Source organism: Pyrus communis, chromosome 1 (genome assembly GCF_963583255.1).
Source record: "Pyrus communis chromosome 1, drPyrComm1.1, whole genome shotgun sequence".
Classification (NCBI taxonomy): Eukaryota; Viridiplantae; Streptophyta; class Magnoliopsida; order Rosales; family Rosaceae; genus Pyrus; species Pyrus communis.
The window spans coordinates 13,986,496-14,054,069 of NC_084803.1; the positions used below are offsets into that span (position 1 = coordinate 13,986,496).

A 67,574-nucleotide genomic window follows, 5' to 3' on the forward strand; every position below is an offset into this window, starting at 1 on the left:
AAAATGTTTCCTGCACACGCGTGAGCGTGTGCATAAAGGCTAATAAAATGTTAAAAAGAATGTGGAAAAAAGTGATACACTTCTTAAAAAGCAAAAATGATTTTTGAGTTTTTTTTATTTTCACACATTTCTCTCTTAGACCTACTCCAACCCTTGGAGTAAAACTGAAATTTTAGGTTTTAAACCTACCTCAACTTGCTCTAACATTTGGGCTAAATATGAGTTTTAACCAAAAACTCATTTTTGGGGCAAATTTATCCCAAAATTCCCCCAGGTTAGTGAGTTGGTCCACCATATATGTGTAACTTTATTTTTAGTTTTATATTTACAAATTCATTGAATCTAACGATTAAGATTTAATATGATCAAATCTAATAGTAAAGAAAAGATTTAAAGGTCCAAATTTATATACAACGGTTAAAATCATTAAAAAAAATCTTTCATGTGTTTCATATTCTTTCATAGTGTTCAACGAGTTTCATGGTGTCAGTTTAGTGATTTTTCAATATTTATCGGAACCTAAATATTTTTTTGGTTAAAATGTTCATAAGATTAAATTAAGATAGTTTACATAATTTTTTTTTGAAAGTTACTTTAAGAATCCTAAATTCATTCTTTAACAAGTAAAAAACATGTCTTTGGTTAAAATGCAAATTATCTTTTAACCCAAGAATTGAAAATAACCATAAGTTTTGCAACAAAATAGAAAGTGAGTGCGGAAATTTCGCGGCAGTAATAAGGAGACAAGTAGGAAGCCACCTTGCATGCTGTTGGATTTTGCAGTCTAATCTCATAATCTAACGACTGTCAGAGTCTCAGATACTCTGACTCACTTGGTTTCCATTTTCAACAATTCTAATGGGAATCAAGGCTTGCTTAATCGCCTGGTCATTATGTTTTTTCTGGAATAATTAAAACCACAAAAGAGACGAGTCCGGAAAAGAAAAAAAAAAGCAGTAAAAATAGAAAAGAAAGAAAAAGGTGAAAGAAGATACATTTCCATGTTCTTTAGAGCAACTCCACCCCTAAAGACTTTGCGCCAGCGCCCAGCCCATTTATCCATTTAATTGAACAGTAATAGACCCAATGAACAGTAATAGGCCAAAGCATCTCCACCCCAAAAAAAATGTGCTAGCACCCAGTCTAAAAATGCGCTGGCACAAACGATCTACACCCCTACAAAATGCGCTGGCACCCAGTCCATTTAAAATATTAAATAATTTTTTTATAAAATAATAAATAAAAAAAATAGTTTTAATTTCGGATAGGATTTTTAACCAATCTCGTCACACCACGTGTCATTATCCGAACGTACTATTTTTTTAATAGATTTCCGCTAAGATTTTCAACCAATCCCGATAACCCACGTGTCACTTCCTGTTTACAATAATTTAGGCAAGATTTCGATAAGATTTTTAACCAATCTCGTCACGCCACGTGTCATTATCCGAACGTGCTATTTTTTGAATAGATTTCCGCTAAGATTTTCAACCAATCCTGCCACGCCACGTGTCACTTCCTATTTACAATAATTTAGCCAAGATTTCGATAAGATTTTCAACCAATCACGTAGTGCCACGTGGCATTGTCCAGAACCTCATCTTTTTTTTTTTGTCCATATAAACCCTACATCCCTACATCCATCCTCACATTAAACTCAATCCTTTTTTTTTAGCTCAGAATTCTTCTTTATCGTTTTCAAATCTTGAGTTCTTACAATGTCTTCTTCAAGGAGAGCGTATAAACAGTTGAAAGAGCAGCAGAAAAGGTTGTTGGCACAATAGGAAGAATTGGTCAATCTTGACCAAGGTGGAGGTGGAGATGATGCCTTCGCAATGGAGGAGGATGAGGATGATCACCATAGAAGGCGGAGGGCCTCACATTCCCGCCGTATCATGGAAGCTATGGGTCAGATAGCCAAACCTAGACGTGCGGCAAACATCGATAGAAGAAGGGAAAGACGAGGTAAAGATCTCTTGGAAGATTATTTTATTCCCAACAGCGTTTTCCCTGATCATGTTTTTAGATGTCGTTTTAGAATGCAACGAAGTTTGTTCGATAAAATCATGAGTGATGTTTGCAACCATAATCCATATTTTGTGCAAAAAGATGATGTTTTTCATGTTCTAGGTCTTCTTCCTGAGCAAAAAATTACGGTTGCCTTGCGAATGCTTGCATATAGAGCATCTGCAGATCAAGTGGATGAGATCATAAGGATGGGAAAAACAACAGTTCTGGAGTCCCTGATGCTGTTTTGCTCTGCAATTGAAGCCCTCTACACCAATGAGTACCTTCGGCAACCCACGCCAAGGTACATGCGAAGGCTTCTGAGGAAGAGTGAGATGCGAGGCTTCCGTGGGATGATTGGAAGCATCGACTGCATGCACTGGACATGGAAAAACTGTCCAAGTGCGTGGCAAGGAGCTTATTGCGACAGAAAAGGAGCCAAAAACATCATTCTGGAAGCGGTGGCTTCTTTTGATACATGGATTTGGCATGCTTTTTTTGGTGTTCCAGGAGCTCAGAATGACCTAAATGTCCTTGCCCAATCTCCAGTGTTTGACGAACTGCTACAAGGAAATGGGCCGAGATGCACATATTGGGTTAATGGTAATAAATAGGAGGGACCATACTACCTTGCAGATGGTATTTACCCAAGGTGGTCAACATTTGTCAAAACAGTGCCACATCCGCAGAGTGAAAAAGAGAAACACTTCGCAAAGTGTCAAGAAGGGTGTAGGAAGGATGTTGAGCGTTGTTTTGGTATCCTGCAAGAGTATTGCGAACCCAACATTCACACAACGTAACATCTTCACTGAGCTTCCACGAAGTCATTTTTTCTCTCAAAGTGTACAAAATATTCAAATGTAGAAAGTGTAGAAAGTGTAGAAAATATTGAAATGTGGTGTAAGGTGGAAGATGAGGGTTAGGTATTTATAGAAAAAAAAAATAATTTTTTTTTAATTTTTCTGTATTTTTTAAAAAAATTTTGACAATTTTTAATAAATTTTTAATAAATTTTAATGTTGTAATTAATCTGGACCGTTGGATTTGAAAAATAATCAAATCCAACAGCCAACACTCTGCCACGTGGCCAACGATCAAATTTCTGACCGTTGGGCCTTTTTTTTTTTTTTTTTTTTTTAAATATTTGGTGAAAAAACGTGGACCGTTGATCTGTGATCGGACGGTCCAATTTAAAAGTCAAATTTAAATTTTTTTTACCGTTGGAAATCCAACAGCCTACAATAACTAGCCGTTGGAAATCCAACGACTCTGAGGAGGGCCACGTAGCCCTCAGCCGGTCGAACGCAACTTGCCCTGCACGCGGGCCCCACCGCCTGCAATTGCTGTCGGCTACTTGCACACAGTCGCGCGTGTTGTGCACGCGCCAGCCTTTTGGACCGGCTTCTGGGTCTGTCCGAAATGGGCTGGGCTGCTGCCTGGCTTGGGCTGGGTGCCAGCTTGTTTTGCGGGCTGAAGGTGATGGACAGGGTGCCAGGCTATTTTTTTCACTTGGTGCCGGTCCAAATGGCTTGGGCTGGAACTGCTCTTACGGGAAGACCAAGTCAAGTAAAGCATCCTTCCTTTAGTATTTAGAGCTACTCGAGGAGTAAAACTCAAATTTTAAGTTTTAAACTTACCTTAACTTGCTCCAATCCTTGGACTAAATATGAGTTTTAACCAAAAACTTATTTTTGTGGCAAATTTAGCCCAAAATTTCCCCAAGTTAGTGAGTTGGTCTATCATATATGTGAAACTTTATTTTAGTTTTATATTTATAAATTCATTGAATCCAACGGTTGAGATTTAATATGATCAAATTTAACAGTGAAGAAAGAGAACGGTCAAAATTTATATAAAATGGTTAAAATAATTAAAATTTTTTTTTTTTTTTATGTGTTTCATATTCTTCCATAATGTTCCACAAGTTTCATGATGTCAATTTAATGATTTTTTAATATTTATCAGAACTTAAATATTTTTTAGTTAAAATATTAATAAAATTAAATTAAGATAATTTACATAATTTAAAAAAAAAATTATTTTAAGAATCTTAAATTTATTTTTTAATAAGCAGAAAACATGTTTCTGAGTTGAAGTCTAAATTTTATTTTTAACCCAAGGGTATCGAAGGTTTTGCAACAGAATAAAAAAGTGCGGAATTTCGCGGCAGTAATAAGGAAACAAGTAGGAAGCAACCTTGCATGCATGTTGGATTTTGCAGTCTCATCTCATAATCTAATGACTATCAGAGTCTCCGATACTCTGACTCACCTGGTTTCCATTTTTAACAATTCTAATGGGAATCAAGGCTTTGCTTAATCGCTTGGTCATCCTGTTTTTTCTGGAATAATTAAAACCCCAAAAGAGACGAGTCCGGAAAGAAAAATAAGAAAGCAGTAAAACAGAAAAGAAAGAAAAAGGGGAAAGAACATACATTTTCATGTTCTTTACGGGAAGACCAAGTCAAGCGAAGCATCCTTCCTCTAATATTTAGGGTCCTCGCAGAACCAGACGAGACTTTGCAGCAGAAAAAATAACACACAAACAACACCGAATCAATGGCAGTCCCAAACAGTAGAATTCCAGAATTGGCACTCGATGTCGAGGGGAATCACACTACCACTAGTCATTATCTCACAACTGGTGGAAACCAAACTGGGTCTGTTCCTACCGAGTATGGCAATGATTGTGAAGAAGGTAAGCTGCTAATTACCTATGTTTTGGTTTTGGATTATACTTTTACTGCATGTATAACACTCAATAATACTTAAAGATGTCATTTTTTTGGGGGTTGAGGATTTTTAACTGAACCCAGAAATGCTTATGGTGGGAAAATGTGAACTTGGATTACTAGTACTACCTACCACTGTACTGTGCTACTGCTAATTTGTTAATTACCCATGTTTTTATTTTACTTTACTGCATGTATAATAAGCAAATCACACAAAAATCTCTTTTGTTTTTTTACTGAACCCAGTAAGTGGTTTATGTAAATATGGTGGGAAAAAAGTGAACTTGGATTGCTACCTATCACTGTATTGTGCAGCTGTTAATCACCCATGTTGTGATTTTACTTCTATTGCATTAATCGCACTTAAAGATATCATCTTTTTTGTGGGGTGAGGGTTTTTAACTGAACCCAGTAAATGATTCATGCAAATATGGTGGAAAAAAGTGAACTTGGATTACTACGTGTCACTCTACCGTGCTGCGTTCAGTGGCAATTGGGAAGAGGCTAGCAAGTTTCTGGACAATGATCCTCATGCTGCGAAAGCCAGGATCTCGAATTTATCAATGACTGCACTACATGTTGCTGCAAGCGAAGGGCACTCCGAATTCGTAGAGAAATTAGTGAAACGCGTTCCTAGGGATGTCCTCGAAATGCAGGATGAAATGGGATTCACACCACTTCACTATGCTGCAATAGGTGGAAGTCTGAGGTCTGCCAAGGCTTTGTTGATGGAAAATCTAAAGTTGGCACAATGTGTAGATGCCGAAGGAAGAACTCCGCTGCTCCTAGCTGCCACTTTCGCTTCTGAGAATAAGGAGTTGGTGTGGTACTTTTTGTTGGTAACTACAAATGAGGAGCCTGGTCATCCTTTTACTGGCCACTGTGCTGCTAACCTAGTCAATATGCTTATTGCCTCAGGTTTCCATGGTAAAAACCACTCTTGTCCACAATGTGGAACAACATCGTTCCTTTTCGCTATCCCTATCATTATAATTTGATTGATTTATAATTTTCTGCAACAGAAATTTCACTGTATGTGCTTAATATATATCCTGAGTTGGCCATTGCTAAAGATAAAGAAGCTTGTACTGCTTTGTATGTTTTGGCAAGGAATCAATCAAACTTCCTTAGTGGCAGCAGGCTTGGATTTTGGGAAAGCTGCATTTACTCATGTTAAGAGCCTCGTCTCATTTTTCGACTTTAACAACTTCCCATTCACTTGTTCAATTTGTTTTTTTGTACTGATTTTTAAGTGGCTGCTTATTATTTTTATTTTTGGTTTCAGTTCTCCCCATTGAAGTGGACACTATACCACCACAGTCAGTGAGAACCTATGTGGCTCGCCATGGAAGCGTCCAAAACCTTCAGACAATGGCAACACCAGAACAGTATGGAGGTCAGGATTTGCAAATTCTGTATTAATTATTCTCAGCTTTTTATCATATGCGAGAAAAGAAAATGTCGATTATGAAATTTATCTCTGTAGTTGCGCAACCTTTGATGATATCAAGCAAGTTTCTATCTTGAGCATCATCTTTTAGAAGGATAAAAGAAAGGAAAAATAGGGGTTGCAGTGAAATAGATATAATTAGTTGTACTGTTGATTGAAGTGAAAGTATCAAACTTAGTGTATTTCTTAAGAAAAGGGTTTTGCCAATCAACTTCATGGTTTTAAACTTTTAATGATCAATTAGAGGTGAAACCGGCTACGTAACTCCGAAAGGAATTGTCTGGTATCAATCTGCAATATTTGACACTTCTTGTGTAATTTTGTTCTCTGTAGCAGTTCTTCATGGGTTAAGAAGAGTACTTTTTGGAGCTATTAAACGAATAGGTATGATCTCTTGTGTAATTTGCTTCTCTGATGCAGTTCTTCATGCTGTATGCTTTTCACTCGGCATCTTTCACATTTTTAACTTGCAGCACCAGCAAGTTTCACGCAACTCCAAGATGCAAAACTTAGACATCACTGTGCAGTTGAACTAGTAAAACGTATTTGCTCACAACTTTCACGGAGGCATACTTCTTGGCGGTCCAATTATCTTTTGAAGCCAGATATCATACACATAGCCACTGTAAATGGCATAGTTGAAATTATAAGTATGCTCGTAGAATCTTTTCCAGATCTAATATGGGTTCGCCACCGCAACCGATATTTGTTACTCAACTTGGCTATTGAACTTCGACATGAACATCTTTTTCGTAGTGTGTGTGATAAGACTGCACGAAGTAAATTAATGGCTGCTAAACTACTTGAATCGGGGGGTTCCATCTTGCATCTGGCAGCAAAGTTGGCTCCTCTTCCGCAACTCTCATCAATTTCCGGTGCAGCTCTACAAATGCAGAGAGAACTGCAGTGGTGGAGAAACTAGTTCACCCCTATTATAAGGAGAGCCAGAACAAAAACGGAGAATCTGCTAGAGAATTATTCACCAAGGAACACAAATTATTGGCCGAGAGCGGAGAGAAATGGCTAAAGGATACGTCAAATTCTTGCATGCTCGTATCAACTCTCGTTGCCACAGTTGTGTTTGCGGCTGCTTTTACAGTACCTGGAGGTAACGACAACGAAGGAGCTCCAATGTTGTTACAGAAGAAGTCAGTCATATTCTTGGTATTTGTTGTTTCGGATACAGTAGCTCTATTTTCTTCGGTAACTTCCCTTTTGATGTTTCTATCAATCCTAACCGAGCGTTATGCTGAAAAAGATTTCCTAGAGTCACTACCAAAGAGGTTGATAATAGGTTTGGCCACTCTCTTCTTTGCTATAGCTGCGACGATGGTGGCATTTGGTGCAACACTTTCGATTGTGCTCTGCAAGAGATTCAACTGGGTTTCCGTCCCAATCACCTTGCTGGCAAGTATTCCGGTGACTCTTTTTGCCCTGCTGCAGCTTCCCTTGTTTATCCAAATGGTCCGATCCACGTTTGGACAGAGTATCCTTCGCCCTAAAAAACTTAGGTAATCCGAAGGACAGATGGAAGAAAAGATGTGTGAACTTGTTTTGGCTGTGTTTTTATGCGTACTGATCAGTGATGAAAGGCAGATTCTGCATTAGATAAACCTATAGCATGCTGCAGATGTTCTATATAAAACTTTAGGACTTTGTGTAATTATGTGCGGGACATATTATTTGTTTTATAACGACTTGTTAAGCTTATGGAAGCGATTTCTGCACATCTTTTTTCACCTTTTGTTCAGGAGGTAAGAAATGGTGTGCGAAAATAATGTGAGAGAGAGAAAGAGAGAGAGAGAGAGAGAGAGAGAGAGAGAGAGAGAGATCATCTCTCATTCACAACATTTGTTGGACAAAGAAGTAAACTCTACTGAATATCATTTTTCATTGACAACGTTTGTTGAACAAGGAAGTACATTATATACCAAGAACCTTTGCAGGGACTCTGACACCATGACTTTGTACGGGAAGTAAAATTTTCGGATTTTGACCTAACTTCATGTTACATGTACACATGAGTATTCTTCTACTATAATTTTCTTCTGAATCTCCTAAAGAATGAAATACAATTCATGAATTTCTGTTGAATCAGCTTTTAGGCCTTGAAACAAAGCAAATAGGTTTGCTCCTCAGACAATTGAGAGCTCGCCCTTTCGATGATCTGGGAATAATGAAAAAATGGCATTAGCGCTCGTCTAAATCAAAGATATGCTATAACTGCAAACTACAAATGCACAACTACGATAATACCTCAAAGCCCAGCTTATGGTACAGTTCCTGCGCGGGTTTGTTCTTTTTATGCACATGCACATATATCTGTTCGACATCAGCTACATTTAAACAGAAAAAGAAAGGGAATGAGAAGACTCAGAAGAGGAATTCAAGTGCGCCCTAGTCAGATATTTCTATAATCCCAGAGAACGGTTCATGCAGTATTTCATCCTACCATTTAACATTGCGGATCTAATAGCAAACTGTAACATATTGCTGGCAATACCCTGGCGTCGTGCTGCTTTGGCCACACATAAGTTTGAAATATAACCATATTTACTTGACAGTGTCCTGTTGATACTGCAAAAGAGAGGAGCGTTTGCCCGTTCCTGCAACAGAAATTAATTTAATTGTCAGTTCAGCAAAGCCAATAAACTGGACCAACTGGTAGACACATATGCAGTGTAGGTTTTTAGTTTTAAACAAGAAGCTTGTACCCCTGGAAAGGTCTCTCCATCCAACAAGTACCGAATGCTCAAATCAAGTGTTCCAACTACACTTTTCACAACAGTACGTTTCACATTCTTTGTGTCCTTCTTCACCTGACAATTCGAAAGCAAACAGTCACTGTCAATGGTATATTTTTATTGATTGGGTACTTTAGCTAAATATAACATGCCTTAATGCAAAGAATGGTTTTCTGAGTTCAAACTAATAAACCAGAAACACGCTCATTCAAATATGTCATAGTCATACCGTGATAATGCATGTGCATGTCTGCCTCTGCTGCCCCTTTGTTCGTCTTTTTATAGCATTAAATTCCTAAAAAAATTATATGTATAATTCAGAATTTTATTTGAGACATACATTCCATGTGTACACATAGAGAATGCAAAGCGAATGAATCTTTCCTACCTGGTCTGCAAATTTCCTTTTGTTACTCTCAGCAAATCTGTGTCAATCAAGCATAGCTAGAATCAGCAGTGCCCAACCGTCCATTTGATTGATAAAAACAATTACTAGAGGCTTGGAGCCCACTAAAGACTGCACATGCAGAGGGAAACCCACCATTGGCAGGATCCAGTCATGGGGGTAGTTCTCTAGAAATTTTGATTGATTCAGAACTAGAAGTTCTGAACCTTTCCTTATTCCCTTGTTTTATCTTTCACCTTGATTGCCAGCTTTTGTTTAAAATGGCAGGACCATTCCTCTGCATGTAAATCTTTATATGATGACTTCAGATGGTATAGACCATCTAGTCAGCCTACCTATGATAGGAACTTTATGTTCCTCAGTTAGTTAGAGTAGTTCAATTAACAAAGACCAAAGGCAAAGAGACAGAGACAGACAGAAAGACAGAGAGGGAAATCTGAAAGTAATAAAGAACTACAGTACACACCGGTCATTTTTTCGCTCCTCCCAGTGACCTTCTGCACGTAACCATGCTGCTGTCTGCCACAAACCCAAAAGCACCAAAAAACCAAATATTATTTGTGGGCACAAATAACCTACACTTGGAAAATTTTGCCAAGATGTGATCATCTAGAGAGTGATTACTTACCCAGTATTCTTCATCCAGTGCGGCCTCTCGTGCAACAAATTGTCCAAATTCCAACTTTTTCTCTTGATCTAAATCTTCATCTGATGGTTGCAGCCGGTCAAATTGCAGATCAGGATGTTTTGATGGTTCACAGTGAGGAATAGTTTGTGTTGGAATCTCTACTGACAGCTCTTCCATCTTCCTCGGATGGGAGGACTTTGAATCCCTTTTCCTGTCCATTTGGTAATGAAATAAGATAATGAAAGATATGTAGCGCTGCTAATATACTAAACAACTAACTATAAGGAGAGGCCTTTACTTTAATAAGAGTATTGCATAAGGAACAAAAATAAGTGGCTAGATCAAATAACACTAAAAAAATTCCATATAGGACATCAGCATACAACCGCATACAAGGAAGAAAAACCTTGCAGCGTACAGTACAATAAGAATTTAAGAATGCAACTGAAAGTAAATGAACTAATCCAATACGAATGAAATATACAACTGTAACTCACATGTACCAAGTGGCATTGATCCTGTGAAACTTTTGATGACTTCTATAATCGACATGGGAAAATCTCAACAGCACAGCCTTGTCAATTGAAATCGTCAACATCAGGACAGTTCTTCCTCTGGAATTGACTTTCACAGAGGGGGAGATGCTTCTTAAGAAATGTCTTATGTCACAAAGATGGTGACAATAATTCCCAGCATGTGAAACGCTTGTTTGATCCCTGCTGGATGTAGCTGTCTATTAAAACAAAAGCAAAATAATTTCAAGAAACATGGCTGCGGATAAAATGCCAGTTATAACTACCTAGATGTCAAGTGTGGGGCTGCGAATAGTGTGGATAAGATAAAGATGACAACACGTAGGCTTGAGTCTATTTATTTATTCATGGAAAAAAATGTGACTTCCTGGTATGTAGTGATTACCACATCATACGGGACCCGAAATTTGGATTCCCATGATGATGATGGGGCAAGATAAAGTTTGGATTCTAGATCTGTTTATCTCGGTAACTTTGCTTGGAAGCAGTGTGACTAACTATCTGGTGAAAGAAGCAACAAGTGGGTATGCAGCAAACACACAGTTTGTGGACAAAACCAGGGGCAGCTCTCTAAATGTTTTCAAGAAGTTGATATCATTGCCAGGATAGAGAACATGTGAAATCCCTGGCAGCCAGCTCTCCTCCCTTGCAACCTCATTCTTTTATTCTTTTTTATGGCAGCCAGCTCTCCTCCCTTGCAACCTCATTCTTTTATTCTTTTTTATGTCAATTTTTTCTATCAATACCAATTATTTCCTAAAATACACAAAAACAAAAATGGTAATCAAAATCTTGGCCAAAGATTTTTTAAGTATTAATTAGTGGATAATTAGCATAACATGCACTTAATGGTGGGACTTGAAAAATAATTAGTGGATAATTAGCATGACATCCCTTCTTTGTACCAAAAAAACTACCAAATGATCAAATCCCCTCCCCAATTGACCTTTTTATAACATAAAAATTCAAGATTTACCCAATAATTAATGGATAAATCTTTACCCTAATCATATTTTCGCAATTTGCGGTGCACTAATAAGAAAATTTAGAAACTTTTAGCGTAAACATGGGCACTGTAAGCCGGACATGGATAATGATATAAATATTGGGAATATTATAAAAATATTAATTAAGTCAATAATTCTCCCCACGTCACCAATCAATCGATTATCTACAATGTCAGAGAAATTACAAATATTTCTTTTTCTTGTGGCTTAATTTTATATTTTTGTTGGGGAGAGAGGAGAAAAAGGCAACAGTCGCCATTGTCGACTGAGTCGACTCGGCCGAGATATTCCCACCTACTTCCTTACAGTTAAACGCCATAGTTTCGGCGACCGATCAAGAAAGCTAAGGAATTTCCGCCATTAAAACACAAAAATTCGCATGCAATTTCAGATTAAAGAAGAAAAAGAAAAAGTGAGCTTACTCAATTTCTTAGTGGCAAAGAATCGGAGCGTGTCTTTGCAAAAGCGCAGTCTTTTGGCTCGTCGGCGGTTGATGGATTGATACGGGGCGGAAGGCACGGTGGTTTGCGGTGGCGCTGCTGGGTAACAGTTACGGCGCGTTTGGAATTTTGGGGTACGAAGAAGTGGAAGGCATTGTTTTTTAAGGCGCGCTCAGCGATGCCTCAATTTACAACAAGGCGCTTTACGACGTTTATCGTAGGAAGATAAAAAAATATTTACAAGAGAAGGTATCGGATGTCGTATTATTGTGGGCCCTTTGATGATTAAGATCAACATGAGCCGTTGGATCATTTTGCGGGTGTTGGCGTTTTCGTTTCTTTTTTGCTAACATTTTCCTCTCTTTGTATTTAATTATTACTCAAAACGTTATTTAACGGGTTTGTATTTTATTGATCACACATAATTTAATTTAAAAACTTAATCTCTCTATCATCATCTTTTTCTTAAATTCATTTCTTTTTAAATAAAATGAGCATTTTATTTTAAGCCAATTGAGAAAATATTTTTACAGCTCAAACAATCACTTTTAACTCTTTCAAAAACAGTTCAAAACATGTCAAAATCTTTTATGACCCATTATCCCATAGTAGAAAAACAACTTAGGTGAGATTATATTTAGGTTTCTGAGCACCCTTGTTTTTCCTTCTCTTTTAAAATATTTTCAAGGTCTCAAGTTCGATTATCTCTTTCCTTCTATTTTTTTCGTATTAAAGAAAAAAATGCAGAGTACGTAAACAAACGGCCACAAATCATAATTTAAGACCACTCACAAGTCATAAGCTTTACATTACATAAACCCTAGTGACCCCAAAACTAAATGACCAAAAAGCAAACAAATACTCCAACCATTCAAATGCTTGCTTTGCTATACCCCAACTGTGAAATTACCTCCTTAGCCTTCGAACTCAGACGTCTTCACCCATTGCCCATACTTGTTCTTCATCTTCTCATCCAGCTCCTTGGCCTTCACCTCAGCTATTTTTGCAGCATTTTCCATGGACTCCTCCTGAACTTTCGCGATCCGCCGGCTCCTCTTCTTCGTCATCGCCTCCCTCTCGGCTTCCAACCCTTCATACTCCCTCACCCAGCAGCTCTGCACCACGCAGCTCATCACCAACACCAACACCTGCATCATCAGCATCGCCATCAGAACCCCGCATTCCAACCTCACCAACAGCTTGGCCTCTCTCGGGTCCCGTGGTGACTTGATCAACGACATGGTGCTGCGCTCTTTGGTGAACAATGCCAATGTGCCGAGCAGCTGCGCGACCAGCGAGGCGAGTAGGAGAGAAACGTGGGTTATGAAGCAGAGGTGGGTGAGCTGAGAGTAGAACCCTACAAAGGAGGAGAGAATCGAGATGCCGGAAATCATTAGGAATGCCATGCCCATTGAAGTTGGGGGCGTTCGGAGGAGGACGGTGGGAACCAGAGAGGTGACGGAGAGGATGAAGAGAGTGAAGTTCAGACATGAGAGGAGAAGATTTGGGAAGGAACAAGAGCTTCGAAGGTTCGATTTCGAGGCTGCCATTTTCGGGGTTTGAAGATTTGAATTGCTTCAGGGAATCGAATGGGTTTTTTGCTTCACAAGTGTGGAGTGGGGGAAGAAGCTATTTGAATTTATAGAGGAGGTGGGGGTGGGAGAGGAATTTTGCCGTTGAGTTTGCAACGGCTAGGTTTTGGATGGGATGGGGTGGGGGTGACTCATGTGCGTCCTCGAGTGGCGTTACATATTTTCCCTCCTCAGAGATTTAAATTCCAAAAGGAAAGTAATGATCAACAAAACAAATTAGAACCCACCAAAATACTAATCCCACCCACCAGCTTTTCTCAACCCAAACAAATCAAAATTCAAAGAGATCACTGTTCCTCTCGTTACCTCCAAATCACAGTCGACGCTTTTATCGAAGTGACTGGTAATGATAAAAGTAAAAAATTTATGCTCACATGTCAAGCTGTAATTTGTCTGTACGAAAGAGAGAATCCTTATTTTATGGAGCAAAGTATTAACTATATCGAAAGTTCTCTCTTTCTTGACACATGGGCATCTCAGAGGACATACAATTTCATTTCGCATTGAGGACATATATAAATTATGGCTGAAAACTTTGCTTTAACACTCGAATTCAAAGGGATCGGTAGTAGCACCCAATAAGAAGATGGAGAACCAGGTGAAAGTTGTACTAGGTAGAAATTTAAATATCATTTACACGATGCTAAACAACAAAAGTAGATAAAACCGTGATCTGATTTGCAAGCATGCTCGGCTCTTGGAAATAACAGCACGTACAATTTACTTGTGTAAATCTGCAGCATCCTCTGGTCCATTGATCCATGTAGAACGGTCATTGTGTGACGAAAAGTCGCTTGACTTCAAGGGATCCAAAGGACTTGAATAAGAAATTACATCCGTTTCAGTTCTCTGCTGCTGATCCTGCTAAAAAAATGAAAAAGAAAAATGCACTTTAATATTTTGTAGCAGATTAATCCTAAATCCAAATTCTACATCCCCATATGGTGTACATTTCAAACCCTGCGCACGGTGTTCATGGGTTCAATGAAGAAAATAAGAACAAACAGAATAACAATAACAGCTAGGAAAACGAGTACATTTTCAGCTACCATCTAATAAGTGCTTAACCTCAATAACTGTCGTACCTGGCCTTTAGGCTTGTATAATCTGTAGATATCAGTATAGGTTACAATGGTCTCAACTCTATCTAGCGATGCTTGCAGCTTTCCCGAGTTCATGTTGAACCATGGTTCACCAGTACCCAGAGCCCTAATCAATTCAAAGTTTTAACCATGAGCCACAATTAATCACAGTGAAAGAAAAAGTTGACACAACATGCACGTAATATTTCTTCAGTACGAAGTTAATCAACCATACAAGACTAGGAAACTTGCCCCGTGATTTCTGGAAGTACATAATCAGCCCTCCACCCAAAGCGCAAATCCAAACCAGGAACCACGCGAACCGATGTCTTATTCCGAGTACGAGATATACCATCTCCACCAAAACAAGTAGTAAGTTTCCATTTCCATCCAATTGCATTCATTTGAAAATTATGGCCGATGCCAACCTGCTTTTTCCAACAGTTTGTAGTGCGAATGACAACAAATATTGGCTCAGTCCAGGCAAGGGGGCACCCAAGCAGACTATATGATGTTGAAGCTAAAATATTATCAATTCCTAATTTCCTAGTAAGATTGGCATGTGTTAATCGAAGTGTGCTTGAGATGGTGCAAAGGATCCGAAATTATATACGTTGGTAGTCTAGGAAAGTAGGGTCGGGCGGAATCAAACCTGGAGATTTAGAAATCCAGTTAGAGGAATCTTTTTCGAAAGAACACGAACATCCTGATGGATAGGCTCGTAGATGAACTTCCACATCCGTTCAGGAGCTAACGGCTTCAAAACAATCTTTCCTTGAAACTCATTGATTGGAGCATTATAGAACTGAACCAAGTCGATGATCCCAACAAATCAGAATTCATTAGCAATCAATGCGGGTTAATAGTCGAAGCTAAGACCCTAAGCATATCGGCTAATATTCCACAATGTATACTGTATACACAAACAACTGCAAGCAATTTTTATCAAGTACTTTCAGTTGTTCAATATAAACACATAGAAATCCAGTATTCTCATGGATTGTTTAGGAACCGTTTGATAACCATTTCTCCATCCTCCCTACCACCGCCCCCTCTCCACCCTTTTCGTCCCTCTCTCCCCCATATACTTTCGCTCTAACTCTACCCAATAAATCAAAACCAAAAACTAAAACCGAAATAGTTATCAAACGGCACTCAGTGTTTGCAAACACGAAGATAACGAACCTTCCCAATGCAAATAAAAATTCAATAAATAAAAAAATATTTACAAACAGGACACTTTGACTTGTGACTAGCATGGAGGAACCCATCAAGTAATTCTTCATATTAACACCGAAAACAGAGAATTAAGCATTGAATTATAAAAAAAATTCAAACCCTTGAACTGGACAGGTAAAAAAACAGTAAAAATCTTGAGGAAATTGAAATTTCATACCTCCAGATTGAGGCCGACCCTTAAACCCTGCACTTCTTTCCGGAACTTGAAAAATAACTCCGATGGAATCAAATTTACACTGTAATTTTCTTCCCACGAAGTGGGTTCTTCTCCATTCGAACCCCAATCCATTTTTTACTTTTATAAATTCAGAACCGTGAACTGTACGACCAGGCTTTGGAGCACTCGCCCTCTGCTTCTGCACTGTGAGGGGAAACGAGAGGGAGAGAGCCTATCCATCAGGATGAAGGTCCATTGGGTCATTGTCTACAAATTGTCACATGAAAGATGGGGTTCATTTTGGTTGAAAGTGGCCCACCAAAGGCTTCTACAATGTGTGGCCCACCAAGCCTTCAATTTTTTATTTTTTATAACAAACGATGTTGTAAATAAAAAATTCATCTAAACTATAGAGATAGTTATCCAAACTTGGATATTGACGAGAAAGAACACTACTTTAGCCCATTTAGCTAAGTGCAATTCTGCTGTAATATTCTAGTTCATATTAGTCAAAATTACAAGAAGAGTCGAACTCGAATACATCAAATTTATGACATCATAAATTCTCCATTTACAAAAACATTTGAGGACTTCAAGTTTATTTAATGGCATGATGAAGAAGGCACGTGTTCCAAGTAGTGGCTTGGGTGTGCTACCTCTTCATTAAGATCCTACTCAAATTGTCAAAGGTATTATGAAGCCATTACTAGTGAGTAGTGATGAAGGATTGTCATTGTTTCATTCCAAATTTAAAGTTCCAATCTTTGGTTAGACTATGACCTTCCAAGTTACAAAAGTTAAATCACCCATTTAGAGAAGCTTTGTTTTCTTAATTTGAAACTAAATTTGGTTACATCAACCATGACTGTGTTTTAGTTTCTTAAATCTTACTCTTAATTTCTCTTCATCTTACTTAATAGTAAACAACTCCTTTTTTTTCGGTTAATAACGAGGCGTAAGCCTAAAAGAAAAAGAAAGCTTACATAAGAATATCATGAGAGTATGAAACTTTAGCCATATATGCAACTAACAACTGACTACAAGAATAATGAGTTTGCTAAAAAATACTTGACCCAAACGAGCTAAATCATCAACAACAAAATTCTTTTCATGGTAAATATATTGAATTTGTCCCCTTTGAACCCAGGAAAAAAGTATTTTTATAGCTCTTTTTCCCTCAAAGAAAACAAGTGTTCTATTGGTAGTTTTGCTAATTACACAAACGAGTTGTCTAAATCTGTTCCCTTTATTTGGTTTATACATTGATCGCTTATCACATTCTCGTGATTAAGTAAATTTAAAGACATTTATTTCTTAATCCTTGACAACTACCAAGAGTTGGGTCCCAACTTATGACTCAAATATAGCATTTCTATGCAATTATGATATCTATTAGAATTACGCAACAAAGTAATAAATTTGACATATCTTTCACAATGTATTCATAAATGCAATGTTGGATTATCAATGAGATATCATAAGCTCATTGATAATCCAATAATGAATCGAATTAGACCCGAACCGGAAAATTCTCATAATGCCGGGTGTGGTGTGGTGTGGTGTGTTGGTGTATAAGGGCAATTTGGTAACAATAGTGGTGTTCTTAGAAAAGGCCAAAATTCAAATTTTTTAGTGGAGTGTAGATGGATAGTGATGTTTAAATAGAAAAATTCTTTTCTTATTCACTTTATATTTTAGTTATAAAATAAAAAATGCTACTCTTAAATCTTATCATATATTTGCATCATTTATTTAATGGAGATGATACTCACATATTCTTGAGCTCTATATGGTTATCTATATTAAAGAGAGAATAATGTTATTCTTACCACTTATTTGTACCATCTCTCTAATAAGATATGACTCACCAATGCATGTTGGTCTCGTCTTTATTGGAGAGATGATATAACTATGTGGTAAGGCTAGTATTTTGTTAAAAATATTATACAAATATTTATGTCATCATTTGTGACACATTCCGACCAAAATCAAGGCGTGCTGGCCGTCATATGGAACCCGAAGCCAGTGAGCTTCCAAAAGACCTCGTGCTAGGTAGGGATGAAAATATACATATAAGGATCACTCTCCTGGGCAATGTGGGATGTCACAATTTGTACCATATTTTTAATATAGGTAAGATTTACCAATTTATGTGGATCTCATCTCTATTAAAATGGTCATATAAATGTATATAAAAAGCTATAAAGATTGCAAAATTTGGAAGGATATAAAGGTTGATACAAATTAAGTTCCAAACTTTCATTTATTTCATCAAACATTCACCATATAATTACAAAAGTCCACCAACTTCTAAACCAATTCATCCCCAAAAAGGAGCAATTGCTGGTTGCCAAAGCATTGGTGGAAGCAAAGATCGTGTCCTTCTCGGCACATATTTCCTTACCCAAACGTGTTTTCCATTGATTGTGAACTTGGCTTTGCTCATCCCGTTGAGTATGGCCTCGATCGTCGCCGGAGAGTGGAAGACAATTCTCGCAAACAGTGATTGCTCGTATGGCTGCACCTCCTGCATCTGCACCGACTCGATTCGAGCCCCGAAAGTTATTTTGAAAAATTGCCTCACCTCGGACTCCTGCACCGGGTACCCTTTTGAGAACGTCACAAACATCGTCCTGTCGTGTGGTGGCGTCGCCTCGTTCCTCTGCAGAGGTTGCTGATTAATTGAAAGAGAAAATGGGAATAAAGACGAAGACGATGGTTGTGAAGGTAACACTACATGACTGTGATCCGCAGAGTTCTGAGCAAAATCCCGCTGCATTGCCTTCTGCATGATGTCGTCGAAAGCCGGGAGGCAGACCTCGTTGACCGCCTTAGTGACGTCTCGAGCCGCTGCGTCCCGGTTCTGGTGAAAAAACTGGACTGAGATTTCCTTCTCTATAAAACTCTGTATGAGTGGGATGTCAGTCTGCTCAGACGGAAGAGAGAAATGGGTCCCGCTGATGAGTTCGAGACAAGTGACGGACTCGTCAGCGAGCTCGTTGATCAAAATGTAGGGCAAAGAGAGCATCTTTTTCACCACGTTCTTGAACCCAACTCTCTCCAGCCAGAGCCACAGGGCCAGTACCTGCATGGACTCCAGTGGGTCCCGGAAGAGCTTCAGCACCAGAATTGTGTACAGATTTCGGTCGATGCTGTGAAACTGTTTGAACTTCTCCTCTGTGAAAAGCGCAGACCTCGAAGCCATGTCTTTCCGCAGCTCCAAAACGTAGAAAGCTGCTCCCTTTTTTTGTCGGGAAAACACAGAGGTTACAAAATACCCAGAAAATAGAAAATAAAAAAAAATGAACTTTTTGTCATAAAAGTCAAAGAATCAGATGAAAAAAAAGAAACCCATAAAACAAAAATTAAAAAATATGAGATTTTGAGGATAAAAATCGAACCTTTTGAAGCTGTTCTTCTGCTGGGAGCCTGGGATGGGTTCTCTGTGTCTGTCTTCTCTCACAACTGAAGGCACCCAGAAGATTTAAAGGCAGGAGTGAGGCTGGCAGTCCAGAAATTCGAAACCGATGCTGAGGTCCTATCACAATGTGGGTGTTCTTATCAATTTTTGAGAGGATTTTGTTTGTTCTAGATATTACTTTGAAGCAAGAAATCATTTATGGAAAAACAAAAAAAAAATTGTTTGCTTCCAACTTTTATTATGGCATTGTCGCTTGGTGTCATTAAACCTCTCGGTTTTTCCCCTTCTCCTGAGAAAAACTTGTTGTTGCATCGAAACATATAAATGTTGACTAATCTGACTAACATTGAACTTAGTAAAATGAAATGGTTGAATAATTGAAAAATGAGATTATTCAGGAATAACCATTGAATGCTAAGATTACGCATTGAATTTCTGGTAGTAGATCCATAATCAAAAAAGTGTATATACATATATACATGTCCTTTATGAGAAGGGATTTCCATTAAAAAAAAAAAAAAAAATTTCTCTTGACCATTATATTTGATTTTAATATATATATGAGAAGGGATTTCCATTAAAAAATAAAAAAATAGGGAAATTCTCTTGACCATTAGATTTGATTTTAATATATATATATATATATATATTTATATTTGTTCATCTGAAAGTTTTACAGATGTTTGGCCAGTCAATGGGTGGCTTTATCAGTTAATATGGTTTTTATCGTGGGTGTCTGAATTGGCTGATTGGCTTTGATTACTGCAGATTTTTCTCAGTTTTCCGTAAAACGGCTGTGCATGAATCTCAACACTTAGCGACCAGTCTGTTTCATGCATTTTCTGCGTTTTCCTCTGCTGCAGAAGAAGCTGCACAAAAATTAATTGAAGGATGTTAGTTGAAATTGCAGGAATTTGTAGTGTTTGAAATGAGTAATTTGTTGGAAAATTAGGGTCAATTGTTAAAATTTTCAATTTGAGGGTAATATTTGATGCTATGTTCTTAAGGCAAGAATTTGCCCGTCGAAGGTGCCTCAAGGTTTGTATTCGCAAATGTCCTCCACGACACAACTTGTTGGAAAATTAGGGTCAAATTGTTAAAATTTTCAATTCAAGGGTAGTATTTGATACTCTTCTTAAGACAAAAATTTTTCCGTCGAAGAGCCTCAAGGTTTGTATTCAAAAATGTCCTCCATGATGCAGCGTTCTTTCTCTCTGTGGAAGTTGAAACAAAACCCACTATTCCATAAACAACAACGAACCAAGAAGTGCTTGATCACTATTAGGCATATGATACCAAATCTGGACTCGTCTAATTATAAGACGGTGCATTTATCATCTTTAGTTAAAAGTTTGTTCAATGTTTTCATTTAAATTCATGATTTGTATTAAATAAGTTCATGCATATTTTTAAGTCATGGTTATGTATCACCATTAATAAGGGTAAACTATTCATGGAAGGTTGTTCCATGCCTAGCCAATTTCAAAATCTTACTCATGTATAGAAATTGATCATTCATAATTTAATAATTACTTTTAAACTTGGTTTAGTGAAGAGTGTTTTCTTCCTATCCTTAAACTCTTATCTCTTTGGTGAATTCCTTAGAGTGGCGAGTTGTTTATCTTTGAGCGTTTATTTGTAATTTCATTTTTATCTCCATTATCCGGTGTCAGAACTAGAAATTTTGGAAAAGTTAGCGAGTTACCAGTTTGATTTGTTTTTATATTGGGGCGTTGTGTCCTGTTAGGACAAAGGGGTTTTAGGGTTTTGTTTTAGGATTAGGGTTTTGTAACTCAGTTGGAGAAATTGTCTTGGCGAGATATAGTCTTTTCGTAATGTAGTCGTCTACAAGTGTTGTTTACTAATAGGATAGAGATTAGGATTCTTTTCTATTTTTAACTTGGTTCAAGTTTGCTTTCCTTTTTTTACTTTCCATTTTGACGTCTTGTAACTCAATTAGAGAAATTAAAGTGTAATGTTTTCAATATGTTATATTGTTATCTAGCCGTCTTGACAAATTTTTATGAATAATACTTCCATCCCTATATAAGGCTCGAGATAAATTTAGGAGTCTTTATGCGAGCCGTATGCAGTGAGAGTCGCACGTAGGGTAATGAGGGGGATTCGTGTCTATACGGGGAACGCACATATCCTTGAGAAATGCATATATTCCTTGCAAATATCATATTCTCACCGTATACATTTTATGATCGGAATCGTTCAGTTTATGATTGTATATATATGTTTGGAAATAAACGGTACGCGATCATGAAATATATACGATGAAGTTATTCACAAGGGATGAGATCAATTTTATTACTCTTGTTTATTTTATATCAACAGAACTCGGAAGCTGCTATCATTTTTTTCCCCTTCATTTTCCTATCCTTTGATCTATTAACAGTTTAAAAGGACATTATTTGACTATATCAGTTTTGAGAGAGAAATACCCATTCAAAGCGTCATTACCTTTCCAAATTATCACTGTATTATGAATAGAACCGCTCAGTGCATCTACACAAGCGACCTTTCCTTTCAAGAACATTGTGAATTGTTCCTCCACGACATTTCTGAATGTCAATAACATCTCTTGGAATCTATGTCGTTCCTCGAGCATTTCATCACTAGGATGATTATTTCCAAGTACCAATAACATCTCTGAAAATTGTTTCGTTCTTCAAGCATTTCGAGCATTCATCACTTTCGGCAACCTTTCTCCGTCTACGGGTGCCTAAGTATCAACCGTAAGCCTTTCCCAGGACGAGCATTGAATTGAACAACTAAATTGGATATAAGGAAAAGAAAAACCAACTTTGTCAATAAATTTGTTCGTCTATAAAAGATGGAAAACATTCCCAAATTCGGAAACAGAAACATAAAATTGATGCTTGCATGATACAAAATGACACATTATCGTCATCACTTAACAACTAAATCCTATACGTAGCAAATACTTCAACTCTGATTCGATCTTCAAGATGCCCAACTACAGTGGAAAACCCCATGAGACCAAACTTAAACACAACCAACATTCTTCCAGTATCGTGCAAAAGGGATGGAAAGCTAAAATGTCAATGTAGATTGTTGTCCTCCCCGCTTCAAACTCGCATGCCAGTTATGTCAGGTGTTGCTGCAGCAATGCACTGCAGATCAGAAAGAGAGAATGATCGCCAAGGAGAACTCCGTTGAGGAAGAGGTGGCGATGCTTCATTATCAGGTGATTGTCTACCGTGTGGAGGCAGAGGTGGAAGACCGGAAGAAGGTGATGGTGAAATGGAGTTGGATCCCTCCCCATTGCTATAGCTAGGAGAGCTGCTCAAAGTCTCCCCAATAATAAACGATCCTCGACTAGGGTTAGCAGCTGGCCTCTTTGATATCACAACACCATTATTCGTCATAGAGTCATTGCAGTTTTTATCCTGAAAATAATTCTGGGCTAATAAATTCTTGCGCTTCTTTGTATAACGATTTTTTGGCTTTGCAAGTTCCTTGACAGAAGAAACAGACGAGACATCTGCTAGGCTTGTAAAGGACTTTGATTTACCACTATAAAACTTGGATATACCTCTCCTGAAATAAGAAAGAAGACATTATAAATATATCACAAATCAAAATGCATGAAACAAATAAGATAATATATGTAATTAAAGTTCTTGAGCTTGTCAATTGTACTTAATGATCTTCAAGATTCATCTAATCCTACCATAATGGCTAAATATTGCCACACAAACAAAATTTTATTCTCGCGTGAAGCAAAACAACGAAGCCACAAAAACTTGCACAAGGCATGGAAGCCTTGGAAGGAGTGTGAAGTGCCTCCCTTTCAAGGCGTTTTGACTTTTGAGCAATACTTTTAACCACTAAGACATTTTTATGTCAATCGATCCCACCCTCCTGTTTGTTTCAGCCTAATTCGTTCAACCATTAAGACATTTTAAACCATTAGAAAAGTTTAAAACTTGAACTTATCAAGTTCCTAATAAGACAGTCAAGAACTCAATTTTCCTCTTTTATTAAAGACTGAACATCAATTCAGGCTTGTGTGTCAATAAACTTCAACAAAAGTAAAAAAAGATAACTACAAGCTTATCAGCTTACATGACAAAAAGGGTATAAGAACTATATTGTGATTGCATCGCCGCCATACCACGACACCCTCAAAGTTTTTCTATTGCGGGTTGCTGAGAAGACCAGATAAGGTAGAAAAATAAATTTCAAACATGTTTCATTACCAGAGGATCGTAAAGACCAAAAGGAAGAAAACAATGAAGTGACAACAAACAAGAACAAACAAAAATCCAAATGAAAATTAGACATTGCCAACAACGAATCTTGACTGACTTCCCTTTTAAATGCTCAAACAAGAAGAGCATCCACAACGCTCTAACATTTAATATTCTTCTCATTTCCTCTAGTTTCACGAAACCAAACAAGCATACAAACAAATCCAAATTTTTGAGAAATGAGTGAGCCTTTAATCTTAATTTCTTAGAACAATATTTGGGAATCCACCCAGTTATGATTAACAAATCCTAATCACGTCATAATCAGAACCGTTCATTTTATCACCGTTCAGTCATAATTGCTTCTTTCCGTTCCTTCTTGTTTAGTTTGCATCTTTTGAAGATTCTGAAAATTACTGAATCATTAACAAACCCACATGCTAATAACTTTCAAGCTCTAATTTTTTTTTCAACAAAAAGCAATAATATGCTCAAAAAACAATCAAAGCATCAAACTTTATCTAAAATTACCAAAACCCAACTTAATTCAATTAAACTATAACACCAACCAATCTTAATCCAGATTATATCAAAAACCCAACTTGCTAATTCAGTAAAACCACAAAACCAACCAATCAAAATCCAAATTAAATCAAACCCCAACTTTCTAATACGCTAAAACTACAACACCAACCAAAAAAATCCAGATCATTCAAATCAGAAGTTCAAAACCAATAAAGTAAAAGGTACCAAGTAACATACTTGACCGGCAAAACCTCCTCGAGCTGGTCCATGGTGTCCAACGGTCCTTTAAACGAGCTCTGCACCTCAGTCTCACCGGATTCCTCCCCCTCCGACGACCCATCAGACGAGTCGCTGTTCCTTCCAACTGAAGACGACGAGCTGCTGCAAGAGTCCTCCTGGTCAAGACGGCGATCTTGAGCAAACCCTTTATCCTCGGACGAGTTGTAGATGGGGATGCAAGGCGCCCCATGGATGAACCTCGGCCGTCGGTTCATATTATGGCCGCCACCGCCGTTTCTCTGTAGAGCGATTGACATGATGTGGGCTGGGTCCTGGTTCAAAAGTTGAGAGATTTTGGATTAGAAGAAAAGAGTGCGAATTTTGGATAGAAGGAAAACAGAGAGAGGGAAAATGTGCCTGAGATGGGATATTAACACTCAAATGAGTCATTAAATATACCAAGGGGTGATCTAATGGGCGGAGATGAAATTCAGATTTGTACTTCACACGTTTTAAATTGATTTTATTGTTGATCAATTATACGATGATGATTAAATAAAAATTGAAATAATTCTGTGAGTCTTCTACCCTAACGTGACAAAACCAGCTGATTCCATGAATGTTTATATTGAAAAAGTATTTATGCCAATATGCTATTGTTTGAGTAAATAGACAACCAAGAAGTAAAAAAGAGAATAAATGAGTGAGGGCGAACCTTATCCTGACATGAAAACAAAATATGGGAATATGGGGCGTGTGGGGAACAGAAAACTAAGTTATCTGGTTTCATACTTAATTATCCACTTTTTTTAATCAAATTTTTTATTTTATTTTATATGAATTTGGGTGGTTGGGGTGATTTTGGGTGTGGTGGACAGAGGTAGATTGTATGTTTTTCTGTTTGAGTGTCATTTTCATCTTCTTCTATTTTATACAGTCATGGTTAAGTCACGTCAATATTTTATATTGATTTTTTATAGAGATAATAAGACAAAAAATAATAGAAATATAAAATGTTTACATGATTTAACTGTGACCGCACAAATAGAAGGAGATAGAAAGAATACCCAAGCAGACAATCTGCCTCTATGGTGGACTCATGGTATGCTTTGTAGGGTTCCGAGGATGTACGAGGAAATTTGGGTCAATTTTTGTGTGTGAATAGGATGCGTGGAATGGTGGCTTGCACTGTGATTTTTGATAACCACGATTGGCACATGGGTTGATTTACATGCTTGTTTGCGGGTTTCACTAGAACATGGTTTCCCTTAATATCTACATTTCTTTTCTAATTTTCTCTTATAGGTGGACCCACTACAATATCATTTTTACTTGGCAACAAATATCTGTAGCATAAAAAACTTACATAGATTGTCATTGTGAAGTTTTACGTTGATAACATAATCATATGTAAACATCACAATAGCTGTGCACACATGCTACATAAGTTGCTTTATTTATCGAAGGAAACTTGACAATCATGTGTGAATATAGCACTTATATATACTTCAGTGACATGCAAAAATCCATTGGTTATCACGTATAAAATCGTAAATAAATTGTAATTCATGAATACTAATTGTCATACATAAGAGGGCAATATTTAAAGCGAAATAGACACATATAAGTCAATTCAAACGCACTTAAATTAAACCATTACAAGAATTAAACATCTAAAATTACTGAATAAATATATTTTACGAGTAATTCGTATATATTTAGATTTTGCATGGATGAGAAAAGTAGGTCATTGGACTAAAATGGAAGTTAATGATCCAAATTCTGTGCAACTATTTATTCTGATGGTGATACTCACCATCTTATTTTTCATCATTAGATGACTTTGAATTTCAAGATCTGTCGATTTGATACAAAAATCTCATAAATTAAACTTATCCGATGGTAATAAATGAAATAATGAGCATTACCACTGTTTAAGGATAATAAGAAAAAACACACCCAGTAAAATTTTCAAGAATAAGCCTTCTTGTAGTAAAGTGGGCCCAATATTGGACTCAGCCGAAATAGCACAATACATGGCCCAATAAAAAACTCCAACAATGGGCCACTCAGAGAGCCCAAACCAATCTAAAATCTTCTGAAACTAGAATCTTCCTCTTCTTTCTCGCTCAGCCGCCATAAACAGTCACAGACTTCACAGCAGCGACACTGAAACCTCTTCCCTCTCAATCCAATCCCACAGTCGCAATGTCGAAAATCGAAACCTACGAGGACTTCGTCAAAGTTCACGGCCTGCTTCTGGCGGCCTCGGGACTACCGCAGTCCCTCCACCGCCAGCTCTTCCAGAAGCTTCTATCGGAGAGCTTCGACGGCGGGTCCCACTTCCAAATCGAGCCGACGGAAGACGGCCGCCAGCGGCGCCTTGTTTTGACCTCCGACTCCATGCCCGCACACTCCGACGTCTTCCTCGTCGACCACGCCTGGACTTTCCGCCTCTCCGACGCTTACAAACAGGTTCTGTAACTGTAACTGTAACTGCCCTTATTTTCTTACACTCTGTTTGGCTGCCGAGAAATTTTTGACAAATAATGAAGATTTAATATTCTCGGGGTTTGTTTGGCTTCGCAGTTGAGGGAAGTTCCGGGATTGGCTGAGAGGATGGCGGCGATAATGTGCTTGGATACCGATTTGAATTCCGATTCGGACGAGAATCGGGAAAGCAATGGAAAACGCAGCGTTTTGGAGGTGCTGGAAAGTGAAATCGCTGAAGCCAGAGGGAATGTGAGGTGGCTGGAGCTTGAAGACCTTGACATGGACGATGAAACGCTGTCGTCTTTGGACTTAGCTGCCAAGTTCCCAGTATGTCATTTCTAAAACCCTACAAAACCCAATTAGTATTATTTGGAAAATATATTTTTTATATATTAAAGTTTTATTTTTTACGTTTAGGATTTGCTTGCATTGTCTTTGTGTGGAAATAAGCTTGGGAGTGTGGAAGTAGTTGTTCAGGAAGTTACCAAATTCAAAAATCTGAAAGCTTTATGGCTGGACAATAATCCAGTTGTACAAAATCGGTATGTACGTTTTTCGATGTATAGAATGTTGTTACTTTCTTGATTTAACTCAACAATTCGTTGCTGAGAGATATTGTTTTTTAATTTAGTGGCGATGAATTGGCGGATAAAGTTCTGCAGGAAATGCCGAGTCTTGAAATATATAACTCAAGATTTACCTCCAATTTTGGTGAGTGGGCAGTGGGGTTTTGTGGAGGAGTATACGACAAGGAAAATCCAGGCAGCATTGATCAGCCTGACAACGCGGTGCATCAAGTCACTGATCTTGATCTTTCGAATAGATGTATTCACAACATATTCAACAAGTTTCAGGTATTTTCTATATCTCCCATTTTTTTCATTACCCATTACTGTTTTTGGTGAATAAATTGTGAATAAATCGATACTTTATTTTGCCATGTAAATAGTAATGGACAATGCAGAATTTTTAGATTCAAAGAACATGCTTAAAGGATCAGTCAATCTAGCTGCATTCACCGATGTGGGTACTTTTTTATTTCAGGCATTTTCACCTGCTCAACTTCCATGTCTTTCATACTTGAATCTTCGTGGAAATCCGTTAGATGAGACCTCAGCGGGTGACTTGTTACACTTACTCAGGAATTTTCCTTCCTTACAGTCTCTGGAGGTAATACTTTTAGGGATCATTTTTTCTAGCATAGGGGTTCCTTCATTGACTATAAAATTTAGGATAATTAGAATGTAAACTTATTTTATAGGTGGATATTCCTGGTCCTCTTGGAGAAAGCGCTGTACAAATTCTTGAATCTCTTCCTAATGTTTCAGTGCTGAATGGTGTTAATGCATCAAAAGTACTGGAAACTGAAAAGGATGTAGTTGACTCAGCACTTCAACCTCGTCTTCCTGAGTGGTCTGCAGATGAGCCTCTTACTGATCGTGTTATAAGTGCAATGTGGCTGTACTTAATGACGTATCGACTTGCAGATGAGGAGAAGATAGATGAGACCTCTGTATGGTATGCTTCTCAATCCCAACGAAAACTGTGATTCATACATTTGAATATATCCATGAACAAATCGGTAGATTATTAAAGTAGAGTGGACCACTGCATATTGCTGCACTTTGGTTCTGTTCGTCAGTATTTTGTTGTATCTTCTCGGTAATTGGGATCGCTACCTTCACACAAAATAAATAAATTGCATATAATAACCAATTGCCACATTTAACTGATGATGCTTTGCTTTGGAGGTTTTTTGTAGGTATGTGATGGATGAGCTTGGTTCAGCTTTGCGGCATAGCGATGAGCCAAATTTCAGAGTGGCTCCTTTTCTGTTCATGCCAGAGGGGACACTAGCATCCGCTGTGAGGTAGTAATTTTATCCTTTTCATTTGCTTTTCTGCTTTTGTTACCAAGTCTCCTCATCTTCTGTACATGAACTCGGAATGCACTTTATAATGTACTGTGGAAATTTTATTCTTGTTGATTATGTGGCGAAATTGGAAATTTGAAAGGTAGATGCAGAAGCCTGGGTTCTTTGAAGTATGAATTAGTCGACTGTAATCCTTTTTGTCCTTTACAAAGGCCCATGGAAATGTTATACGCATAGTTTGTACTGATACATTTTTGCCTTTGATGTAATTTGTTTGAGAAACTACCACAGTAACTAACATTAATGTTGCTTATATTGATTTCAGCTTCACTATATTATGGCCAATCCAAAATGTTCAAAAAGGTTATGAGTGCACACGTGATTATCTTTTTGGTATTGGAGAAGATAAACAACGTTCTGCTAGACTGACAGCTTGGTTTCATACACCAGAGAATTATTTCATTCGAGTATGGTTACCTGTTAAAACATTAAGATTTGGTTGTAGCTATACTCCATTTTTCTCAAATTGTTTGTTGAAATCATTATATGAATTCCCACTAATATTTGCAGGAGTATGAAAAGCACCGGATGAGCTTGAAATCAAAAAATTTACCCTCTCAGTCGTCAGAGCCCTGTCCGGCAAGAAGCCTGCTTCGTAGTGAAACATCAGCTTTACGTGTGTACACTGATATACCTCAAGTAGAAGAACTTTTGACTCGTCCTGAGTTTGTAATCAGTACGCACTGCCATTCAGATTTGCATAACTTTGAGATTAAGTTTCCTTTTTGAACATTTTGAATATTTTATTTATGTTGTCATGATCTGATCTCTCCATCTCCCTCTGTGTGTGTTCTGGTTGGTGCTTATAGCCACTGATCTGAAGGATGCCGATATCATATGGACGGGTACACAGGTAGATGAGGATATGAAGAAGGCTACTGGAATAACACAAAATCAGTACGTAAATCAATTCCCTTTTGAGGCTTGTATTGTGATGAAACATCATTTGGCAGAGACTATTCAAAAGGTAAAAACAAATTCACATTGCAATCAAATTCTCGTGTTAGTTCTATTTTCAGTAATCCGCCTGTCTGTCATCAGCAGTTAACATATCTTAGTAATCTCCCTTCAGCATCATCCGCTTGCTTATTAAATTGTTTACCAAAGGTCAAGCACCATGATTTTTTCTTTACCCCCCTATATGAGGTTAATTACCTCCATCTTTTTCTCCTATGAACAGGCACATGGATCTCCTGAATGGCTGCAGCCTACCTATAATCTTGAAACACATCTATCTCAGCTTATTGGTGATTATTGTGTACGAAAGCGAGATGGACTTAACAATCTATGGATCTTAAAACCTTGGAATATGGCACGAACTATAGATACAACTGTCACTAGTAATATATCTGCTATTATCCGGCTCATGGAAACTGGACCAAAGATATGTCAGAAGTATATTGAGCACCCTGCTTTGTTCCAAGGGAGAAAGTTTGATATCCGCTACCTAGTTTTAGTTCGGAGTATGAACCCTCTGGAAATCTTTCTTGCGGACACTTTCTGGGTATGCACACTGTCTGTGTTGAGTAGATTCTATCTCATTGCCAATTATATGAATGTGATATTTATACCTTCTCTGGAGTTGATGTGAAGAACATCTCTTCAGGTCTTTGTCGTTCAGATTTCTTTTTGAACTAATATTTTAATCTCCATTTCAGGTTAGATTGGCGAACAACCAATATTCTTTAGACAAGCACAGTTTATTTGAATATGAGACTCACTTTACTGTGATGGTATGTTCCGAACACCATGCAATAGCATCAGGATTTTACTTTGGTTCTTTTAATTATTCGATAGACATATATGTTTATACACTCCGTAATCACATTTATATGGCTTCCAGAACTACCGCGGCACATTGAATCACAAGAACACATCGGAATTTGTGAGGGAATTTGAACAGGAGCACAAAGGTGTGAAGCGTCCAGTTTGTTTTCATTTTCTTGATTTCACCCTCAAGAGAAAGGGTTTTCATCTTTTTAGCACGCCAAGCATACTCGACTAAATTTTTACGTTTGTAATTGTGTTTGATGTAGTTAACTGGTTGGATATTCATTCACGGGTGACAAAGATGATACGATCAGTTTTTGACGCAGCTGCACAAGTACATCCAGAGATGCATAGTCCAACATCGAGGGCCATGTATGGGGTGGATGTCATGCTTGATGGTTCTTTCCAGCCAAAGTTACTGGAGGTTCGTATTGGAAGCAAACACACATTCTTTTCTGATTCTTGGATTTTAGTATCAAGTGTACAAAAGTTTTCGAAATCTAGGGCTGCAAAGCTCACTTTCCTGCTAACAAAAATATCACGTATGCGAACATAATGTAATTTGATCTGTTTTGTAGGTGACCTATTGTCCGGACTGCGGAAGGGCATGCAAATACGATATGAACGCTATAGTCGGAAACCAGGAATTAGTAAGAGCTTGCGACTTTTACAACTATGTTTTCGGTTGCCTCTTTTTGAACGAAACCACTCATGTTAGCCCCCTTTAATTGAGCCATAGAGGACTAAATGCTCTTGTAATGAATCTAAAGGTTGTGCCGGCAGTTTTCGGTCATCAAGCCATGAGTTATTCCCTACCGTGTTGTATTACGGATGATCAAAATTTTCCTCATTTCCCGCTGGTTTGCTATGGATAATGGATTGTGTGGTGGTGACACTCGAAAGTAGTTTTGCGAGCCCGTCTCTCAGATGCAAACTTTTATCCGTTCAATTTTGCGTAAAATCGGCGATGAAAGATTTCATTCTTCACAAGTGTTCTGTACATGTGTGATGCTTCATGTCTATTTCTCCGCCTAGATTTCCTCTTCCAAACTAAGGTTAATGAAATCAAAGTGAATTACAACTACGGACATTGTCTATAAAAAGTGAAGAAGCAGAAGCTCAAAAGCTACTTGCTTGGTTCAGCTGACGATTGTGATTGACTTCTGAGCGTCGGAATCTTCTTTTGTAGTTCAAGATTGGAGATCCGCTCCGCCTCCAGCGCTCGTTCAAGCTTAAATTTCACAAATTACAATATCTGTCAGCAGAAATTCTCACAGGGAAGAATACGGATGCCCCAACTACATTGACTAAGGTAGGACGATAATACCTTTGCTGCTCGGGTACTCCATTCTCCTAAAATGGCTCTCAATCTTTCGTTTTCCTCTACGTACTGTTCGAGTATTATAATTACGGTGGTTAGGAAACGAGAAAAAGTAAAGAAACAAAAAAAATTCTATAAAATACATGTCATTGTGACAACAATACAGTAGGAAACCTGATTGTTGGTGGTCCGGACTTGCTGGATTTCGGAATCCCTCTCAGCTATCAAAGACCGAGCCAGCCTGAGCTCAGACTGCAATTGATTCATCTGCAATGTAGATACATCTCTCAGTCACCTCCCAATGTCAATTATGCGATGTAGAAGAGGGCAGCAAATGAAACATTGAAAGGGTCCGTTCAGAAGATATCAGCTACATTAACGAGGTAATTGCATAACACTAACATTTTTTCATAAAGAATCAAGAGCAAACCAGCCATTACCTCAGCGGAAAGCGTCCGTAATTCCTGATCACGAGCTGCCAACAGATGGGCAAGGTCAACCTGCAAAGACGGACATCGGTAAGCATTGTTCTGACCATTTTCATATTCCACAAAGAATGAAACAAGATCAGTGCTTAAATTACATTGGCAGTTTTATGCCCATGTTTGAATCACTTCAAGAGTTTTGTATATCCTATAGAATACAAAACTAATAGTAACTAATTACCTGAGGTGTGCTCCCATCATTAGTCCTTTCGTATTGACTTAAGCATTCTTGTAACCGAAGGATCTGTGATAAACACATGATTAGAATAAAATAAGATTGTTGATTTGAAGAAATTTAATATGCAGCTTGGAAGACCTAACTGTCCATGCTGCACTTCAGTACCAAAATCATTAGTCGAAAACCCCAAGGAGCGGCATGTAATATATTAAGTACAATAGTACACACAAATGTCAAGGTGAGATACCTCTTCACTCAAAAAATGAAGGTTTTCACGCTGATATTGCAACAGAGCCATTTGCTGATCAGAAAGTCGACCAGCATCATGATACCTGTCACAACACATAATGAGTGTTCTTCCATTAGGATGGATGAAATATAGCCGTTTAATAGACATATCTTAGGTTATAAACTGTTAAAGTTCTTGACACACATTCTGGCGATTGATCTCTCTTCCATTTCTGTATATAAAATTATGAAGCAAGATCACCATAAAAAAAAAAAAATTGTATGATTACCTCAAACCTTCTAAAGAACTCGAGGGTTGAAGAGGAGAATATAATGACTTTAAGACATCAGGCTGGGAGTTTAATGAGTTATACTGGTGAACATAACCTGAAAACACCAAGATTAGCAATAAAGATGCGAGACTACTACAATTTTAAGATTTCATGTTTACGCAGGTGTGCCTGTTAGAGCTCTACTTTGTGCTAGATATGAAAAAGATTCAGGATTAAGCTCACCAATATAGACACTCATAAAGGATGCGGCACATATTGCTTCAATTACCATAATAGTCCTGCAGATTATGAGTAAAAAAGGTCTGTCACAGGCTAATTCATAAACTAGTTTTCGTACTAATTTTATCCAACCAAAATTATACACAACATCTTGAGCTAGCCCATATTATGGTCACCTTAATAATGTTGTCCAGATTATGTATGCGGAAAAGGGAAAAGAAACTATAAAAGAGATAACAGCTACAGATCCTGAATGAGGAATTGATTATGCTCGGCATCATAACGTGGTAATTCTTATACCTCAATATTGCTGGGAGAGTAAGGAAACTGATGTGGGGTTTCCAGACCATGACAAGTAACAATGCAGCAGTTCCTAACATTTAATCAAGATACCAGAAACTGAATTATAATAATAATAATGATGATGATAACAGTACTTTTGAGGGAAATTGTAACTGCAGACTCATAGGAAAGAAGCGTGGTCTTTGTAACGATAAAAAATAGAAGCCACCACATTTCAAACGAAAAGAAGAAAAACAGACAACTCAAATACAAATCCACATACCATATGAAGTAGCTGCAAAAGGTAAGCGAACAATATGCTTCAACTTCTGGCTGAAACTATAATAACCCTACAAAACAATTTGCATCTCATTGTTCAAAAATCACGTAAGTTGCCACTTATGAAACAACATGATTTCACCGGATCAAGTATGAAAAACCGAGTATACAAGATCTGGATTTCATTGCCGTATCGTTTTATTAAGTTCATCATTCGATCACTCCCTCTCTACCTATGCAATTCTGAAATGTTGTGGTGTTGGTGGCAATTTTGCACCAACATAACAAAAATTATAGTTCAAAGGATTTATTAGCTACTGGAAAATTTGCATCTGTGCATAATGTGGGTCCCACCCATCTTGGATAAACGAGATCCAAGTAAACTATAAGGTTACCTGCAATCGAATTTTCTGAACCTGGTACACCAGATACTGCTGAAAAATGCCTGAAAAAAGTTATAGATTAAATTTTGATCCGAAAACAGGAAAATTTTCTGAATTTGAAGAATGCCCAGATCAAAGAATCACAAATACCTGTGACTATCAGAAGAAGCACGTTGCAGCTGCAGAGCACTTGGGGAATCAAATATTCTATGGCCTGGAATATCCACGGAGCCGCGACGGCCACGGAGGCGTAGCCGGCGAGTATGATCAAGTAGAAAACGCTTCCGAAGAGGCTTCTCGACTTCCGGTGGCCGAATAGCGGAGCCTCGTGCATGATATCCAAAAACCTGAAAGGTGGAGACGCAATCAACGGCGGGGTTTTTGGAATCGGGCGGCGGAAAACGATGGCATTGGCAAATTACGTGTGGGAATTGGAGGGAGATTGAGGAGGAAGACTTACAGTGCGTTGTCCTCCGGCGATGTTGACGGCAGTGAAGCGTGCCTTTCTCTCTCTGTCGACATTTTTAGACACGGATTTTGGGTTCTGTGTATTTGCGAATTGGGATCTCTGCTTCCAAGTTTCAGAGGAGTTCAGTCTCAGACTCCCTCAGAGCTTGCTCGTTAATATTTGATATTTTTTCTGGAAGTTTTCCCCTTTTATGCATTTATCCTTTGACAAACAAAATTTACACTTGTTTTCCCCCACAAAAAACAAAAAATAATAATAATAAAAAAATTTACACTTAACCACCAAAAATTCGATTTTTTTTTTTCCGATATGGAATTCTGTCTAGTTTTTCATCCATAATTTCGTTAAATGTGAGCATGTGAAATGCACGATTATTCTTTTCTAAATTTATACATTTTAATGTATATTGAATTTGAAACGTCCTAGGTGTATGAAATATCATAGCAACATGAAACACTCGGATAATGTTTTTACTCCAGGGGTGCAGTGAGTAGATCTGAGAGGTGGTTCCGCCCCTTTCTATAGAAAGTTGAGAAAAATGATTCACAAAAAAAAAATAATAATAATAAAATAAAATAAAACATCTTAAACATTTTAGCGATAGGTACTTACAAATAGATGTGAATATCCTCGAAAATGGATTCTCGTGCAAATCAAAATAATAACTCTAATTTGCAAGGCAGTCATGTGTTTAGATTTGATTGAACTGTGGATCGAAATTGGGCGAATGTGTCATATACACCTAATCGATTTTAAACTAGGTGGATATTTGTGAAGGAACAATAATAAAAGAGTTTAGGGTAAATTACACTTTACCACTTTAGGTTTAGGGTCGATTTCAATTCCTTACATCTTTAAAATATTTCAATTTCATACCTCAAGTACTATTTTATTTCAATATAATACATCTGTTACATTTTTTATTCATTGATCCGTTACGAGCTGACGTGGCTACCACATTTTAATGTAATTTTTAATTAAAAAAAAACTTGCATCTTCTCAAAATAAAATTAAAAAAAAAAAATCCAGAAACCTATCCCTTCCCCGCAACCACCCCCCCCCCCCCCACCCCAAACCACCACCACCACCACCATGCATCTCCTCCACTCTCTTCACCTCCCTTGACCCCAAAACCCAGCCCATTTGAGCTACTCCACAATGTCTCTTCCCTTCTCTCTCTGGCTTTTCAATTTCAGAAAATCCATTCCAGAAATCAGAGGGCAATGGAATCAAAAACAAAAACCGACAAAAGTGCAAGAAACCTATAAGAAAGAATGCTCCTTATGGGACTTCAAGATTGGAAAACCCATCTCGTCCACTATCTTTTTCTTCTGTGGCCGCGAAGAGGTGATACAGTCCAAATCTCTAAGCCCTTAATCAACCTGCAAGTAACACAGAGGATAGAGAGGAAGAGAGAAGGAAGACGAAGGAGTGGAGCTCCAATATTTTTTGTATTGATTTCTTTTGTAAAATTCTGATCTCTTCTTTTACATTCAAACCATTAGCTTATATATAAGTTTCCACTAAAACAAATTGCCAGCTGGCAATAACTAATCACTCCCTAATACTCATATTTAGTCTGCTATTACATCACTAATTGTGATCGAGATACGGGATCATAACAAGAGGCTCGTCTAGAATTTGACTTTCTACGACAAAGTCAACAGCGAGGAAGAAGGTTTTGTCGATGGGGATCTAGGTTGAAGATTCGAGACCAAAATGTGGCGGCAGCGGCGAGGCGGTGGGTTTGCTTCAATTTAAAAGATTTTTGGTGCCCATTTTCGTTGGAAACCATGGTTGATTTGGCGAGCCACATCCAAAACTACAAGGTCCGATTCTTCCCCGAGTCCCTTTCTCCCTATTTCATTCCAAAACCCCTCTACCTTTTTTTCCCTCTTTTTGTTCCAGAACACCCCTACCCTTTTTCCTTTGCAATTCCCCCCTCCCCGTAGCCCAACCACAAAACCTACTGCCAAAGTCCCAAACCATCTCCACCTCCCTCCCATTGAGGCAAGACCATCTCCTTTGACAGTTGACAATGACTCCTGGTCCTCGGGGATGGAGACGTCAGTGGGCGAGGATGGAAGAGTAAGGGGTTGGGTTCTGCGTTTTCAGTTTTATTTTATTTTATATATATTTTTTTATTTTTAGAAGATTCAGGTTTTTTTTAAATTAATTTTCTTTTTTGCCACGTAGAACAAATTAATGTGTCAGCCACGTCAACTCTTAACAGATCAATGGATGAAAAATGTAACAGATGTATTATATTGAAATAAAATAATACTTGATGTATGCAATTGAAATGGTTTAAAGATGTTGTAAGGAATTAAAATCAACCCCAAATCTGATAAGGTAAAATGTAATTTACCCAAGAGTTTATGAGTCATTTGTGCAATTTTCCTGCTAATTAATATTATTTCTTTAAACATCAAAATATTGGGCTTTGTATTGGGCCCAAAAAAAGCCCAAGTATTCAGATGGGGCAATCTTGTGTTGACGGGCCGGTGACATAATCTCCAACTCAAAGCCAACACTGCGTCTCTGATAAACCCTAAGGCAGTGACCTCACAACTGCAGAAAGAAATGAACCAATTTCCAGGCTTTCATCTTCTTCCTCCATTTCTGGTTGCTGGGTTTTCCTCCATTTCTTCGTTTTCGTATCTCTCCGATTAATCCCACCGAGAAACGCCCTAAAACCCCGATGAAGCTCCGGTTTGGTGAGCTGACATTTCTGGGTTTTTCTCCATATCCATTAGGACCCACGATCCGAATCCCAAACCCCATACGACTTCCGGGCGACCCGCGAGAAAATCCGGTCAATCAACCCGAACCCAGAACAGGATTTTCATTGAAAACATCTATGAGAGCAGTGCTGAGCCTAGGGATGGGCCGGCGGTGCAGATGACCGTCCTGTTCTTCAAAGCCCGTCCGACCTTCTGGGTTCGAGCCTCCAAGATCGCCGTTTTCCATTTTCACAACCTCGCCCACGGTGGAGCTCGGCCGCGCCCGCTTCACGACTTTGAGGTAACGTCAAACCCAGAGGCTTGGTTTGTGAAAGTTGTTTGCACTCTGTTTCTTCGCTCGCATTCACTGGATTTGGTTTATCTTAGTAAGAACCTTTCACCGTCGACTGCTTTCGAGGTTATTAAAAGGTTGAACAATCCGATATTGGGGTTGAAATTCTTTGAGCTCAGTAGGGTTAGTTTGAGTGTTAATCATAGTGTATGGACTTACAATTTTCTTTTGAGGTCTCTGTGTCAAATGGGGCTTCAAGATTCTGCTAAATTGGTGTTTGATTACATGAGGAGTGACGGGCATACACCCGATGATTCGGCTGTGGAACTCTTGGTGTCGTCGTATGCTCAGATGGGCAAGTTGGATAATGCTGAGAAGTTTCTTGATGAGGTTCATTGTGATGAGATTAGATTGACGCCTTTCGTATACAATAACTTGTTCAATGTGTTGGTTAAACAGAATAAAGCGGATGAGGCTGTTTACTTGTTTAGAAAGCATATGTGGTCGCATTGTCGCCCGGATAGCTGGACTTTCAATATTCTAATTCGAGGTCTATGCAGAGTTGGGGAAGTTGATAAGGCGTTTGAGTTGTTCAGTGATATGGGGAGTTTTGGTTGCTACCCCGATATAGTTACGTATAATACACTAATTACTGGACTTTGTAGGACTAACAAGGTAGATAGGGGATGTCAATTACTCAAAGAGGTTCAATCAAGAATCGAACTTTCACCCAATGTTATAACTTTCACGTCAGTCATATCAGGATATTGCAAGTTGGGTAAGATGGAGGAGGCCTCAGTTCTTTTTGATGAGATGATTAATGCCGGAGTTAGACCAACTTCTGTTACTTTCAATGCAATGATTGATGGATTTGGTAAGACTGGCAACATGGGTTCTGCACTTGCCATGCATCAGAAAATGCTCTTTCATGGTTATCGATCAGATGTTTTTACCTTCACTTCCCTAATTGATGGCCATTGTCGAGCTGGGCAACTGAGTCAGGGATTAAAGCTTTGGCAGGAGATGAATGGGAAAAATGTGTCTCCAAGTGCGTATACTTTCTCTGTCCTTATTAATGCTTTGTGCAAGGAGAGTAGACTACATGAAGCACGTGATTTTCTGAGGCAATTGAAGTGGAGTAATGTGGTTCCGAAACCTTTTATATACAACCCTGTGATAGATGGATTCTGTAAGGCTGGCAATGTTGATGAGGCAAACGCCATTGTGGCCGAGATGGAAGAGAAGAGATGCAGCCCTGATAAAGTGACGTTTACCATTCTCATACTCGGGAATTGTATGAAAGGGAGAATGTCTGAGGCAATTAGCAATTTTAAAAAGATGTTGGCAATTGGTTGTGCCCCGGACAACATCACCGTAAATGCTTTGACATCTTGCCTCATGAAGGCTGGGATGCCTAATGAAGCCCATCACATAAAGCAAATTGCATACAAGGACCTCAATTCGGGCATGTCACCTTCAGGAAGAACTGATCATATGAAAGCAAATGCACAAATTCCAGTGGCTGTTTGATTGAAGCTCTATCACAAAACTGGAGTTGGAGTACAGCTTCCAGTGGTTGGAGGAGGTCCTTCCACACGCAACGGTGCATCAGGCACCAAATGGAGCATGCTCAGTTTGTGACACAAATGGGTCGAAAACCAGTAAGTACGTTGCACGTTTTCATTTTGAGTTGAGAGCTAAGACTGTATATTTACCTTGCCATACAAAGTTTGCTCAAATGATATAATTCCTCAATAGGCTGGCCTTGCACTCTCGACATGGTTATACTTGTTCGTGTTCCGGCGTTTCAGCCACTAAGCATCTAGTAACATGGCAAGGGAAAGGGAGTTGGGAGGGAGCAATTGCAGAACTTCATAAACTCAGCAAATCGCTTCGAATCAAATAGGTTTTGTGCATACTTGTTCATATTAATCACTTCATAAGCGATTTGCTCGTAATCTTTATACGTTGCTGGCTTACCATGATTTGTCAAAGTTATAAATATCATTGCCACAATGTTTGCTTTACTGCGTTACAGAGAAATTGCTGTGTATGAATTCCATTCCATTTCATTGATGATAATATTTTTACAGAAACATATACGGTTAGTTGGCCAAATTACACTTTTGGTCCCCGTAGTTGGAACAATTTCCACTTTAGTCATTTAGTTTGTTTACCTCAATTTTAGTCCCAATCGCTAACCTCGTTCAAATTGAAGATGGAAAGTTTGACGTTTCGGCACGTGCATGTCTTGTGTGCAACCACTTTACGAAATTGCGGTGATGGTTTCAAAGAAACCCAACTCAATGCAACTCTCCAATTCTTGAAAACCCAATTAGTTTCCGATGAAATCTGAAGGTTAAAACCGAAGAACCCTTGCAGAAATCTCTGACCATACTTAGCTTCGAAACGTCGTTGTCGGGTCGGCCGCAGCGAGCCAACAATGATGTTCGTACCAAACACACATCAGAAGAGATCGAATGGGAAGTGGTTGAGAGCTTGAAAGTTGCGGCAAAAGTGAGGAAGGCTTACAGTACGAGAATGCCGACGATCATGCCGAGAGATTGCTTGAGGAGCGAGAGATTGCTTGGGAAGAGGGAAGGTTTTTTTTTTTCTTTCCATTTAATATTTTTAGTTTTTTCAATGTTTCAGTACTTAATTAAATAAAAGTTCAAAAGTTCTTTTATGAAAGGATAAACATGTCATTAACATTTCAAAAAAAAGCGAGTATAAGGACAATTAGGTGGGTTTAGCAACCTCTGTGAGCATTCTCGGTCCTTAAAATAGATAGATAATCGTGATTTGTCACCAGTTGTCCTCTTTAAAAATAAAATAAAATAAAATAAAAATAAAGTGTTTTTCGTCCCTTCAAAATTTGACCTTGTTGCCATGTTTATTCTCATGAAATGAGTATTGGAATTATCCGTTTCTTGACTTCCATACGTTTGATAGGACATTGTTGTTGGAATTATCCCAATATCTAAATTCCCTTGTAATCTAAAGTCATTCAGTACTAAATCTGATGTTATTCGTTTTCATTTAGAATGAAAGGTCTTTAAGTTTGAATCTCATAAATTGCAAATTCGATACCAAATTAGATTGCCTATTGTGTGGCTCCTTATATAAAAATATCGAAGTACTCCCAAAAAAAAAAAACAAAAAAAAACCAGTGACCTAATACCTCAAAATTCAAAGACAAGATCAACAAGCGAGGGCGCATCAATCTCATATCTATTTTTTTTTCTTTTTGCATCTCGATTTATGACTTCCTCCAAGTAAACGTGCAACTTTAATTTAAACAAAAGGACCTTTCGTTGCTTATATTACATAGGCCATAAATAATAGTCTTTGTATCTTATTTGTGCATCAAGGCAGAAACATTAGTCACCACTATACAACGACCCGTTCCTTCACCTTCAAGCTGGAAACCCTAGTACAACAGAACATATCCCAGTCCGAAACAACGATGAATTTCGTATTACATATCCACAACCACGGCCACCGTTTCTTTCGACAGACTTACGCGACAACCGGGTACGATGCACATGTTGCAACACCTGCAATACAGATCATTGAAATCAATAAGAAGATATACCTCAGTTTCCAGCCAAAAACATATCCCACATTTATTAGGTTAGCAACCCGAAAAGTAAACCGAAAAACTTACCACACATGTTCTTCCCATACTCCATCTTGAAGTAGCCATTGTCGCCCCAGCTTTCTCCCCAAGAGTTCTTGATGAGCCAGTACGGGACGCCGCCTTCAACTCCGTACCCAACTGCAAGAACTGCATGGTTCACATCCTGCAAACATAACACGAGATTAGGATAACGTTTTGGTTAATTTGAAAAGACAAATAGATTAAGACTAAATCAAAAGTTTAAAACTCACCATGGGGCCTGTACCGCATGTGTCACTGGTGTAAACTCCCGACTTGTAAAATCGGAAACCATTGATGACCTGAAACGCCACACTGACTGGCCGCACAAATGCAACAGCATGCTTCAATTCTTCTTCAGCACCCTGCATAATTTTGCACATAACACTTACAAGCTGCCCCTTGAAATTTAAAGCATTTCAATTATCAAAAAGTGCTTATAAGCTCTGCTTTTCAGTCCCGTTAAGCTTACCAGGGTGATATTGACAGAGTCGACGACTTGGACACCAATATTTTCTGCCGAGTATTTGCAAACACCGTCGACTCCAACATACGGATAAGCAGCCTCGGTGTCAAGACCACCATTGTACTTGATGTACTCAAATGCTTGAGATGGCAACCCACCACTGCAGCCGTTATTGTTGAAAGCGCCAGCGCAATCCACAAGCTGCTGCTCCGAAAGGGAGATTTGCTTTCCGAATGCCTGCACATACGCAGCCTCGAGAGCTCCAGTGGTGCTGCATCAGCCATATATTAGTGTTAAACATTCGAAACACACAATAATTAGTATGGCTTAATTTACTATTTGCATTCGGCAATCATCGAAAATACTCAAGCTAGGAAATAAACCTGAATGTCCAGCAAGATCCACAGTGACCTTGATCTTTAACTGGAGTCACTATGCCTTCTTCTTTCCAGTTTTTCTGTACATACACACAAACGAACAGTCGATATTAACTTCAAAGCGGTAGATCTAGCTAGCTACGCGTTTATTAGTAACTGATCATAATAATTTATCATAATTGATGTAATTAATGTGCCGATTTACTGCATAATAGGGGTTTCTCTTACATTTTCCATTGTTTTAATATAAAGTTGCGAAAAATATTGATTTAGCGTCACTCAGTCTCTATTTGATTAGAAATATCATGCATTTAAATCTAATGAACGAAAAACCTATTTACCGATTCAGGAAGAACGGCATCAGTGAGCTTGTGGTTGCCCTTTGTGGTGGCAGAGCAGTTCTGAGCAGCTCCCAACCTGTGCCTTGTGAACTCTTCCCAGCTCCAATCAGCAAACCCTTTAATATATCAATCAATTTAACCCTAGTTAGTAAATTCACCTATTAATGTGCACACTACTTGAGTTTTTTTGGCAGTGCTTTTAAAATGACTGAAAGCGCTTTTGGTGAAAATGTTTTCGGAGCTAAACTTTTAGAAAAAACGCAAGTGAATACTGAAAAAGCAAAGTATTTTTTTGGAAGGACATTGGAACCCAAAAACATTTTCTGCAAAAGTACTTACTACAACAAAAAGAAAAGTGAGTTGTTATTGGGAAATTACATGGAATGATATTTACTTATCTCAACTGCTAAACTAATCAAAATCAAATAAACACTAACGACATGTCAATTACATATCACATCTACAATTGAAATTAGTAAATTGATTATTTCGGCCAATTTCCCGTCTTTTTTCTCTAAATTTCAACCAGATACTGTTCAATTATTTATTTATTTTTTCAACCAGATACAACAATAACTCAGTTATAATCCAACGCAGAAACAAAATTAATATCTTTTTTATTTAAAAAAAATAAAAACAGAGAGCAGACAGAGAAGGAAATGAAAAAGGTTGACTTACGATTGAGAGCAAGAGTGTAAGGCAAGCCCTTCTTATTCGTAGATCGAATCAGCTTCTTATTCTCCGAGAAAATCGCATACCGCAGCTTCAGCTCCTCCGCGCTCTCGTACTTCTTCCCGTACCTGATCATTCCCAAAAACCAAAGAAAAACAAAGTCAGTTAATCGGACGGTGGTGATCTCTGATCAGGAACGAACTACTCCGCGTGGGGCCGGCCAACCACCTGTGAGCGAAGCGGGCGAAGGAGAGGACGTGGCGGCAGCTGCCGAGGACTTGGACGACTTGCTCCTCCATGTCACGGAGGGAGTCGGACACCAATCGGATTGGGTTGGACTCATCGAAGCTCGATGCTGCCGCGACGCAGCTGATCGCCGCCAGGACCAAGGCGGCGGACAAGAATAGCGTCAGCCGAGCCATGTTTTTGGTGATGTGTCGGAGGAGAAGATCGACGGAGATTCTGCTGATTGAATATATGGTGAAGGGGGAGGCCACTCCAGTGCTCTGGAATCCACTGATTGGGCTTCTTATTAAACAACCGTAACCAACCAGCAGTTGCCACGTTGCTGTAACGCTTACGTACCTCTTCCAATTTTATACGTATTTTTTTTGCCGTAATTTACTTTGGGTTTTACTTTTCAGGGTTAGGGTTCCGTTATCGATGACGTACGGCGTGACCTCAAAAGCTTTTTGACCCGTTTAACATTTTGTAAGTTTGTATTGTACAGCATTTTCCGTCCATAAACAATCGTTTTGCAACTATTTTCCAAAAAAAAAAAAACAATCGTTTTGCAACTTATTTTTTGATATATGAATTGCTGATGTCTTCTAACAAAGTAAATTCTAAAGGTGTTCAATATCCAGTTAGGTCTATCTTTTTTTTGGTCTATGGGAATTTTTATAACAAAGTCCGAAAGAACAAATTACAAAGATTCCACAGATGAAAGCGAGAAATAAAACAGCCCCAATTGCTTGAGCGATTAGCATATTGGATTGGGTTTCTAACTTTCAAAACCAACACAATTGGATCAAATGAACTCTAGTTCGAAAATATGTCCCATATATTATACAACCAAAACACGTGTTAATTTTCATCTAATTAAAATGTGTGATCAATATTATATTTGATTTAATTGTTTGATATTTCATTCTTTTTTGTTGTTTGAATCAACTATTTTATCCAACTCAATCATTAGGTGGATCGGTTCAAATTATACATTCGTATAAGTTATAAGATTGAATCAGATACAATTCAATGTACGTAAGATCGAATTTGAATTGATTAAATTTTATTGGTTTCGAATCATGAACACCCCTATAGTAGAGACTCAATGATCATGAGAAAACTATGTCATACCTTGTTATCCCTAACACTGTATGAACTGAATGTATTCATTTGAAGATGTTTCAGTTTGTGGTGATGGCTTTGCCAAGCTACTCACTATGGTCTCAATAATCGAACCAGTTATTTTCTTTTGTTTTATTTTTTGTCATTGCTGGACTCAACCACCATCACCATTTGTCACCTTCAAAGAAATATCCCTCGAATAGTAGAATGTACTATTTATTTATTTATTCAACGACGGAAAATGTTGCATATAAATTGGAAGAGAAAAAAAAAAAAAAACAGAAGATAGAAAGAGACATGAAACAACACTATGAAAATGATGTTCAACAAAACAAACCAAGAAAAGATGGGTTACTAAAAAACGGCATAAATATCATGAAATAAACTTAAATGGATGACAACAATAGAATTGGTCCCATTAGGAAACCGATATCTAAGATAAGATTCCAAGAAAAAAAAATCTACTTGTATGGTTGGTGATGAATGATAAGGAAAATGATAATTAGGCTTAAAAGATGCTCTTTGGTAAAATGGAGCAATTCGAACAAGGGAAAGTGGCTAGGCCCAAGCGATTTAATTTAAATGTTTTTCTTATACAGATAATATCGAGGGAGGGGAGCAACTTAATACTACGATATAGTGGTATTCATTTTTACTTGTAAGTGAGAGGTCTTAGGTTCGATTCTTGTCAAAAACGAATTTGAACCACATTATTATGGCAAGCCCTTTGTGAGGCTTAATCCATTGTCCATTGTGAGGCTTGGTCTCAACATTTCTAAACATTCCAAGCAATTACTCAACCTATTGAAAATGTAACATTCATTTTAGTTTCAAAAAAAGGACCAGTTGATGGCTTTGTCACGGTAATCCTCACATAAGTATTTAAGCCTCCCCTGGACACCATTCGTTAAACCCCTATTCAAAATTTGTTAAGTTAACTCAATAGAAGGTCATGAAACCATAGCCTTCACCAACTAACAATTGCCACCACCCCTATCAGGCTATCACCTGCAAACCCAACGCAAAACTATCAACTCCACCCTACAACTCAACCCGCAAATATCGAAAAGAAGGTCATAGAGGTTGCTAAAATAGTATAGACTGCCAAGATGCGACCACCACTATCTTCACCGCCCACAAGAAAAATTGGAAGCTTTGACGAATGAGGAAATCACATGAGTAGAAATAAGCTTCTTGAAACCCTATCTAAATTCCTCGTTTTGGTTAGGAGGTTGCCTTCTTGATGTAATTTCAATCTGGATCCATTTTCGATTCAATTCAATACCCATTTGATCATTGAGTTCTAATCTATGTTTGAAATTTAGATTTTAAGGCAACTAATATTAATGTTGACTATGATATACCCAATTGGTGGGTTTTAAATCTATTTTTGAAAAATTAACTAGAGTTTAATGGATGTGATATTTTCAATACGTTGAGTACTTGTTTAAAATATTTAAAAATATTGAGACCAATTTGAAATAACACTAAAAACTTAAAGAGTTTTAGGTACTTAATCATTTATAAAATGAAATAACATCTTGGTCATGCATGATGTATCTCAATTAAACATCAATATCAATCTTATATGATATTTTAAGCAATTAACTGGACGAAAATTTCAATATTGGTTGGGAAAGGACCAGTGAACGGATTATGACTATAGACTACCTTTAACAAGACATATTCGATCCTCTCACTATTGTCAATACAACACTATTCTCGAGATAACACAAGTAGGGTAATGCTATAAAATTTATAAACTAAATGATGTATCACCAATAAGAAATAAACAAGTTAATTAACACTTAAATAATAATTCAATTTATTAACTTTCATGTTATTTAATTTACAGAATTTATTTTACACTTGTAGTCTCCCTAGCAATATTTCGGCCAAACAAGAAAACTTTAAAATATAATTTGGAAGAGAGCTATTTGCACAAATTTACTTCTTCTGAACTCAAATGAATTGTGGGGAAGTGAGAGACAGAAGAGGGTAGAGTAATAAGTCAAGATTATTGTAGATTTGAGTTTGTCTAATATAATGAGACTGATAAAAAAATTATTAGGACATTTATTTGTAGGAAAGAAAATGGACGAATAAATTTCTACAAAGAAACCCCAAGCTCTCAATTCAACTGTCATATAGTTTCAAATTTGGGTGATTTTTGGTAGACATGATTTTTGAGGAAGACCCAAAAGATAAACAGTTTGGATTATTGAAATATATTACGAATTAGACTCCACAAAAACTTGTCCATAAGTTGTCACATATTAGCTCTCGTTATATATTTGTGTATACACACACACACACACACATATCTTGTAAACAATTAATTTTCAAGTAACCAAAAAATTGGGAATCACTTGAAATATTGATCCATTTCTTTGTCCTTTGGTACATGAATTAATCTATGTAGTTCTTCAATCTGAGATTCGTTTGGTCCGCCAAGCTTTTGTCTAATGTTGGTTTGAAATTAACATATGGTATAGTGACAGGTGAATCTTCATTAATCAATTTATGGGTGCAGTACAAGTTGAAATTTTGGCACCACAAGAATATTCAAAATCCTCCTAATCCTTTTTAATATTGATTATCCTTGTAGAGTGGAGATCTTGTTTTTCTCTTTCTAATTATCGATGATTTTTCTTTAAAAATATCATTCAAAAGTCACTCTGTTATCATAGGAGGAGGGATCAAATACAAAATCTTTATCTTTATCAAGAGAAGAGATGCCATGCGTTCTTAAATTCAAAATTCTCTCTCCCTAAATTATATGTAGTTTCAAATTCTTCCCATTTCTCTTGTTAATGATATTATTTATTTTTAAAAAAGGAGAAGAGATGCCATGGAATGATAAAGGTGTCTTTATTTATTTATTTATTTTTTTCAAACGATAAATTTTGTTGAATTAGAAAGCAAAGTTAAATTTGAATATAAAATCACATAATTAATTATAGGCACCTAGGTTTTTTTAAGGAAAATTTTGTTTAAACCCATCTAACCTATTTATACACCCAACTTACTCTTTGCACCCGTTTGATTTTTAACTAAACTATTAATATTTCTTTAAACTCAAATTTAATACCTAATATAATCTCATAAACTCAATTCAATATGCGGATTTATTTTTACAACCATTAGATGTTTAACTCAGAAGCTGCCGCTGTGCCACTTGACTTCCGATGGTAAAGGGGTTATCTCCTCCTTAAACTTCTCCTCCTTCTCTTCGTAACTGGACAAAACAACTACTTCTACCTTCATATTAAAAAATGAAGTATCAGAGACAATAGGCTTTGACTAATAAGAACATTATACAAAGAAAACATGACCAGAGAGTAGAGAAGAATATAAGATATCTCACAGTAAAAAATTCGCTCAAGGGGGTACTTTTATGGGCATGGGGCTTTGGTACTCCATCCCATATCTGTAGAATTTATAATCCTTAGAGATGTATGGGAAAAGGAATAAAGTATAAAAGCAACATAGAGTTGAAGAAAAAAAATTAGCTTTTGTATATCTTCCCTTAGCATAGGTTCTAGATATTCAAAAGGGGTCTAAACGAGCAGCCACAAACAAGAAAGTATTAGGCAGCAACTGCTCCATAATTTTTTTTGTGTCATGGCGATTAAGCCAAAGGCTATCAACAAAATCTGAGGAGTAAACATATGCTTTCATTGTTGTTTGTTTTAGCCAGAAGGTAGGATGCTTTCATTGTATTTGTTGAAAAAAAATTACAGTAAAGTAACTTCTACACTCTAAAAAATTGAAATCAAACGAACAAAAAATTCATAAATGGAGTCATACCTTGATTGGAGGATTCAAAACTTCAAAATCACCATCCATCAATAAAAAAAACTTATTTTTCTCTATGAAAGCTATTAGAGTTTTAGCCAGAATGAACGTAGGATAAACAAAGAGTGATCGTAGGGTTTTATTATAGTGTTTGGGTTTATTGATAAATTTGGGTTTTATTATTAATTTCATTTTGTACTTCATAGTAACTATGCAATAGGATAAAATAGACAATTAACATCTAAAATTTAAATTGAATATAAAAAAATTTAAATGAATTTAAATATATATATATTTTATCTGAACCACCAGGAGTGAGAGAAGATCTATAGACCGTGTCTTCAGTGTTTGATACTGTCGTTACGTGGGATTGTAATATTAGGCCTTAGCCTATGTGACGATTCAGAGTCCTTATAAATTTTTATCCAACGAAAACGAAGCCCATCCTTTACTTTCATTACGAACTTTCTAAGAAGCCCAACCATGATTCGGGTCCTCATATTTCTACCTTCCAAGAATCCAAGCACTTGTCCATGTCAATTACGAATATAGGGAGAATCTTACATACAACCGATAATATATAGAACCGATAATATATAGTTTTATATGCTCATAACATATGTGTGACTTTCTCAGTAGGGTCTATATCTCGAGCCCCGAGGTAGTTGTTCCCCTTCGGCTCGCCTTGCATGGGGATATTTCCGTGGTAATCAGTGAATTGCTTAGGCTCAACCGTGCAATAGATTTGTCAATGTGATTGATACACGAAATGATACATTACGTATTATTATACAAATAATAGGATTTGTGTGTTAAAAAGTTAATAACTTAAAAATAAAATTTACTACCACTTACATAAAAACACATGGTGTACCACCCGTGTTTCCGTTACAATGAAAAATTTCTCCAACCTTGCATACATACATTAGTAATTGTGAGGTGTTAATAAATGTTAATTCCACAATCAATTATAGATTTACTCAAAATCACCCGAGCTTGTGTGGACAACTGACCCTTGCATCCATTTTACAACCCTCAAACTTATTAATTCATTGTTGTAGGAGGACAGTCACATAAAACACATCCCCTCCCCTCCCTTCCCCTCTCCTATCCTCCCCTCCCTCTTCTTCTCCTAACCTAACAAATTCATGGAAATTAAACAAGAGAATTTTAATGAAAAGCTCCTGATACTGTTCACTTTATCAAAAAACTACATTTTTACACTAAAAAGTCAATCATGATACTATTATCTTTACCCTTTATTTTATCATTATCGTTAAAACTCAAAATTTTCAAATTTTTTTCCTTAGTTTTCTTATTAAACAATTGATGATGTTGTGCATAAACAAGCCATAATTTCTGGATCATTCCCATGTGTCGTAATACTGTGGAAACTTTATAATCTCTCAAGGGTCAAAGTCACATCACTCTCGCAGCACTCTAATTTAACATAATATCTCTTCCTTTTCATACAGTAATATATGCTTGGACAAAAAGGCATCCAGTGGACCGTTCTTGCCACAAAGTTATATACCAAAACCTACGTACGCATTACATTGCTCTATCCCAATATTTATATGCTGACTCCTCAGCTCAGCCCTCACACGATTCAGAAGAACAGATCATACATTTACACAGACCAAATCAAAGCTTTGTATATTTCTTCGAAAAATATAGGCCACTTGATAGTTGACTTTTGACCTAATTACAAACCATTCAAAACAAGAAAGAGGAACCGTTTCACTCCGTGTTTAATAATATAGTTCCTGTTATGTTTGCAGTCATACTATATATGTTATTGTTACGTGCTTAAATACGTACTCTAAGATCGTGTGGCGTAACAAAATGAAGGTTTGCACCACACGTATGCATGTAAGCTAGCCCTATATAGTATACTCGGTTTGGTTGAAACAGTCTTAGTTTTAAATATTAGCCAAAGTCTCTGGTGGTTGAACTGCTCGAGCACAACTTAAACTGCATCATGCTTACGATTATCATTAACTCCGCAGAGCCGTTGTGATGATATCAAGTATATATATGTATAAATAGAGTATTTCCGGTTAATCGATTTTGTGCATTGCCGATCATCTATTGCATGTTGGTGGACCGTAAACTTTGACCAATATAGTGCGATCTTACATTTTTTTGACGTTGAATGACAATATTATATGTTATAACACTAAAACATAAATAAAATGAGCTTAAAAGTGAATAACAATGATGAGTGTTGTCATGACGTTCACTAAAGATTTATTATATACGTACCAACACCGAGCCCATATTATTCCATGAAATGGATTCATTGACATATATGCAACTCATATATATTATTTATAAACCAAATTGAGTATTTTCTTTTCTAATTTTTCTATGATCATACAGGGCCCGTTTATTTATCTAGATGATGGAATATGTTAGAAGAAAGTTGATCTAAAGTCAAGATGTAATACATAACTGCGTAGGATTTCAAGAAGTTTGATTTGTGTTTGGTTGTTTGGTAAAATTCCATTTCCACAGAGGAAGGTAGGGGCAGTTGTAGTTTGATTGAATATTGATCCCTTCTAATTCTTGACCTATTTGAAAGATCACTATAGAACAATAGTTTTTCATTTACTCACGTGATCTTAGTACGTTGTTTTATGTCATGCGTATGTGGATTACAAAAACAATATACTCTTACCAAAATAATATGAATGAACACTTCTTACTATCGTTTTCGTTGGTTAATTTATCAAAGCAAATTTTAACAAATTTCATCTGAGTATGAGATTACAAAGGAAAATTATTAATGCACATCGTTTTCACCTGTTGCACGCCCTCTTGTATAACTATCGAATTGAACAAACAAAAAAGAAAACCAAGTACTCCTAGAATTAAGAGGAAGCGTGTAGAATATGAAAACAGACGCGTCGAAATCACCCCCCCTTCAAAACAAAATAAAAACAGAGAGAGATAGAGATCAGATGCAAGATGAAGGCTTAGTAAAATTTCAAGGTATTAATCAGCCAAGTTTAACTAAGGTTCAAAGTAGGACAAGACGGCATGATAAAGCCGTGTTCACGTGGATATTAATATTTTTCTATGAGCTTACTGAGTGGGACAGGGTTTGATCATTGCCTAACTAGCTAGGACTACGAGGGTTAAGGAAAATAATTAAATTAGGTTAATCTCCTCATTAGCTAGCAGCCCCTGACGTGTTATATAGAGCTTCTCTGAAGATTCTACCCCTAACCATCGTGTTTATCATGCAATATTAAACAAAGTAAAAAAAAAAAAAAAAAAAAAACATACATTTATAATATTAAACACATGCAATATTAAACAAAGTAAAAAAAATAAAAATAAAAACATACATTTATCATGCAATATTAAACAAAGTAAAAAAAATAAAAACATGCTTTTATGGAGGCTTTTAATCAAACTGGTCTAAGATTGACATAGCGTTTTACTTTGGTATTTAAAATGAAAATTGATAGAAGTGGTCATTGAGTTTGTCTACTGTAAATTATTTTGATAATTCTGTGAAAAATATGTCAATATGCCTGTTAAGTGGAGAGGTTGGTTTGAAAAAAATATTCTTAAAAAGGTGATCGCGTGGTCGTTTACTTCACAATTTAACGAGGATATTTCACAAATTTTACGAAAAGACTAAAATGATCTACAATGACAAACTGAGGGACTAATTTTATCAATTTCATTGTCAGAGACTAAACTAAAGAGTTATGTCAATCTTAAAAATCATTTTAGTTGAATAGCCTTTTATATGTTGACATCAATTCAAAACTTTTTTAAAAGAGGAAAAATATATGAAATTAATGACTTATTGGAAATTAAAATTTGTATGAAAATTGTGTTCTTCGTGTTTTCATGCGGTAACCTTTTGTTTTATATTTTTACATATATTGAGTTCAATTTAAAACATCTGTCTACGCGCTTCTTTTTCCACTCTACTGATATAAAGTCTAAGAAATTGATCTTTTTATTTACTAACTCCCTTAAAGTAATCAAGTCGTCATTTGAACATCTAACATTCTTGCTTTGCAAGTTTCTTGCTGGTCCCAAATGACAAGAATGCCCACTGACATTCATGAAGTGACGAATGAAACGAAGTCACCACACCCATTTCTGACATCTCTATGATGGATACATTCTAATTCCACATTCATCTGCCGAAGCTAATCTGTATGAAATACTCATTTTAAAACAAAGATTAAACATTATCATTAGCAATTTAGCATCAGGTTACCATGACACCTCAACTACCCTACATGGGGACCTACTTTGATTTCGATAAGGTCAACTTAAGAATATAAACAATCTTAACCATCTGATATACTGAAAAAAAATTCCGATCTATCTAATGTGATCACAAAACTATTACGTATTAATTAACTTGTTATAATATGAGCGGATAAAGCATTCATGTTCACCAATATTATTTGTAAACAAAACACTTGTTATAATATGGATTGATTATAACACCACTTGACTTGATGATGTTATAATTACATTGAAAAATTTCACGGTTAAAAGATATTCGAACTTGAGTGCATGAAGGCCAGACGCACTGTCCGCTAACTAACCCAATTCGAGCATGCACTCCATGATAACGCGTTGGTGAGAGTTGGTAAATCTGGTATTTTGGGGATAAGGCATTCTCTCAGGGTCATTGTTCTAGAAGCTAAAACCTAATGCAAGTAGACCAACCATTTTTTTCCCTAAACATCTGAACCAGTTGGAAATTCCACGTCATTTTTCCATACCTTAGTGTGAATTAGCTGGATTTTCTTTGGTTCTCTTGGGGATCTTTTTCAATATCTTAGCTGGATTGCTGTTGTTCTGTTTGGACCTTTCTTCTTCGGCAGCTTTATTATATATTTGTAAAGAAATAAAAGGTAATTTTGTGCTGATGCTTCACACTTGATGATCCAGCCAAATGGCAGAAAACTTACTTGAAGAAAAATTCTTAATTGTGCTTTTCGATCCAAATTTCCAAAGCACATAGAACCAGTTTCACATTTTTTTCCTGTTCTTTTCACCCTCATGCTAAAAAGTCAAGGTCAAGAGGGTAACCCTTGTCAATTTTGCATCTAAGAACCAACCATGTTGACTAAGGACTCATCACCCCATTTGATAAAAATAATTCTGAAGTAATACCCTAAATCTTCAAATCTATAAATATATATATAGTGAGGTGGGGAATTTCCATAGAGTGATGCAAAGAATGTAACAGAAAATATAGAAAAATTCAAAAGGGGTCGATAGAAAGAAGTTGCAGACCTCTTTCTCTTAATCTTTTGTTTGGTTTGGAGGGCAGTTGGTGATTTTTTTTTCAATATTAGGCCTTGTCTTCTCCTTTAAAGTCTCCCATATCATTTGCTCATTTCGTAACATCTCTCCCCTCTCATATTTTCCAACTCAATTCTTTCATTGTTCCCAAAATCCTATAAAAACTTCACCAAAACAACAAGAAATCTGGGATTGATCGGGAATCATTTGGAAGCGAAGGTGTTTCGAACTCTAGTTTTTGGAAACATTTTCGTAAAAAATGGCGGTCAAGAAAGTCTTCACATGGAGGTCTATTCTCCCAGACTGCTACAAATCTGGGGTTCCACCAAAAAAGAGCAGCAAGAAAGTGGCGGCGAAACAAACCTCATTCCAAAGACTTTCACTAACTGATCTGAGCAATCCAAGCACAACATTTTCGGAAGATCTCTCGATATCTCTTGCAGGCTCTAATCTTCACATCTTCACACTTGGGGAGCTGAAGATGATCACGCAGAGCTTCTCATCCAGCAACTTTCTCGGGGAAGGCGGGTTTGGGCCCGTGCACAAAGGGTTCATTGATGACAAGCTGAGGCCTGGTTTGGCGGCTCAGCCAGTGGCGGTGAAGCTCTTGGACTTGGATGGCACACAGGGCCATAGGGAGTGGCTGGTGAGCAACTTTTTTTTTTTTTGAAATTTTCTACAATTTTCTCATTTTAATCACTTTTGTTTTTCATGGACTTTGTTTTTAATGATTTTTTATTGGTTTTCTGCAGACTGAGGTGGTTTTTCTTGGGCAACTGAGACATCCACACCTTGTGAAGCTCATAGGCTATTGCTGTGAAGATGAACACAGGCTTCTGGTTTACGAGTACATGCCAAGAGGCAGCTTAGAGAACCAGCTATTCAGAAGTATGTTTAATTTTCCCAACAAAATTTGCATTTTTTAAAGCTTTAAATTTTGTTCTTCACCATATGTGCATTAGGCTGGTTGACCATGACAGTCTGTATGCCGCTTGCATACCAATCCCTCCCCCCCCCCAGATTAAAACAGTTTAAAATATCGCCTCGGCCATAAACAAATTCATCCTTCAATTTCTAATTTCTTTTTTCTTGTCGTGCAGGGTATTCGGTGTCGCTTCCATGGTCCACAAGAATGAAAATTGCGCTTGGAGCTGCAAAAGGCCTTGCCTTCCTCCATGAAGCAGAGAAACCAGTCATCTATCGTGACTTTAAAGCTTCAAACATCTTGTTGGACTCTGTAAGTATTGCTCTGTATTTTTCTTCTAGGACTAAATAATCCTGTCCATTTTTGTTAAAACTAATTCAATAAATGCTAATATTCTTATTCGTTTTTGTTTACAGGACTATACTCCCAAGCTCTCAGATTTTGGATTGGCAAAAGATGGTCCAGAAGGAGATGAGACACATGTTTCCACTAGAGTTATGGGCACACAAGGCTATGCTGCTCCTGAATACATCATGACAGGTACTAATTAATCCAATCCAACCCAATTCAACTTAAAGGCTTAGTGAAGTTAATTGTGGATTAGTTTCTAATACTTGTGTTAAATTTCAGGTCACTTGACTGCAATGAGTGATGTGTATAGCTTTGGAGTTGTGCTATTGGAGCTTCTAACAGGGAGGAGATCTGTAGACAAAAACAGACCTCAAAGAGAGCAAAACCTAGTTGAGTGGGCAAGGCCTATGTTAAATGAACCCCGGAAACTCAGCCGGATCATGGACCCAAGACTCGAAGGCCAGTACTCCGAACTAGGGGCCAGAAAGGCCGCGGCATTGGCTTTCCAATGCCTCAGCCACCGGCCAAAACAAAGACCAAAAATAAGTGAAGTGGTCAAGACCTTGGAGCCACTCAAGGATTTTGATGACATCCCCTTTGCATTCGTGTACACAGTTCCATCTGAATCAGATAATTCGATTAAAGACGTAAAAGACGGTGATGCACAGAAGGAATTGAAGAAAAAGAACCACCATAACTACAAGCATCATCAGCTAAGATCACCAACTGAATCCGATAATTCGATTAAAGACGTAAAAGAAGGTGATGCACAGAAAGAATTGAGGAGGAAGAAGAAGAACCACAATCACCACAAGCATCATCAAATAAGAACACCAAGGTCTCCACGTTACTTCTCAGAGAATCTGTTGCAACAAAACCATAGAAATAATGGCTTCAAATCTCCTTTCCACCAAAGATTCAAGGGAGCATAGAGTCGTACTAAAATACATGTACAATCACACTTTAAAATGTAAATACAGATTTGACAAAGTTGCCTTTGACAACTCTCTTAATTTTTTTGGACCAATCATTTTAGTTTTTCTTGAGTTAATTTTTTCAAATTCAGAAAGTAGAGAATCTTTTCTTAATGAACCAAAAAACCCAGTCAAAAAGAGGGCAATGGACTATCATATACATGTTGAGGGAAGGAAAATGGTACAGTTAGATTCTGATCCTAGCTGTTCATATGCTTTCGATTAATTAGCAAAACTCATATAAATAAGTGGGAAATCACCATCATATATATGCAGAGGGAAGGGAAATGATACAATTAAGGACCAATTCTGATCATTCATGATTGTGGAACCCATAAACTAGGAACGGCCACAATCAACTTACTCGGACGTGCGCGATATTGATTTAGCACACCTACAAGTACAATATACTAATTTCAAAACGATTAAATACAAATGAGCAGTTTGAGTCAGATTTGTTGGCGACATTGATTTGCATTTGTCACATTCATTTTCTAAAAATATGTGATCATTCCAAGCACTACAGGTTGTTTAGCTAAAAACAACAAAAGAAGGTGGCTCTGTGTGAATCAAGATCGGAATCCAATTATTTGATGTAGAAACACGGCAACTGGTTTTCCTTGTCCACTGGCATATGTTGTTGGCATCATTTGCTTGCCAACGGGATCCTCTCCGGATTTTTTTGGTGAGGATCCTGGGAATCTATGAATCGTGTTCGTTTATCGTACATTGTGCGGTCAGTTTTTGTCGAGTATTGTTTATGTTTATTTTTAAATAAAAATATTTAAAATAATTTCTGACTGCACGATATACGATGAATGGATACAATTCACAGATCTCCGAATCCTCATAAAAGGATCCGGACTCATTTGCTTGCATCATGTATGCAACACCAAACCCCCGTGTACAATTATATAAATAATAAAATAAAAGATGATGATTATATAGGTGGTTGGGACTGGAATTTTATTTGGTCAAAATATAGAAATCAAATGGGCAGGCGTGCCCTCATTCACAACCACCGGCCTGCCCTCAGCTAGACTAATTATAGTGTATGCCAAGCTAAACTCAATCTCCATTATTCGTAACCGGGTTGAATAACCGTCTGTGGAATGACGCCGAGAAGTTCCCTTCTTCCACCAGTTTTCGCCAATCTCCGGCAATGGCAAGGATGGCTTCAACTCGGATTCTCCTTTGATAAAATATAGATTCAATGCTAATTGATAAAAGAATTTGCTATTAATACACATCTTTTTACTTTCCACACATTTTTCTTAATTTTTAGCTATTACATCAAATAAATTGAAGAAGATCAAATGACATAAATGAAGGGAGAATTTGTGAAAGATAAAAAGAGGTGTATAAATAGCAACTCCTGTGATCAAATGGTTATCAACCACGATCTTTCTCCAAAGTGAATGGTTGTGAAAAATTATACCTATATATTAACTCTAAAATTGTCATGTCTTTTAATGTCAGTTAATTAATTAAGAAACAAGACATGTCTTGAATCTTGATGCATGCTTGAGTTGTAAAATAAATCCCAATCACGGTTAAATTCCCAATCTTGATGCATGCTTAGGATTTTACCGTAATTAGGAAAATAAATTACGATTATACTGTTAATGGTTTATATCTCTCCAACATAACCCAAATAATTAGGTGTTATCACAAATGGTCTATGAAATTAAAAATTGATTTATGTAGTCTCTGAAAATAAATGTCGCAAATTAATGCAGGGGTGTTGAAAAAACCGAAAATCAAAAAAAATCGAACCGAAAACCGAACTGCAATTGAAAAAACCGAACCGAAAGTACAAAACCGAACCGAACAGAAATGGTTTGGTTCGGTTTCGATTTTTGGGGTTCAAAAACCAAACCGAACAGTACCAAGTTAAATAAATATATATTACTTTTATATAAAAATTTAATTATTATATATAATGGGTATTTATTTTCATACTAATTCCAAGCCCAAACTTCAAACCCTTCAAGCCCAAATAGAATATTAGGCTTCCTATTAGAAAGTTAGAAACCCTAGCATACTAATTATTCCTTCTTTTCTTCTCCTCATCCGTGTTCCTTCTCTCCATTTTTTTTTTTTTTTTTTCCTCTCATGCCGCCACCTTCCTCTCTCCCATTTCTCTCTTGCTTTTTTCTTCTTTTGTTCTCTCATCTCCCTCTCACCATTTCTTTCCCTTTCTTATTTTATCCCTTGCTGCATCTCTCTTTATCCCACTATCCAACTCATACCTCCGCCGAAGTCAGCCATGGCTTCCGCCATCGTCGACAACAAGGTGGTTCTCGCTCGCCATTGTTGACATGCAGCAGATCTAGCTACCTTGTTCTACTCGGTCACTGAGTTTTGATCTGGAAGATTTGACTAAGTGTGGTGTAAATTGTATATAATTCTTGTCAATTTTATTATTTGATATGGCTTAATTTTGATAGATATGAGTGACTTGGGTCTGCAATTTTATTGATCTGGAATTTGGTCTTTTTGATTTTAAAAATTTTGTTAGATTTGAATGGATTTGAAGTGTTTTATTTTCGCTAAAGATTTGTTTTTCTTCCAGTTTCTTTAACTTTCATTGTATTTGGCATTATTTTTATTATTTAAAACTAAAAAAAACCGAACCAAACCGAACAAAAACAAAACTGAAAAAAACCGACAAAAAACTGAACCGAACTGAACTAAATAGTAACTTCGGTTTGGTTTTCAGTCTCGGCCAAAAACCGAATCGAATGGAACTGAACCCAGCCTTAAATCAATGTGGTCCTTCCGACACAATTGTGTCAAAAATTTTGTTATGTGCTGATGTGGCACATAAATGGATCCCACAAGTCTAATTAAATTAAAAATAAATAAGAAATAGGTTTAATAATTTAATAATTAATTAAAAAAGTTGTCAATCCAAAAAATCAGTCCCCGCAATCACCTCAGATCCCAATCCACACTCGTCTGCCTCCATCTATGGTAGCTTTTGCTGTCTCTTCTCTAAAAGAAAAAATCTCAAAACACCCATCTTTACACCCTTCAACACCTTTCACTGAATTGGATTAGGAGCGAGACCATCTTTGGTGACGGCTTGGATTGGCGACGACTTCTGTGACATCACCGTTAATATTTGGATGATCGACATCCTCACAACCTTAATCTTGGAAAGATTGTTGAGCGCTCCCCCGATGATCTTGGTGACACAGTGAGCTCTGCCTTGAGATAATCTCATTGTGTAGAAGGTATTTTGACAACTTTCTTAATTAATTGTTAAATTATTAAACCCATATAAGCACATAACAATTTTTTTTTTTTTTTGCAGAATTGTGATGGACGTACTATATTGATTACCAACACTTATTTTCAAGGCCTACATTGATCGATTTTCAATTTCAGGTGTCATCTTGATGATGTAGGTCAATTTTAAGGACTATTTGTGATAAAAACTCGTAAATGTTGTGGGATCCATTTCTGCGCCACATTAGCATGTAGCCTAATTTTTCATAGAATTGTGAAGGAATGAGCACATTGATTTGTGACACTTATTTTCAAAGAGTATATTGATCGATTTTCAATTTCAGAGACCATCTTAATGGTTCGGATCAATTTTAGGAACCATTTGTGAAAAAAACCCGAAATAAATAAATAAAAGTAGGAACTTGCACCGACCTTTTGTTGTTGTGTTAAAACCCCAAATAAATAAAAGGAAACTAATGTAAAGGGCTTGAAAACTTAGAGTTTTAATGATAAGGACAAAATAAAGGGTAAAGTGAATAGTACCAGGATTGACTTTTTAGTGTAAAAATGTGGTTTTTCATTAAAGTAAATAGTACTGCGGACTTTTCGTTAAAACTCCCATAAATAAATTAAAGTATGAAATCGCACTGTCCTGTTATCGTTGTTGTTCTTTGATCTTGCAGTTAACTACCACCAAGTCCATGACTCATTTTCAAAATTGATTATATATTATTCCTGTACCAAATGATCGACACGGATGACACTAATTAATAAGAAATTAAGCAATATGATAGATTCTCTTTTAAATAGGCCTGAACGGAAAAAGAAGACTGGAATGCCAACACGTGTTTAACGTTCTTTCCCATAACAGGTCTACTAATTGTTAGTTAATGTATATGAATATTGTTTTATTTGTGTGTTTAACAAACAAAGCACAATGGCAAACACAAATACGTGGTTATGTGAAAGAAAACAACAATTAGGTTTAAATAATATGAGTCACCAAATAACAGCTCTGCAACTTCCTCGCCAACCCAACATATTCGAATCTTCATGATTTACTTCATGAATGTAGACAAAGGCGAAGCCTTTTGCTGGAAATTTAATATATCATGATGTAAAAAGCAGGGAATCTGGAATGTCAACTTTGAGTCCCTTGTTGTTGGAACCTGCAGACATTCAGGTGGGAGCAGAACCCATCATCTAATCTAAATGCATCATAAAATTGTAGTTGTTAATGTACAAAATTGGATTGATTTTGGAACAATGTAAAGTATCAAGTTGTGACCTTTGCCAAGTTGCTTCAGCCACCAAGGGAAGATAATATATAAAAAGTTAAAAGATAGGGAAACAAACACAAGGTATACGTGATTCACTCTAAGTTGGGCTACATCTACGAAAATAGAGGAGTTCTCATTAATAATGTAGAGTTTACATGATACAAAGATTTAACCATAATCATTATTAGTGAGTTCTAATAATGGACTAGTGAATCCTAGATTTGAAGAAGTTTATTTGTGGGAGAATGATCTCCCTTTATAGTTGAAGAGTCTCATATTTTTGTTTGTGGTCCATGTGGACTCTAGGAGCTTTGTTCTATGTTAGACATTGTGTTTGGTATTCTAGCTGGAAAGAAACTCATGTTCTTCAGTAGAAGTGCCTCAACATGAATGTTTCAGTAGGTTCCTAAAGGTATAAAGTTGACCACTATTTGATAGTTTCAGGGTTAATGAAGTATGGTACAAACAGTAGCCAATGAATTTGTTATAAAAGGATAAGATAATGGTTTTCAAATAGATGCAGAACTAGGTGATGAAATTTAAACCTAGTCATCGATGCCTAGCTAACACCTGTTTACCAGAAACTTTGTAATTTGTAAAAGCTGCCTAAACCCTAGCTTGCTAGTAATTTCTTCTGAACCTAGTTCGTTATTCATGTTTTTCTTCTGAACCCTAGCTTGCAAGTCTTGTTTCTTCCACACTTCTCCCCCAATATTTGTAGGGAGCTCTTAGTCTTTGACGAGCAGTGTTTGTTTCGCTTGTTCAGTGAATAGTCACTGTCAAGTCTCCGTGCCTCCGGCGATATGTGTGGCTTTAATCATGAACGATCCAAAAATGTGCATGTATAGTTGACATCATGGCCTAATTTGCAACATGAAACACAATTTTACCAGAGAAATAATTGAAGGGGGCAAACCTAACTCATATGAAATAACCTGCATGATTTACACAACTTGAATAATTATGTTAAATTAAGTGGACAAAAAACATTGCATTGGCCATCATTTAGATTATAAGGAAAATAATGTCGTACGACCTAACAATGACAAATGTCATACATGTCGACATTGCTATCTATGTTTTTAGTCAGAAAGATAATTAACCCCATGAAAACTACAACATTGAGCCAAAAAGCAATGGGCAAGCAACACAAAATTAAGTATTTATGATTCATGCATGTCGACAATTCTCTCAATTTAATCACCCAAATTTTCAAACTAGTTGTGATCCTTACAAAATTATGCATTTAATGATTCATACATGTCAACAATTGATTAATGCATAAAGAAAAGCTTAAACTATTCATAATCTAATCTTCTTCTCCAAACGTTGGAATGAAATTAGACGAGATATTATATGTGAATAAGTAAAATAAAAAAAAACGTGGTCATTGAGCCAAAAAGCAATGGGCAAGCAACACAAAATTAAGTATTTATGATTCATGCATGTCGACAATTCTCTCAATTTAATCACCCAAATTTTCAAACTAGTTATGATCCGTACAAAATTATGCATTTAATGCTTCATACATGTCAACAATTGATTAATGCATAAAGAAAAGCTTAAACTATTCATAATCTAATCTTTTTCTCCAAACGTTGTAGTCATACATGTCGACATTGCTATCTATGTTTTTAGTCAGAAAGGTAATTAACCCCATGAAAACTACAACATTGAGCCAAAAAGCAATGGGTAAGCAACACAAAATTAAGTATTTATGATTCATGCATGTCGATAATTCTCTCAATTTAATCACCCAAATTTTCAAACTAGTTGTGATCTTTACAAAATTATGCATTTAATGATTCATACATGTCAACAATTGATTAATGCATAAAGAAAAGCTTAAACTATTCATAATCTAATCTTCTTCTCCAAACGTTGAAATGAAATTAGACGAGACATTATATGTAAATAAGTAAAATAAAAAAAACGTGGTCGGCAGGATTCGAACCTGCGCGGGCAGAGCCCACATGATTTCTAGTCATGCCCGATAACCACTCCGGCACGACCACTTGTTGATACGACATGAGACAATAGTAATTCTAACAACGTTTTAATTTCAGTACAACATTCTAACAAACCTTTTCTAGTTCAGGGAAAAGGGGAAGAAATTGAATTGCAGCCGCAGCAGAAACGAAGAGAACTGGCAGCGACTGTGAGTCTGACTGCGATCCCAGAGTCAAAAAGGGCTATTTTTGGTTAGTGGCAAACATGAAATGAGAGAAACTAATCGGGGAATGAACTGGAACTACAGTGTTTTGATGAACAGTAAATTAGTGTATTTTGAGTTTTTGAATAGGGAATTGTTATTAGCATTTCAAAAATCTCATTTTATACTTCAAACGTTTTATATTAGGAAAGAAAAATACACTTATAAGGAATGTAGAATGAGATTTTTGAAGTACCAATAATACTTTCTTTTGAATATATTAAATTTTAATGTCAAAATAAGTATTTTGGATTTTATTTTTTTGCTATAAAAATATTAACATGAATGAGGTATCGTAATTCTAATAAAATAAAATAAATTAGAGAATGTGTTGCAGTTCTATTATATTAGGAATATGATTGTATAAATTCTAGTAAATCTAAAAATATCTTTTATATTCCTATTAAGAGTTGATTACTTATTAAAAATTGTAATTTTAAAAAGTAAGGATTTTATCATTAGTCTGCCTAAGCTTCCACCTACCCATCCAGATGATAGGCCTCCGCTGTCCGATAGCGTTAGCACTTTTTCCTTGCATGCACATAGAATATTTTGTTTTTTGGAATGACGACAAACTCTGCCATTTCATTTATTTTGGCCATCAACATGAATTATGAATCATGGACCCATAAGGTTTTATCGGCTGTTTTTCAGTTTTGCCTGCTCGTGCCTATAGTTTTGGATTTCATGGCTTCGATGGTGGGTCAGATAGTTCGGGACTCATATTTGACTCATCATTTTGAAGTATCATTAAGAGTAACTAAACACGTTTATTAAAATTTTACGTGTGAAAATTTTAATAGTAACATCAAGAAAAATCTCTTTTTTGGATTCATCCAACAACCTCAACCTAAAGGGTGAATAATGCAAATCGAGTCCAAATAAGGCTCTCAATTTCCTTGAACTTCAGTTCATAAGTCGAATGGTTAAAGAAATTAAACTATTTTGGCTTGATATCTTCAAGTTTCTCGGAAAAAAAAAAAATATTTTGGCGAACCATGCACCGTACTATCAAATTGGCATCCCATTTGACGAGGTCACATCACATCACATCACATCACATCAATATTTTGCTTTTTTGGAATGAAGACAAACTCCACCACTTCATCTATTATGGCGATTTAACATGAATCATGAATTATGCACCCATAAAGGCCTCGTGAAAATTAGACCAATCATACACCCAGACCTAGAAAATTAAGCCGTGAAGGCCTTTATCTTAAACTGGGTGGCCAATCTCTATTGCCTTGCATTTGTCTTCTTTTTCTTTTTTCTTTAGAGGTTTTTTAACCAAAATGATCCATGAGATTTGCATAACATATTATTTTGACTCTTGAGACTGAAAATCAATATAAATGGTCCATGAGATTATCCATCATTCATTATTTTGGTCATTCCGTTAAAAACTTCGTTAAGTGTCTCGAAGCTCTTAAACGTTCATAACTTCTTCAAGCCATTTTCCGGCAAACCACGGCGAGTTAGCCATCGATAAAGGTAAGATTCTATTCGTCTCGTTGAGAAATATGATTTTTGTTTTTGAATCACTCGATTTCATTGAGTATTGAAGAAGTTATGAACGTTTAAAGTTTACCCAGTTTCCTGTGAGTTTTCCAGTTTTCCTGCGGACTAGTCACCTTTGAACCTATTTTCCGGCTATCTAGCAACCATTGGGCTTCCAAATAACGAAAGGTTATTAATTTTTTTATTTAAAATCAAGAAGTTTTATCAGAAGTAATGATTATTTTTTTTTTTTAACCAAGTTTGGTTAATAAGTCGAATGGTTAAGGAAATTAAACCATTTTGGCTTGATATCTTCAAGTTTCTCGATTGAAGTGTGAAGGGCCGAAAAACCGGGACTAGGATTCTCTCCCCTTCCATTCTCTTCTCTCACATTCTATATTTTGTCTTTCTCTTTTCATAAAAAAAATTAATATAAGATGTTATCATAATTTAACCGTAACCATTCAAATAGAAAAAGAAAAAAAAAGAAGGTTAAAAAAATAAAAAGAAGGGGTGGGGGGCGAGAATCCTACAAAACTGATATTGCCGAACCGTGCATCGTACTACTAAATTCGCACCTCATTTGACGAAGTTACATCACGTCACATGCACGTAGATTATTTTGCTTTTTGGAATAAAGACAAACTCCCCTACTTAATTGATTATGGCGGTGCAATATGAATCAGGAGTCATGGACCATGAAGGCCACGTGAAAATTAAGCCAATCTCACACATATAAATATTCTATAGTCTGACATTAGAATTATTGAAAGATCGACTACTTGAGGTAGTGGAGATGTACATGTTTGCCCTCAATATTAAAAGGGGTATGATATTTACACATCTTATTTTACTTTTCATGCACTTTTTTAGTTTTCAGTCGTCGGATCGAATGAATTGAAAAAGATTAACGGATATAAATTATCAAAAGGTATGTAAAAGTAAAATAAAATGTGTAGATAACACACATGTCAATTGAAAAATGATGCTCTTCATAGATTGCCAGAATATTTGCAGAGATCTCGTTTCCTATTATTTTATTCACACACTTATCTTGTTCTAAATGGAAGACATGGGGTCGGTGAAAATAAAAAATAATATAGAATATTTTAATGTCGAAAAATTGTTTTGCGTTTTATTTTTGCACTAAAAATATTTAACAGGAATGATGCACCATAATTCTGATAAAGGAAAGCAAATGGAGAATGCTAAGTGAGTAATGCTATTCTTTTTTTTTTTTTTTTTTTTAATAGATCGATATTTTCATTTTAAGGAAAAAATGAGTTCGGTTAAGCCATACAATGAGGAACCTAATTTAGCATTGAATTCGCCATTCACGAGATTCGAACCTAAGACCTCTTACTTTCAAGTGAAGAGAAATATCACCCAACCGTAGTGACAGTTGAAGTGTGCAACTTATGTATAATTTCTGTTTATTTTAGTAATTGTTCCCTTCTTAAGTTGCAATTGTTTTGATCCTTCCATTCCAAACCTTTACCCTCCATCCCTCCCACTGAAGCTCCAAGCCAGAAGTCCATGAAAATTAAAAATAGGTGTCATCATATCCTTAATGCTGCCAGTTTGGGAAGAACTAAGGTGAAAGATAATTATTGATTCTTTTATCCATCTTCTTTTGGACAGTCCCCAATCGCGAAGACAATCATTTTCTTATTTAATTTTTTTATGCTGGTGAAATAAAAAATGATACAAAGGTTTCCTTGAGGTGTAAACTAAGTGAAATTTCAAACTTGAATCTGGTTACAAAATAGAAAAATCATGATAGGTCCCCGAGGCGGTGGTGGAGCACCATCAGTCGCTTAAGAGCAGTGATAAGGTCAGTCGCGAGTAGCCGTTAACTAATAAAGATAGAGTGGGAGCCGAGGTTCCAGAACTGCAACAAGCGGGAACTTCCGAGGCGTTGCCAATCCGAAAACTTCCTCCATGCTCAAATCTTCTGTTGTCGCATTGTCAGGTAACTTCCAGTTGAATCCATGCAACAAGTTAGCCAAGCTAGACCTAATCATTTTAAGTCCAAGGCTATATCCAGGGCACATCCTCCTTCCTGACCCAAAAGGCAGCAGCTCAAAATTCTGTCCCTTCACATCAATTGCCTTCCCTAGGAACCTATCTGGGTTAAACTCTTCTGGTGCATTCCACTGTGAAGGGTCTCTCCCCATACTCCATGTGTTTATGAAAACCCTAGTTCCCTTGCAAATATCATAACCTGCCACATTGCAATCTTCAAGGGCTAAATGTGGTGCTAGCATGACTGCCACTGGGTGCATCCTCATTGTCTCTTTCATGATTGCATCTATATAATGAAGCTGTGCAATGTCTTTCTCTTCTACCCATCTCTCTCTCCCAATCACTATGTCAAGCTCTTCGGTTGCCTTTTCGATGAGGTGTGGTTGTTTCATGAGTTCAGACATTGCCCACTCCACGGTGGTTGCTGAGGTATCTGTGCCTCCTGCTATTAAATCCTGATTTATAAGAAGACAAACTTTAGACAAGTTTATGCAGTAATATATGTCCATCAGTATCTTACTTGTTAGGTTAAATAACAGAGGTTCAAAGTACATGCGGATTTATTGTCCCATCATTCAAACGCATCCGTACCTGGGTGAATCCCTTGACACTGTCATAGTTGAGCTTAACTTCAATATCAGGATCTTCAGCCAGCTGCATCAGTAAGTCCACCATATCCTTCGACACAAAATCCTTCACTTCTTTCATATTTTCCTTGTGCTCATCCAACACATGATCATGGAACCGGTCGAATTTTTTCTTCAACGCTTTCATTCGCTTTACGTACCCTTGCAAGTCCAAACACTGAGCCCATGGTATCCAATCCCCTATATTAAGTACCCCATTAAGTAAGAACAACTCATTTAACATCTCTTGAAACTCTTTTAGGGACACTATCGAAGTCTCAGATTCGGACACACTAAAATACTTCTTACCCAACACAATTCTACTTATAATGCTAAGGGTTAGGCGTGACAGATGCTCTTTGAGCATAGTTGGCTTGCCTGACACTGCACATAATCGTGATAGAAAAGCGCGGTTTTCCTCAACGCGGATGTACTCAACAGAGTCTAGTACTTTCGAGCTAAACAAATGAGAAAGGTAAATTTTCCGGCCTTGGCGCCAATATGGACCGTGAGGTGCCCAGGTGAGATTTTTGTAGTTGTAAGTTGTGTACTTACCAGCTGCCGTTTCGGGTCTAGAGGCAAAGATGTGATCATGCGTCTTTAAGAATTGTCTTGCCATTTCTGCAGATGAGGCAATTACAACAGGGTAAGAACCAAACATAAGCTTCATTATAGGTCCATATTTTTGGGACAATTTGTGAAGGGATTGATGAGGCAGAGGGCCAATGAGGCTGAGGTTGCCAA

General features: G+C 37.0%; 13 protein-coding genes and 1 non-coding gene across 20 annotated transcripts in view; 5 read left to right on the top strand and 9 right to left on the bottom strand.

Moving 5' to 3' along the window:
- The first annotated feature begins 4,394 nt into the window (after positions 1-4,394).
- LOC137718900 (uncharacterized) lies at positions 4,395-7,985 on the top strand. Its single transcript, XM_068458386.1, has 4 exons — positions 4,395-4,704; positions 5,183-5,665; positions 5,761-5,910; positions 6,024-7,985. The coding sequence occupies exons 1-4, from the start codon at positions 4,566-4,568 to the stop codon at positions 6,158-6,160; spliced, it is 909 nt and encodes a 302-aa protein (XP_068314487.1). The 5' UTR covers positions 4,395-4,565; the 3' UTR covers positions 6,161-7,985.
- LOC137708014 (ankyrin repeat-containing protein NPR4-like) lies at positions 6,575-7,703 on the top strand. The gene is made up of 2 exons (XM_068447017.1): positions 6,575-6,723; positions 7,070-7,703. The coding sequence occupies exons 1-2, from the start codon at positions 6,575-6,577 to the stop codon at positions 7,701-7,703; spliced, it is 783 nt and encodes a 260-aa protein (XP_068303118.1).
- A 75-nt stretch (positions 7,986-8,060) lies between the features above and the next one.
- LOC137718916 (GCN5-related N-acetyltransferase 6, chloroplastic) lies at positions 8,061-12,212 on the bottom strand. 4 transcript variants are annotated; one of them, XM_068458387.1, is made up of 10 exons: positions 11,929-12,212; positions 10,464-10,682; positions 9,967-10,177; positions 9,805-9,857; positions 9,321-9,357; positions 9,162-9,227; positions 8,903-9,007; positions 8,641-8,794; positions 8,445-8,524; positions 8,061-8,355 (listed from the first exon to the last, which is right to left on the bottom strand). In XM_068458387.1, the coding sequence occupies exons 2-10, from the start codon at positions 10,562-10,564 to the stop codon at positions 8,290-8,292; spliced, it is 873 nt and encodes a 290-aa protein (XP_068314488.1). In that variant the 5' UTR covers positions 10,565-10,682; positions 11,929-12,212; the 3' UTR covers positions 8,061-8,289. The 4 variants fall into 4 exon arrangements, with proteins under 4 accessions (XP_068314488.1, XP_068314489.1, XP_068314490.1 ...); XM_068458388.1 differs by having other exon boundaries at positions 10,464-10,699; XM_068458389.1 differs by having other exon boundaries at positions 10,470-10,682; positions 11,929-12,211.
- Positions 12,213-12,717: 505 nt separating this feature from the next.
- On the bottom strand, positions 12,718-13,543 carry LOC137744267 (uncharacterized). The gene has a single exon (XM_068484126.1). The coding sequence runs from the start codon at positions 13,494-13,496 to the stop codon at positions 12,861-12,863; it is 636 nt and encodes a 211-aa protein (XP_068340227.1). The 5' UTR covers positions 13,497-13,543; the 3' UTR covers positions 12,718-12,860.
- Positions 13,544-14,058: 515 nt separating this feature from the next.
- Positions 14,059-16,270, bottom strand: LOC137711532 (uncharacterized). Of its 2 annotated transcripts, none has more exons than XM_068450787.1 (5): positions 16,017-16,270; positions 15,273-15,425; positions 14,873-15,048; positions 14,624-14,747; positions 14,059-14,399 (listed from the first exon to the last, which is right to left on the bottom strand). In XM_068450787.1, exons 1-5 carry the CDS (start codon positions 16,146-16,148, stop codon positions 14,259-14,261), a joined length of 726 nt encoding a protein of 241 aa, XP_068306888.1. In that variant the 5' UTR covers positions 16,149-16,270; the 3' UTR covers positions 14,059-14,258. The 2 variants fall into 2 exon arrangements, with proteins under 2 accessions (XP_068306888.1, XP_068306880.1); XM_068450779.1 differs by having other exon boundaries at positions 14,059-14,402.
- Positions 16,271-18,336: 2,066 nt separating this feature from the next.
- On the bottom strand, positions 18,337-19,221 carry LOC137708104 (uncharacterized). The gene has a single exon (XM_068447135.1). It carries the CDS (start codon positions 19,219-19,221, stop codon positions 18,337-18,339), a length of 885 nt encoding a protein of 294 aa, XP_068303236.1.
- A 3,013-nt stretch (positions 19,222-22,234) lies between these two features.
- LOC137746778 (protein OXIDATIVE STRESS 3 LIKE 1-like) lies at positions 22,235-24,850 on the bottom strand. Its single transcript, XM_068486787.1, has 2 exons — positions 24,423-24,850; positions 22,235-23,007 (listed from the first exon to the last, which is right to left on the bottom strand). The coding sequence occupies exons 1-2, from the start codon at positions 24,719-24,721 to the stop codon at positions 22,536-22,538; spliced, it is 771 nt and encodes a 256-aa protein (XP_068342888.1). The 5' UTR covers positions 24,722-24,850; the 3' UTR covers positions 22,235-22,535.
- A 1,695-nt stretch (positions 24,851-26,545) lies between these two features.
- On the top strand, positions 26,546-31,505 carry LOC137742755 (uncharacterized). Its single transcript, XM_068482701.1, has 15 exons — positions 26,546-26,879; positions 26,994-27,224; positions 27,315-27,439; positions 27,529-27,751; positions 27,942-28,067; positions 28,159-28,415; positions 28,660-28,767; positions 29,096-29,237; positions 29,341-29,506; positions 29,640-29,797; positions 30,011-30,334; positions 30,489-30,563; positions 30,674-30,743; positions 30,867-31,024; positions 31,179-31,505. The coding sequence occupies exons 1-15, from the start codon at positions 26,613-26,615 to the stop codon at positions 31,326-31,328; spliced, it is 2,580 nt and encodes an 859-aa protein (XP_068338802.1). The 5' UTR covers positions 26,546-26,612; the 3' UTR covers positions 31,329-31,505.
- An 18-nt stretch (positions 31,506-31,523) lies between these two features.
- On the bottom strand, positions 31,524-34,879 carry LOC137742763 (protein FIP1-like). Its single transcript, XM_068482713.1, has 13 exons — positions 34,729-34,879; positions 34,419-34,615; positions 34,281-34,330; positions 33,890-33,956; positions 33,625-33,697; positions 33,328-33,383; positions 33,103-33,199; positions 32,832-32,916; positions 32,588-32,650; positions 32,362-32,421; positions 32,096-32,188; positions 31,928-31,990; positions 31,524-31,831 (listed from the first exon to the last, which is right to left on the bottom strand). The coding sequence occupies exons 1-13, from the start codon at positions 34,788-34,790 to the stop codon at positions 31,727-31,729; spliced, it is 1,071 nt and encodes a 356-aa protein (XP_068338814.1). The 5' UTR covers positions 34,791-34,879; the 3' UTR covers positions 31,524-31,726.
- Positions 34,880-37,487: 2,608 nt separating this feature from the next.
- Positions 37,488-39,844, top strand: LOC137707488 (pentatricopeptide repeat-containing protein At2g06000-like). The gene is made up of 2 exons (XM_068446368.1): positions 37,488-39,413; positions 39,511-39,844. The coding sequence occupies exon 1, from the start codon at positions 37,639-37,641 to the stop codon at positions 39,280-39,282; it is 1,644 nt and encodes a 547-aa protein (XP_068302469.1). The 5' UTR covers positions 37,488-37,638; the 3' UTR covers positions 39,283-39,413; positions 39,511-39,844.
- A 1,118-nt stretch (positions 39,845-40,962) lies between these two features.
- LOC137718395 (thiol protease aleurain-like) lies at positions 40,963-56,638 on the bottom strand. 2 transcript variants are annotated; one of them, XM_068457945.1, is made up of 9 exons: positions 56,635-56,638; positions 43,495-43,742; positions 43,273-43,394; positions 42,595-42,710; positions 42,260-42,333; positions 41,883-42,147; positions 41,644-41,775; positions 41,420-41,555; positions 40,963-41,309 (listed from the first exon to the last, which is right to left on the bottom strand). In XM_068457945.1, the coding sequence occupies exons 2-9, from the start codon at positions 43,686-43,688 to the stop codon at positions 41,272-41,274; spliced, it is 1,077 nt and encodes a 358-aa protein (XP_068314046.1). In that variant the 5' UTR covers positions 43,689-43,742; positions 56,635-56,638; the 3' UTR covers positions 40,963-41,271. The 2 variants fall into 2 exon arrangements, with proteins under 2 accessions (XP_068314046.1, XP_068314038.1); XM_068457937.1 differs by lacking the exon at positions 56,635-56,638 and having other exon boundaries at positions 43,495-43,779.
- LOC137741979 (serine/threonine-protein kinase RIPK-like) lies at positions 53,640-56,020 on the top strand. The gene is made up of 5 exons (XM_068481699.1): positions 53,640-54,349; positions 54,456-54,591; positions 54,804-54,940; positions 55,045-55,168; positions 55,259-56,020. The coding sequence occupies exons 1-5, from the start codon at positions 53,963-53,965 to the stop codon at positions 55,909-55,911; spliced, it is 1,437 nt and encodes a 478-aa protein (XP_068337800.1). The 5' UTR covers positions 53,640-53,962; the 3' UTR covers positions 55,912-56,020.
- A 5,762-nt stretch (positions 56,639-62,400) lies between the features above and the next one.
- Positions 62,401-62,482, bottom strand: TRNAS-AGA (transfer RNA serine (anticodon AGA)). Its single transcript has one exon. It is a non-coding gene; the product is annotated as a tRNA-Ser (tRNA).
- A 3,345-nt stretch (positions 62,483-65,827) lies between these two features.
- LOC137717060 (dimethylnonatriene synthase-like) overlaps positions 65,828-67,574 on the bottom strand; it is a 1,888-nt gene continuing 141 nt past the window's right edge. Inside the window, exons 1-3 of one of the 2 annotated variants that reach the window (XM_068456381.1) lie at positions 67,386-67,574; positions 66,796-67,031; positions 65,828-66,659 (exon numbers count right to left, since the gene is read on the bottom strand). The exon at positions 67,386-67,574 is cut by the window's right edge and continues 141 nt beyond it. In XM_068456381.1, coding sequence (XP_068312482.1) covers positions 66,036-66,659; positions 66,796-67,031; positions 67,386-67,574 — 1,049 coding nt within the window. In that variant the 3' untranslated portion in view covers positions 65,828-66,035. Of the gene's footprint in view, positions 66,660-66,795 lie in introns of both variants that reach the window. The other variant, XM_068456377.1, reaches the window with a different exon arrangement.

Bases quoted from the DNA above. Each gene is read 5' to 3' on its own strand.
- LOC137708014 (XM_068447017.1), top strand. From the start codon at position 6,575: ATGATCTCTTGTGTAATTTGCTTCTCTGATGCAGTTCTTCATGCTGTA. The intron at 6,724-7,069 runs GTAAAACGTATT...TTTCCGGTGCAG, and splicing joins ATCACTGTGCAGTTGAACTA to CTCTACAAATGCAGAGAGAA.
- LOC137708104 (XM_068447135.1), bottom strand. From the start codon at position 19,221: ATGGCTTCGAGGTCTGCGCTTTTCACAGAGGAGAAGTTCAAACAGTTT.
- LOC137711532 (XM_068450779.1), bottom strand. From the start codon at position 16,148: ATGGATTGGGGTTCGAATGGAGAAGAACCCACTTCGTGGGAAGAAAAT. The intron at 15,426-16,016 runs GTATGAAATTTC...GACTTGGTTCAG, and splicing joins GGGTCGGCCTCAATCTGGAG to TTCTATAATGCTCCAATCAA. The intron at 14,748-14,872 runs GCAAGTTTCCTA...TGAATTGATTAG, and splicing joins GTACTTCCAGAAATCACGGG to GGCTCTGGGTACTGGTGAAC.
- LOC137742763 (XM_068482713.1), bottom strand. From the start codon at position 34,790: ATGTCGACAGAGAGAGAAAGGCACGCTTCACTGCCGTCAACATCGCCG. The intron at 32,651-32,831 runs GTATCTCACCTT...TGTTTATCACAG, and splicing joins TTCATTTTTTGAGTGAAGAG to ATCCTTCGGTTACAAGAATG. The intron at 32,189-32,361 runs GTAATGGCTGGT...TCTACATTGCAG, and splicing joins TACGGACGCTTTCCGCTGAG to ATGAATCAATTGCAGTCTGA.
- LOC137718395 (XM_068457945.1), bottom strand. From the start codon at position 43,688: ATGGCTCGGCTGACGCTATTCTTGTCCGCCGCCTTGGTCCTGGCGGCG. The intron at 42,711-43,272 runs GTAAGTCAACCT...GATATATTAAAG, and splicing joins TTACACTCTTGCTCTCAATC to GGTTTGCTGATTGGAGCTGG. The intron at 42,148-42,259 runs GTTTATTTCCTA...TGGCTGATGCAG, and splicing joins GGATCTTGCTGGACATTCAG to CACCACTGGAGCTCTCGAGG.
- LOC137742755 (XM_068482701.1), top strand. From the start codon at position 26,613: ATGTCGAAAATCGAAACCTACGAGGACTTCGTCAAAGTTCACGGCCTG. The intron at 28,768-29,095 runs GTAGTAATTTTA...TATTGATTTCAG, and splicing joins ACACTAGCATCCGCTGTGAG to CTTCACTATATTATGGCCAA. The intron at 29,238-29,340 runs GTATGGTTACCT...TAATATTTGCAG, and splicing joins CAGAGAATTATTTCATTCGA to GAGTATGAAAAGCACCGGAT.
- LOC137707488 (XM_068446368.1), top strand. From the start codon at position 37,639: ATGACCGTCCTGTTCTTCAAAGCCCGTCCGACCTTCTGGGTTCGAGCC.
- LOC137744267 (XM_068484126.1), bottom strand. From the start codon at position 13,496: ATGGCAGCCTCGAAATCGAACCTTCGAAGCTCTTGTTCCTTCCCAAAT.
- LOC137718900 (XM_068458386.1), top strand. From the start codon at position 4,566: ATGGCAGTCCCAAACAGTAGAATTCCAGAATTGGCACTCGATGTCGAG. The intron at 5,666-5,760 runs GTAAAAACCACT...TTTCTGCAACAG, and splicing joins TATTGCCTCAGGTTTCCATG to AAATTTCACTGTATGTGCTT. The intron at 5,911-6,023 runs GTTAAGAGCCTC...TTTTGGTTTCAG, and splicing joins GGAAAGCTGCATTTACTCAT to TTCTCCCCATTGAAGTGGAC.
- LOC137718916 (XM_068458387.1), bottom strand. From the start codon at position 10,564: ATGTTGACGATTTCAATTGACAAGGCTGTGCTGTTGAGATTTTCCCAT. The intron at 9,008-9,161 runs GTATGACTATGA...TCGAATTGTCAG, and splicing joins CATGCACATGCATTATCACG to GTGAAGAAGGACACAAAGAA. The intron at 8,525-8,640 runs GTAGGATGAAAT...GTTTAAATGTAG, and splicing joins TAGATCCGCAATGTTAAATG to CTGATGTCGAACAGATATAT.
- LOC137746778 (XM_068486787.1), bottom strand. From the start codon at position 24,721: ATGTCAATCGCTCTACAGAGAAACGGCGGTGGCGGCCATAATATGAAC. The intron at 23,008-24,422 runs GTATGTTACTTG...TTCTTATTTCAG, and splicing joins GAGGAGGTTTTGCCGGTCAA to GAGAGGTATATCCAAGTTTT.
- LOC137741979 (XM_068481699.1), top strand. From the start codon at position 53,963: ATGGCGGTCAAGAAAGTCTTCACATGGAGGTCTATTCTCCCAGACTGC. The intron at 54,350-54,455 runs GTGAGCAACTTT...GGTTTTCTGCAG, and splicing joins AGGGCCATAGGGAGTGGCTG to ACTGAGGTGGTTTTTCTTGG. The intron at 55,169-55,258 runs GTACTAATTAAT...GTTAAATTTCAG, and splicing joins TCCTGAATACATCATGACAG to GTCACTTGACTGCAATGAGT.